The sequence below is a fragment of the Argentina silus genome (genome assembly GCF_951799395.1).
Source record: "Argentina silus genome assembly, chromosome: Y".
NCBI classification, from domain to species: domain Eukaryota; kingdom Metazoa; phylum Chordata; class Actinopteri; order Argentiniformes; family Argentinidae; genus Argentina; species Argentina silus.
In genome coordinates this window covers 29,226,391-29,298,479 of record NC_139654.1, presented here as the reverse complement: position 1 = coordinate 29,298,479, position 72,089 = coordinate 29,226,391, and the positions used below count along the sequence as shown (strand labels likewise).

The 72,089-nt window shown below is 45.6% G+C and overlaps 1 protein-coding gene across 2 annotated transcripts; it reads right to left on the bottom strand.

Moving 5' to 3' along the window:
* Nucleotides 1–16,016: 16,016 nt before the first annotated feature.
* Nucleotides 16,017–55,790, bottom strand: LOC310823794 (nuclear receptor coactivator 4-like). Of its 2 annotated transcripts, none has more exons than XM_083696651.1 (8): nt 55,672–55,790; nt 54,649–54,775; nt 53,380–53,520; nt 53,195–53,286; nt 52,808–52,916; nt 31,877–32,008; nt 30,632–31,654; nt 16,017–16,615 (listed from the first exon to the last, which is right to left on the bottom strand). In XM_083696651.1, the coding sequence occupies exons 1-8, from the start codon at nt 55,674–55,676 to the stop codon at nt 16,613–16,615; spliced, it is 1,632 nt and encodes a 543-aa protein (XP_083552777.1). In that variant the 5' UTR covers nt 55,677–55,790; the 3' UTR covers nt 16,017–16,612. The 2 variants fall into 2 exon arrangements, with proteins under 2 accessions (XP_083552777.1, XP_083552776.1); XM_083696650.1 differs by lacking the exon at nt 16,017–16,615 and adding an exon at nt 23,241–23,735.
* Nucleotides 55,791–72,089: the final 16,299 nt, after the last annotated feature.

Sequence of the window (72,089 nt, the reverse complement as noted above, 5' to 3'; positions counted from 1 at the left end):
TGTTTGATCTGGAAGTTGATTGGTTGCACCTGAGCAAGTTTATAATGGTATACTCTAAGGGGCTGATCACTTAACCAAACCAGGTATTTCACTAATTAATTTGTAATAATTGTCCAGATTTTTTAAAAGTTTTATTTTCACTTTGATGATGAGGGTTATAATGTGTACATACAGCTCAAAAAAGTTAGATTTGATTTATTTTAATTTCCAGTGTGTAATGTGACAAAAGGTAAAGATTTCACAGGGTATGATGACTTTCTATAGGCACTGTATCTACTAGCTACAGCCAGGGTAGATCTCTAACTAAATACTGACACCTAGTGGTGAAAAGTAATAGCAGGGTATGAAGTAGGTCTGTGTTTTTTCTGTGACATTTTACAGACGTGTTTTGAGCCAGCGGGGCATTACTGGCGTTGGACAAACTTTGGAAACATATTAACCAAAATTTCAAATACCACTGAATTTCAATTCTCAAAACTGATTTTGAATTCACATGTCTTTTTGCCAGAAAACAACAGTAATGAGAGATGCCACTCATGTACCTCTGACATTCATACATCAATGGTCAGTGACAGTAGGCTAAATTAAGTATTGGGTTATTAACACTAGACTACACTAGAGCTACCAGTCTATTAAACTACAGGTTGTCAAATGGGTTTTCTAGGCTGGTGGGTGGTTTAGGTTGGGGGGGATATTATATTCTTTCATAGGGCCCAAAATCTCTAGTGGCGCCCCTGCTGCTCGAACTGTGGGCAGACAGAGGAATGGAGAAACTGTGGAGTCTGGCATGCGGATTAAATGACGTGCCTTTCAAGATGTCATTTCAGACTCTAAAAGGGAATTTAATTGACCTCCTCCTACGGGCTGGGTTACAATCTGAATGGTCATAGTAAGTGATCTGTCATTCATCACACGCAAAAAAAGTGGGCAACACTGTCTAAAAATTGATCAGGGTTCAGTTGATCGGCACGTAATTGGAATGTGATGGGGGTAAACATTTCAGATGAATTCAGAGCAATTTGAATAAAATCGCCATTTTCCTTACTCTATCCAAAAGCCTGTCCACTCACTCCACAATTAATCTATTCACCTGTAGTAGGTCTATATCGATACCCCTTGCCATGTCAGACAAATCCAGCTGTTGGTGAAATTCTATGTGGTTAAATGCGGCCCACTCTCTGACTGTGAGAGAATCAATGTTCTCGGGGTGTGGCGGGTGGCGTCCTTCAGGTGTGAGCTCGTCCGCACAATCCAATAGAGCACCTTTGGGATGTGGTGGAACAGGAGATTCGCATCATGGATGTGCAGCCGACAAATCAACAGCAATGATGCTATCATGTCAATATGGACCAAAATCTCTGAGGAATGTTTCCAGCACCTTGTTGAATCTATGCCACAAATAATTAAGGCAGTTCTGAAGGCAAAAGGGGGTCCAACCCGGTACTAGCAAGGTGTACCTAATGAAGTGGCTGGTGAGTGTGTATATATATATTGACTTATTGACCATGATCAATCAAGATACATCCTTCTTGGCAAAAGAAAAACAAAATGGTGGTGACTTGGCTGGGAACAACACAACATGTTAACCGACTGACCTATTGACCTACATGTGGTACATGAAATAAAAAAACATTGATGTGAAAGAAGTTGCAGTCTATTTACTACTTCAGTTGCTCCACCTGAATAGCAGGCCTACCACTTTTTTTTCATCTTTGGAATGCTGCACGCGGCCTATCCACAAATTCTATTCACATGTATTGCGCAGAGTGGGCATGTCTAACAATCTGTATTTGATAAGTGTTGAACTTGCAAACAAATAAACTGAACTTGTGTTTATGTTCTATGCTGTTAATGCTGCACACGGCCCTACCCACTGATTTACAAAGCACAATTGTCCACAATTGTAGACATGAAGACATGATATGTTCTAAATGAAGGTTTATCCAAAGACAGTAAAACTGAAAATATAGTGTGACGGCCGCCGGGGTGTGCGGGCGCGTCACGGACCCAAACACAGTGTAAGCAGAGAGGTCCACACCAGAATTATAATCAAAGATATTTATTCGGTTAGCGGGGAGAGGGAAATGATAGAGAGAGGGTGGGGGTGAGAAGGCGTCGTGTCGTGAAGATAGCAGGGGGGTTCGGTACACGGTGGGTGGTCCTCTTACGTTCCAGGTCGGGGCGGCAGCGGGGTAGTCAGACAGGCGAAGGTTGGCAACGTAGCGGGCTCTCCTATGGTCAGGGGTCATACACTGGACAATGGTGACTTGGCTTATTCTCTCTCTCATCAACTGCTCCTTGGTTCGCCGTAGCAACTCCTCCCCACTGGGTGCTCCGTGGGCTACTTTTGTACCGTCTCTGCTGCTCCTGCTGATGCCCTTCACCTGTGCCTTGATGGGCAGGAACTCCATGTATGGGCATACGGTGATTATCTCCACGGGTTGCAGCTGTGGCCCCTTGGGGCGCAGGAACTCCATACATGGTCCTGCCAAAGACAACACGGGGCAAGAGAGGGACAGCAGAGACAAAGCGAGGCGAGATATATACTCCATTTACCACCGTCCCACACTCGCGCATGGGCTTAGGCACGGGCCGGGCGCCACAATATATTTTTATATATATATATATATATACATATATACAGTGCCTATAAAAAGTCATCATACCCCTTTGAAATAGTTACTATATTTTTCGTACAGCCTGAAATCAAAACCAATTAAAAAAAAACTTTTTCCAGCTTTATGTACAAATTTAGCCATACAACATCAAACTCATGAAAAAAAAGGCGACAGTTCTGAAAATTTATAAAAAATTAAAAACAAGAATAACAGGGTTGGAAAAGTCATCAGTCCCCTGATTTAATACTTTGTAGAACCACCTTTTGTTGCAATTACAGCCATCAATCACTTTGGATACGTCTCTACTAGCTTTGCACACCTAGATTCGAGAATATTTGCCCATTCTTCCTTGCAGAATTGTTCGAGTTCAGTCAAATTCTGTAGTGAGCGGCGATGGACTGCTCCCTTCAAGTCCATCCACAGATTTAAGTCAGGGCTCTGACTTGGCCACTCAAGGACATTCACCTTTCTATCCTTAAGCCACTGCGTTGTTCTTTTGGCGGTATGTTTAGAATCGTTGTCGTGTTGGAAGGTGAATGACCTGCCCATCTTCAGCTGTCTAGCAGACGGACACAGGTTGTCCTCAAGAATTTGGGTGTACTTGGCAGCATCCCTTTCAATCCTGACCAATTGCCCAGTCCCCGCTGAAGAGAAACATCCCCACAACATAATGTTGCCACCACCATGCTTCACAGTAGGTATGGTGTGTTGTGGGTGGTGTGCTGTGTTTGGTTTTCGCCAAACATAGCGCTTGGAGTTCAATCCAAAAAGTTCAATCTTAGTCTCGTCTGACCATAAAACCTTTTTCCACATGGCAACAGAATCTTCCAGGTGTGTTTTTGCATAGCACAAACGAGACTGACTGTGGCACGTTTTCAGAAAAGGCTTCTTTCTTGCTACCCTGCCATTCAGGCCAACTTTGTGTAAAGCTTGTGAGATTGTTGTCACATGCACAGATAGACCAGTCCCAGCCATAAAGACTTGTAAGTCCTTCAAAGTTGCCTTTGGCCTCTTGGTAGCTTCTCTGATCAATGTCCTCCTGGCTCGGTCATCCAGTTTGGACGGACGGCCTGATCTAGGCAAGGTGTTGGTGGTGCCATACGCCTTCCACTTCTTAATGATAATTATACTCTAAGGCAGCGTTTCCCAACCGCTGTGCCGCGGCACACTAGTGTGCCGTGAGAGATCGTTGGGTGTGCCGTGAGAAATTATCCAATTTCACTTTTTTTTTTATTAACATTTATTAATTATTATCTGCAAATAATATGCCATTGTCGAGTGTCTGTGCTGTAATATAGTGACTGGCAGAGTAATGTAATATTCGTCCGGGTGGCAGCAGGTAGCTAATTGCCTCGTTCCTTCTTAGAGACAAGAGAATTAGTGACGCATGCGACAGGTCGTGGTGACAGTGATGGAGAAGTTTTTAAAAAGGAAAAATGCAAACTCCGAACTGGGCCCTGGACAAGATTCTGACCCAGGTAAAGGCCCTAGTATGAGTGGTGGTAAAAAGAAAGCAAAGATGGTGAGCTTTAGGCAATACAGCGAAAGCTATCTTTCGTTCGGATTTACTTTCACAGGGGATGAGACGACACCGACTCCGTTATGCTTGGTGTGTGGCGAGAAGCTGTCCAACAGCGCCATGGTGCCAAGCAAGCTTAAACGCCATCTCCAAACGAAACACCCGTCGCTTCAAAACAAGCCGATGGACTATTTTGTTCGCCTGCGTGAAAACACAGAGAAACAGGCAACTTTTATGAGGAAAAACCACAAAGGTAAATGAGAAAGCCCTCAAAGCTAGTTACCTAGTTGCTGAACTCGTAGCTAAATCAAAAAAGTCCCACTCTGTGGCAGAGACATTAATACTACCTGCCTGCAAAGCCATTGTCAACGAGATGCTCGGCCCTGACGCGGTTAAAGACATAGCTAAAGTCCCGCTCTCAGATAACACAATTGCCAGGCGTATTGATGACATGTCTACAGACATCGAAAGTCATGTTTTGGGAAAGATACGCATCAGTCGGAAATTTGCGTTGCAACTTGATGAGTCTACGGATATTATTGTATCAGGCTACAGAGTGTCATTTAGTAACATTTTTGGTTGGTGGTGTGCCGCAAGATTCTTTCAATGTAAAAAATGTGCCGTGGCTCAAAAAAGGTTGAAAAACACTGCTCTAAGGGGCTGATCACTTAACCAAACCAGGTATTTCACTAATTAATTTTTAACAATTGTCCAGAATTTTTAAATTTTTTATTTTCACTTTGATGATGAGGGTTATAATGTGTACATACAGCTCAAAAAAGTTAGATTTGATTTATTTTAATTTCCAGGGTGTAATGTGACAAAAGGTAAAGATTTCACAGGGTATGATGACTTTCTATAGGCACTGTATATAATCATATACTGTACACCTCATCACTCCCTTTCTCACGTAGTCCGCATAGCATGATAGAGATATGAGGTGCAGGGTTCGATCCCTGCCTGAAGCATGTTTTTTTGCAGGGATTTTTTGTATATACACTTTATTAGGTACACCTGTTCGGTAACGCAAATATCTAATGGTGTGGGGGATATTTTCTTGGCACACTTTGGGCCCCTGAGTACCAATTGAGCATCGTTTAAACGCCACAGCCTACCTGAGTATTGTTGCTGACCATGTCCATCCCTTCATGACCACAGTGTACCCATCTTCTGATGGCTACTTTCAGCAGGATAACGCGCCATTTCACAAAGCTCACATCATCTCAAACTGGTTTCTTGAACATGACAATGAGTTCACTGTACTCCAATGGCCTCCACAGTCCAATAGAGCACCTTTGGGATGTGGTGGAACGGGAGATTCGCATCATGGATGTGCAGCCGACAAATCTGCAGCAATGATGCTATCATGTCAATATGGACCAAAATCTCTGAGGAATGTTTCCAGCAAATCTATGCCACAAAGAATTAAGGCAGTTCTGAAGGCAAAAGGGGGTCAAACCCGGTACTAGCAGGGTGTACCTAATAAAGTGGCTGGTGAGTGTATATACACAAGTACTGTTTTGGAGACTTTGTTCTCTCCCCTTTGTTTTCGAGATTAAGTCTGTGTTTGTATCCTGTTTTGCCTGTTCTACTTTAAGTAAAGATCCTTTTGTTTGTTACCGCTACCTACTCGTCTGCCTCCCTTCATATGCACCGCACCTGGGTCCGCTTACTTTACCAAAACGTTACACACCCCCCATTCCACCTCAGGCTCCTTCTCCCCCCTCGCCCATGGACTATACCTACAGTGGCTATGGGAAATTTCTAGAGAAAATAAAGATTCCTAATTCCACAAAGGAAAGGTAGAGAGAGGATTAAGACCAGGATGGCCAGTGGTTGATTTGTGAGGGGAGAGTAGTGAAGAGGTTCTTAAAGGTTACATGGAGGGAGCAAAGTTTGGAGAAAGCAGATGACCATGGCATGAGAAACAGGATATGGTAAATAAAGAGTGAAGAGGATACACATTTAACCAGTTGTCAACATTCCAAGTGGACAGGACAAAGAAGCTGAGAGCAGATTATGGAAACCAGATACACTTATTCCGTGAGAAAAACAGGATAAGGGAGAGAGGGAGTGAAGATTTATTAAAACCCTAATAAACACTGCGATTGGTAGGTCAACCGTGCCAGGCACTAGAATCACAGTAATAAACACAATGAGCTCATCATCAATATGAGAACTGTCTTTAGAAATGGGAGGGGAAACCAGGCCCTGACGAGGTATAGGAGCCGAATGATATTGGTGGTTACAGCTAGGAAGTGTGGATGATTTGCATATAAGGGAGGTAACCTATATTTGAAAGTGTAAAATGGCGGACTGAAATGATAACGGGAACTTTTTTGCAAACTTGTTCACTTTTATTACTTGTGAATAAAAGTCTCTGGATAAACCATCAGCTATGGTATTTTAACGTGGTATTCCACCACATGACATTTCACTCCACTGACACCACACTAGACACTTTACTACACTTCACTTTTCTACCTACTGCTGCTACAACATTCTGTATATTCTGTATATTTTTATTTTACTGTATTTACTGTTAATTACTGTTATTTACTATTACTACTTTTAGTGCTTATATTTATGTTTACATTTTATACTTATTACACTGTGTTGATGTTGATTGATGTTGTAGTGCTGCTCTGCCTTAAGCATTTCATAGCATTGTATATGATTGTAAACAGGTCCTAAACACAGAGGCGGACTCGATGTCGGTGATAGGGAATATACCGTTTATTTAGAGTGTTTATTATAAATGTTGGTTTGGACTTTCCAGTCCCCGCTTTCCAGCCGTCCTCTCCCAAAGCAGAGGCACACACATCTTAAACCATTTCGTCAACGAGGCTTCATTCGCAACAGGTGCGCAACAAAGCCTCGTTTTCGTAAACCCCGGCCACGGTCCTGTAGCTCCCTCTACAGGCCGAACGCTGCATGTCCCCCCACAATGATGGAATGACAAATAAACTTGAACTTGAGCTTTAAATGATGCGGAAATAGACGCATCGAGCATCTGAGCACCCCGAATGCTAGCTGATCCGTCTGTGCAACCCGAGTCGGATTTATCCTGACACCGGCAAGCCAGTACCACGACACTCCATCTCGTGAAATGATGGATGTTTAGATGCCATTCCTGTCTGAAGTTCAGTCTTCTTCAGAGGCCCAAACTATAAGGTCTTTACATTAGTCTTAATTTAAAATACAAAGTCTTTGATAATGGGCTTGTAAATAGATTTATAATAATATCAGTTTCCACATAAAGGTTTGGCAGAGACTTTTGGCTATATTTTGTTAATAGCAAAGCATATCTAATTTTGATAATCTGACTCCAATGTAATTATCACTATGTGCAAAGAATTGTTACGTTTGTGCTGATTTCGTGCAAGAAAGGTCAAATAGAATGAATCAAATGAGGCTTTAATAATACTGTTGCTTGTACAATCGCTTGTTTGTCCTTACGCTGTCCGTTCCCAGGTTCTCCAGTGGGCTCACTCCACCCGCCTCATGTGCCATCCAGGAATTAATCGGACAATGGCATTCCTCCAGCAACGGTTTTGGTGGCCCTCCATGGCTGCGGACGTCCGATCCTTTGTCACTGCCTGTATGATCTGTGCCCGGAACAAGACGTCCTCCAGACCCCGTTCCGGCCTCCTCCGTCCCCTACCTGTCCCCAGTCGACCTTGGTCCCACATCGCCTTGGACTTTGTCCACTTTGTCCCTCCATCTAATGGTAAAACCACCATTCTCACCATTGTAGATAGATTTTCTAAGGCCGCCCACTTCCTCGCTCTCCCTAAACTTCCCTTCGCCCGAGAGACCGCGGACATCATGGTGGATAACGTCTTTCGGCTTCATGGCATTCCGCATTCATAGCCTCCCCTATTCCCAGCGCAGGAGGAGGAGATTGCGTCCATCCAGGCCCATATGCGGCGCTGCAGGAGGACCTGGAGACGGGCTCGCATCGCTCTGCTCCACGCATCCACTCGCTCCCAGACGAAGGCCAACCGTCATCGCACCCCAGCTCCTAAATACACCCCAGGCGAGCAGGTATGGCTGTTGGCCAAAGATCTGCCTCTCAGAGTGGAGGCCAGGAAGTTGGCTCCCTGTTTTGTTGGTCCATATGTTATCGAGTCTATTGTCAACCCCTGTGCTGTCCGTTTAAAACTTCCTCCCTCCCTTTGTGTTCACCCCACCTTCCATGTGTCACAGATTAAGCCCATCTCGTCCAGCCCTCTGTCTCCGCCTGCGCCTGCATTCCCCGCCAGTTCGTTATAGCACTTCCTACCTATACGTCCCAGCATTTCTAGTCTGTTGATTCCTGGTTTCGGATCTATGAGTGTTTTTCTGGACTGTGCTTCTGCCTAACCCCTGTCGGATTATCTGCCTCCCCTAGAACTTTCTACCCGTGTATCGACCCCTGCCTGTCTGACTACCCGTCTGCCTGCCCGACCTCTGCCTGCCTGCCCTGCCTACCTGCGTGCCCAGTCTACCCTGCCTTCCCCTTCCCCCTATTCCTTCATTAAATACTCTATTATTTTATACCTGTTTCCAGACTCTGTGTTCTGCATTTGGGTTCACTAGCTCTGATTCGTACTAGCTGCCACCGACCATGCTTCACCGTAGGGATGGTATTGGCCAGGTGATGAGCATTGCCTGGTTTCCTCGAGACGTGACGCTTGGCATTCAGGCCAAAGGGTTCAATCTTAGTTTCATCAGACCAGAGAATCTTGTTTCTCATGGTCTGAGAGTCCTTTAGGTGCCTTTTGGCAAACTCCAAGCGGGCTGTCATGTGCTTTTTTACTGAGGAGTGGCTTCCGTCTGGCCACTCTACCATAAAGGCCTGATTGTGCTGCAGAGATGGTTGTCCTTCTGGAAGGTTCTCCCATCTCCACAGAGGAACTCTAGAGCTCTGTCAGAGTGACCATTGGGTTCTTGGTCACCTCCCTGACGATTCTTCTCCCCCTATTGCTCAGTTTGGCCGGGCGGCCAGCTCTAGGAAGAGTCTTCTTGGTTCCAAACTTCTTCCATTTAAGAATGATGGAGGCTACTGTGTTCTTGGGGACCTTCAATACTGCAGACATTTTTTTGTACCCTTCCCAGATCTGTGCCTCGACACAATCCTGTCTTCGAAGGTCTACGGACAATTCCTTCAACCTCATGACCTGTTTTTTGCTCTGACATTCACTGTGAACTGTGGGATCTTACATAGACAGGTGTGTGCCGTTCCAAATCATGTCCAATCAATTGAATTTACCACAGGTGAACTCCAATCAAGCCATAGTTTTTTTATTTGTAATAAATTAGCAAACATTTCTAAAAACCTGTTTTTGCTTTTGTCGAAAGATATGGACTTCCCTCGACCTGCAACACTACCTGGTGGAGTAATAATATTCTGAAATGCGATCGAATGTAACCATTAAAAACATGTGGTTCCAGGCGGGTCAGTGTGGTGTAATGATATTCTGAAGTAAAATCAAGTATTATCAATAGGATATACTAAATAACTAATGTAATGTTGTCACGCCTGAGGGTTCTGTCTGGTGACTCTGGCGCCCCCCTCCGGCCACTCGGGTCAGTGCCTCCCAATCTGCCGGGATTCACCCTCATCCGCTTCACCTGTGTGTTCTGTCCCCGGTACTATTTAGCCTGTCTGTTCCCTCATGTCCCTGTCCGAGATTCTCTCCGTGTGCTCCCCGTTGTTTGTGAGTACCTGTCTGTTTGTCAGCATTGTTAGTATCGCCTATCCCTGTATTCCCAGTCTAGATTATCTACCGCTTGTTAAGCGTGTACTTCTGTTACGGAGCTTGTTTTCTCCGCCTTTATTTTATCGTTGGTCCCAGTGTTTGTTTGTTCCCGTGTCCCTACCCGTTCTTATTAAAAATACCAGTTCAAGTACACTTTGCACTGTGGTCTGAGTATCTCTCCGCTTTTGGGTCCACCACACTGCCTCTCAGCCGTAACAGAATCTCGGACCAATATGGACCCAGCGGAGATACTCAGGCTGCGGGAGGAAGCCGCAGCACAGCGCAAAGTGTTAGCTCAGCATGAGCTAGGGATGCAGCAGGTGGCCGAGAGCCTCCACCAGCTCACCGTCAGGGTCCGCTCCCTGACGGAGGCTCAGGAAGCCACCGCTGCACCCGCACCGTCTGCTCCAGATCCCCAGATCCCAGCACGGGAGCCCCGCTTACCACCACCTGAACGCTACGGCGGATGTCCGGAGGGCTGCAGAGAGTTCCTCACCCAGTGTTCCCTGGTCTTCAGTCTGCAGCCCTCATCCTTCCCCACGGGGCGCTCCAGGGTAGCCTACATCATCACCCTGCTGACCAGCCGCGCTCTCACTTGGGCTACCGCCGAGTGGGAGCGCCAGACACCGGCGTGCTCCGACGTCACGCTGTTCACCCGGGAGTTACGGAAGGTTTTCGACACCTCCCGGGCGGCGTCGGGGCAGGAGGCCGGTCGTCGCCTCACGACCTGTCGGCAGGGTGAGCGCTCCGTGGCGGACTACGCCGTGGAGTTCAGGACCCTGGCTAGGGAGGCAGGTTGGGAGGAGAGCGCACTGGTCGTCCTTTTCGCCCAGGGGCTCGCGGAGGCGATGAAGGACGATCTCGCCTCCAGAGAGCTCCCGGAGCAGTTGGGCGGCCTCATCGACCTCGTCTTACGCGTGGACAACCGTCGCAGGGAGAGACGAAGGGAGCGACGGTTGACACGCGGCGCGCCTCCCCCTGAGCCTCCCTACCCAGACCCCTTTTCCCGTCCCCCGGGGGAGGACCCTCAGGAGGAGCCGATGCAGTTGGGGGCAGCGCACCTCTCCAAGGCGGACAGACAGCGCCGCCTGATCGAGGGGCGCTGCCTGTACTGTGGCCGGTCGGGTCACCGCTGCGCTGCCTGCCCGAAGAAGGCGGGAAAACGCAGGGTCCCGCTAGTATCTGGGTGGGTGCTAGCGGGACGGGCTCCACCCTCCATGCCTGGAGACCCCCGCACCTTTCTCCGGAGCACAGTGCAGTGGGGCTCCGGCCGACAGAGGGTCCTCGCCCTGGTGGACTCCGGAGCAGCGGGGAACTTGATGGACGCGAGCCTGGCGGCTGGATGGGGGGTCCCCCTCATCCAGCTGACGGAGGCCATCCCGGTCCGGGCTCTGGGCGGTCGGCCCCTGGGAGCTGGCCTCATCACCCGGCGCACTGTCCCCGTGCGCCTCCAGGTCGAGGGGTCCCCCTGGGAGGAGGCCCAGTTCTTTATCGTTGACTCTCCTGACTGCCCCCTCGTCCTGGGTCATCCCTGGCTGGCTTCCAGCAACCCCCGGATCAACTGGGCCACCGGGCGGGTTGTTCTGGGGGTGGGAGCGACCGTCCACCCCTGTCCATCCGGTTCCCTTGCTCCTGTTCCCCGCCCGGCTCCCGTTCCCCGCCCTGCTCCCGTCCCCCACCCACTGCCACCCACCTCCCCTGCCCCCCCACCTCGTCTCATCGAGGGACGACCGGCCTACACCGTGGACAGGATTTTGGGGTGTAGGAGGGGGGGGGCTACAGTACCTGGTGGATTGGGAGGGGTATGGCCCGGAGGAGCGGACTTGGGTGCCCTGGTGGAGTATTCTGGACCCTGCCCTGATTACGGACTTCCACCGCCTGCATCCCGGGGCACCTAAGTAACGGCTGGTGCCGTTCGTCGGGGGGGGGGGGGTACTGTCACGCCTGAGGGTTCTGTCTGGTGACTCTGGCGCCCCCCTCCGGCCACTCGGGTCAGTGCCTCCCAATCTGGGATTCACCCTCATCCGCTTCACCTGTGTGTTCTGTCCCCGGTACTATTTAGCCTGTCTGTTCCCTCATGTCCCTGTCCGAGATTCTCTCCGTGTGCTCCCCGTTGTTTGTGAGTACCTGTCTGTTTGTCAGCATTGTTAGTATCGCCTATCCCTGTATTCCCAGTCTAGATTATCTACCGCTTGTTAAGCGTGTACTTCTGTTACGGAGCTTGTTTTCTCCGCCCTTATTTTATCGTTAGTCCCAGTGTTTGTTTGTTCCCGTGTCCCTACCCGTTCTTATTAAAAATACCAGTTCAAGTACACTAAGCGCTGTGGTCTGAGTATCTCTCCGCTTTTGGGTCCACCACACTGCCTCTCAGCCGTAACATAATGTAACTAATCAGATGACTGAAGGTTGATTTATGCTGAAATGGGTTTAACCTGTTTTATGATTTAAATGATGAAACTAATCTGTTTAACCATGTGTCAAGAGTAAAGTTGAAATGTAATGACTTGATACGGGAAAGAGAGAAAGGGGAATTTGAAAAGGCTGAGAAAAGTTGGGTTGAGTCCAAACAGCAATGGTTTTCAATCTGGGAAAGGGACATAGAGGAGCCTAAAAATGTCAAGATGACCTAAGAGGGATTAAGTACGTTCACGTGAAGGGGTGATGCTCAGAGGATGAATGTTCACGTGAAAAAGTGATGCTCAGAGATGTCTCCCGGAAATTTAGGCTCTGTACAGAACCCCCGACCAACCCTCAGATAACAGGTTATGGATCCTCAGCCTGAGGGGTCTTACCCTGTCAGATGCTGACTGGTCCTATGTAGGTTGGTGTCGATTAGATTCACTCCGCTGTTAACGGTCTACATCCCATAGTTCCTCCCATATCTTCCTCTACCCACCTCAGCTGCACTGAAAAATCACCCCAATCCTAAAAACTGTACACAGAAGTGGGTAGTCTCTATGGTTAACGACCGCTCTAATCTGATATGAATGCCAGTTGGTGTGGTTGCGGATAAAGGGTTTATCGGTAAGGATAATTTACCCAAAGGAGGTAATAAGGGGCCAGATATAACCCTTCAGATCCTAAGATGTATTATGCATGGAGGTAAAAAGGCTTATGAGGGATGGAATGACTAAAAAAATAAAAATAATAATAATAATTTAAAAAAATAAAATACAAAATTAAGAATTAAAATTGAGAAAACTGTTCCTTTAAATGCAGGTTAAATTCTTTAATGATGTCTTAAAGCATTGCAGCATTACAGGCAGAGTGATTAAATGGTAAAATGCTAGTATTCAAAAAACGATAAAAATTAGAAAATAATATCAGTTTGTCCCTACTCTGCCTGTGAAATTTAGAGAAGTCCCAGTTTCACTTGTACAGAGCGAAGCCGGTTCCTCTATCCGCCAGAGCTGTTGTTATACAAACAAAAGTCCGCCAAGGTCCTCCGTTGTGCTAGTGTGGCGAGGCCGACAGTCAGAATTCAATCAGAGTGTGAGCTCCGGACAAGGAGATCCTGCTCGGGTGCTAGAGTATGAAAAACTCCAGTTTCCACTCCGGGGTATTCTTCAACACACTCAGTCCTGCTCCAGGCCTTCTGGTGTTATGCTCCGCAGCGGGGAAAGTCCGTTGTACTGCTCCAGGGAGCTCTTTTTATAATCTTGCAATGGGGCTTTTTGTTACCCCCACCCTTTCTTATCTAGTCCATTTTGTCAGGCATAGAATTCGATCTAGTTCATTACATCACCCTGAGTTCGCACCCATGCTTAGTCATGGGCATAAGGGCACCTGTTGTTATGTCTACTAGACATACTTATCACTCTCCTGCTCAAACATGGACTCAAGGACACTTTTTATTGTGGACTTCTGCAATCCTACACTATTAATCCTTTTTGTGCCATACTAATCTAGGCATTTCTCAAAGTTACACTCCTTTGAATCAACTTATCATTAAACAGTTTCACACATTTGAATCAATTTATCATTAATTAGTGGTTACACACTTTTGAATCAACTTATCATTAATTAGTGGTTACACACTTTTGAATCAACTTATCATTAATCAGTTACACACATCAAACAGGGTCATTCCATAGAGAAAATCAAGGAAGGACACTTCTCCTCCATAGGCCATTCCTGGTGGGGAATCTAACTGAAAATCCTCTGTGTCTAGAGTAATAATCGGCATCGGGTCATACCTCTGTATCTCTATGTCATGGGTTAAATCGAAGCTGAAGACTGTTTTAGGAGCCTCCTCGGGGGTCCACAGTCCCATCAGGTTTGGCAGGACAGGATCTTCAGGAACCTCAGCCATTGGCTCCAGTATGATCAATTCTGTTTTTGTGAGCGGCGAGTATGGGGACTGAGGTGAGCAAGGAGAGCTGAGGGCCTCGTCCAATACCACCCAGTCAGGCGGTATCTCTATCTCTGATAACTCCGGTGAGGAGATATCCCCTGGCTCCGATGGGCCCTGTGATACTTTTGGTGGTGGTGGCATGACCTCCTTCCTCTCATGCACCCTTCTGCCCCCTGTGGGCCTCTGCACACTGTACTTTGCCATTTTGCTAGGGGTTTGTATAGTGTCAGGCCTAGGTCTGTTGGCCTCAGTCTTGGTGTCTTCAGAGGCCTTCTGTCCACAGGGGGTATAGATTAACCCCGTTGTCGCCTCAGACGTGTCCTCTTCCTCCTTTATTAATGCTCTCTTTGTCTTTGAAGTCCCCTTTGTTAAAACTTTTTTAGTTGTCATTCTTTTAGCTGATGCTCTGTCAGAAGTGGTCCTGTTAGTTGATGGTTTGTCAGTTGTGACTTGGTAACCTTGGGTGTGGTGTTTAGGCCGGGAAAAGGCCATACTAATCTCGCCCTCGGCGACAGAGGATGTATGTTCACGTGAGACTTGTGGATCTTTCCATTTCTTTTACATTATTTATTTTAACCTTTTTTCAATGTAAATGTTGATATTTCAAACTAGGATGTATAATAGGATGTATAATTCTCTATGAAGTCATCTCTTTTGTCATCTCTTACCTGGATTTGTTAGAACAGTACCTGCTGATTATATAAGGGAAATGCTTTCAGGACCTTGGATCGCACCACACAAAGAAATAGATGCTGTATGGCCCCAGAAAAATGCCATCAACATTTGCTTTGAGGGTTTAGATTCAAACTCACTTGATATGCATTCTAGTGTTCCTATGTAGAGTGGTACCAGAGATTAATTGAAATCTTTGTAAAATAGTTCTGTCGACCTTATTAGGATGGGTCATTAGTATTGCTATATATTGTTAATAGCAAATCATATCTAAATATTAATAATCTGACTCCAAGTAATTTAATTAACACTATGTGCAAAGAATTGTTGAGTTTGTGCCGAATTAGTGCAAGAATGGTCAAACAGGATCAATCAAATGAGGCTTGAATAATACTGTAAACTTCTAGAATTATTACAGCAAATACTTGTTCCATTCTCCCCTCAATAATAAGTGAAAGATAGAGAGAGAGGTTGAGAGAGAGTCTGGTCACTCCTATAGTACTCACAGCTCAGACGAGAACCACACACCAGGACAAAGAGAGAGAATCTGACTCTAAACATTCTGTTTTATGTCCTGACTTCCAACCACAGTATTTCAATTAAGAGCTTTTTGCAAGGGAACCAATCAGACCTCCATCCTAGTGAATTCTATATTGATGACATCAGAGCTTTGACACCTTCCAGAGAACTTGTAAAACATCAGAGAGATCACAGCTATCTGTCCCATCGGGGGAAGGGTCATTTGAAGATAGGGGCAGAATTTTCCCCCTTCAGTTCTGTACAGTCCATTATGTGTGTCCTACACAGTGCAGATTGGGCACTTTGAGGTGTATGGCCGGAGTAAATAGCCAGCAACATTTGCTATGACATCGCTTGAGATTCAAACTCACCTGATATGCATTCTAGAAGTGTTCCCAAGTAGAGTGTACTAATTGATGGAATTACATGTAATTCCACCAATGTGTACATTTTAAAGCTAAAAATTACTTTTTCAAATTTGTATATACTTTCTGTTGGGTAATTTGTGCTTATTCCAGCAAAAATAAGAGAAAATATTGTCATTCCATCACTTTCCATTCCTGTTTTAACTTTTATTTTGAAGCCGCAAAATGGCGAAAAGCAAACCGGAAGTTTAATGTTGCTAGATGGAGCTTATTGAAGCTCAGTGAACACAGATCTCAGCAGCCAGCTTCCAATGGTAGCTTCGTTAGCTAGCTATAACTTTGCTTGATAATAACAATGAACACAAACAGTCATTCGACATACTTATGCATTTAGCTTTCTTTTCATCCTCCTCCTTTTTTTCGCTTTCTCCCCTGTGCACCAGACGGCTTGGACCTCTTAAATTAGTGCCCCCTGAAGCACCCTAGGCGACCGCCTACACGGCCTATGCTTAGGGCCAGCCCTGTGCATGAGCACAACAGTTACATTTTAGCAAAACAGTTACTCATTTCTCATTGCTTTCACACAAAATGCAAATGTTAAGCACCTTTTTGCAATATAGTTAACACAACTCTTTACATAAGACACTGTAGCAATGTCCGTTCGTACACAGAGGCAGACGCAGTATATCGGTAAGGGATTTCTTCCCGTTTATTAGCACAGTCATTAATTCTCTGGCTTTTCAGCCCGTCTCAAGTTTTGGCGACTTTCCAGTCACTCTCCACTCTCTCTCTCTCGTGTCGCCGTTCCCAGCTCACCTCGCCTACTGAAATGGCAGAAGCACACACATCTTAAACATTCGCCAACGAGACTTCATTTGCAGCAGGTGTGCAACACAGTCTCGCCGACACAACCACGGTGTGTAGCTCCCTCTACAGGCCGAACGCTGCATGTCCCCCCACAGACACAAAAATAATTAAGTAACAAAACTGAACGATTTCCTTACAGCGTATAGCTATTTCTTCCATTATAGTGAATCTCTACTCCATGTAAACTATCATTGCTCAACATTCAACTATCAGTAATGCATTTTTTGTTGTTGTTGTAACTATCTGCTTCTTTGTGAATATTTAGATTAATTTGATTCATATTTATCGTAAGCATATTCTCTGTAACAGAAGCAGAACTACAAAAAAGAGAGAGAGATATAGTACAAAGTGGTTCTGCTGAGTGAAATTGTTACTCTGATTTTTTCACCTTTGTTTTCAATTGAAAGGTTGGCCAATCTGCACAATGCATATTTATGGTTATCGTTACTAGTGTCATTATGAATGGAATAATGTCTTCATTAGATGATACTCTTTTGACAAATGATACTCTTTTGATGCACTGATTGCTTTTGTATTATAAGTTTTGAGGTGTAGTGTTTTGGCAAATGTGTTCACTGTTGAGGGGAACATGTTAACCGTTTTGAAAAGTTGAATAGCGTTTCAAGAAATGTGCTCAAGCAATTGAGGAAAAACTGTAATAATCTATTCAGTTGTACAACTTGGTTGCAAAAGCAGCACAATTCATTTGTCAGCACAAAGACTGATAATGCTGTACTTACATTTCAGAGCCCAACTGCCTATGCTTGCAACATGATTTGTGCAATAAACAAAGGAAGTTCAAACTCAACACTTGGTTGCTGAAAGGAGGAAGTAACACTCACTGCAAAAACACTTAATGTTTACTTTTTTATTAAGATTTAAATGTGGTACAAGTATCAAATCAGAGTAGAAATAATAATATGGATAGGACTACTTCATGATAGTATGGTATAAGTATTTGCACAGGCCCCATAGATAAACTCATCAAGCACCATTGATAATGTCTTTCCTGTCTCTTAAACCTCTGTGAATGTAGCAAGCCATGTACAAATGTAGAAGCATCTTTGGTCTACCCACTATGGGGAAGACATCTACAGAAGGTATTACACAGAAATACCAGTGGTTATCAACAATAGTACATTTGATAAGTACTATAATTATTAAACAGTTGATGTTACTGTGGGGGGACATGCAGCGTTCGGCCTGTAGAGGGAGCTACAGGACCGTGGCCGGGGTTGTGTCGGCGAGACTTTTGTTGCACACCTGCTGCGAATTAAGTCTCGCCGGCGAATGTTTAAGATGGGTGTGCTTCTGCCATTTCAGGAAGGGAGCTAAGCTGGAGAAGCAGGCGACGAGAGCAGAGCAGAGCCGAGCCGAGCACCGAAAGAGAGACTTTGAACGAGGCTGGAAAGCCAAACCGTGCCAGCGGACCCCTTTGTGAATAAACGGGAGAAATTCCCTTATCGTTATACTGCGTCTGCCTCTGTGTACCACCGGACATTGTTACATTGGCGCCCAACCTGGGACACAGGAAAAAGGCTAGATGGACGCGCTAACAGCGGCGATTGCAAGGATAACGCTCGTTCTCGAGCAACAGACGGCCCTGCAGCAGACCCAGCAGGCGACCCTAGAGGAGCTGACGGCGGCAAGGCTCGCGGACAGGGCCGGCGGGCCGGCGCCGGGGACCGGAGCGGCACCAGGTCCCCCCAAGGTCCAGCTGCAGAAGATGGGGGACCTGGACGACCCAGAGGCGTTCCTCGCGGTGTTCGAGGGGACGGCGAGGATCTCGGGGTGGCCGGACCGAGAGTGGGCCTACCATCTGCTGCCCCTCCTGTCAGGGGAGGCGCAGCTCGCGGCCCACAGTTTGCCGGCGGCCGCCCAACGGGATTACCAGTCCCTGGCCCGGGCGATTCGGGACCGCCTGGGCCTGACACCGGAGGAACACCGACGCCGGTTCCGGGCCATGACCATGGAGGAGGGGTGCCGGCCCTTCGCCTTCGCCCAGCGGCTGGGGGACAGCGCATGGCGGTGGCTGGACCCCGAGAACAACTCGGCGGTGGAGGTCGGGAACCGGGTGGTATTGGAGCAGTTCCTCGCGGGGCTCCCGGCCCGCACCGCCGCCTGGGTCCAGTACCACCGCCCCCAGGACCTAAAGACCGCCGTGGGTCTGGCCGAGGACCATCTCTCCCTCCCACCGCGGGGGCCACAACGACCAACCCCGGCCCCGCGGCAAGGGGGGGGGGGCCAACGCCCAGGAGGAGCCGGGGGAGCAGAAGGAGGGAGGCCGGCGCCCGCCCCGAGAACGAGATGGCAGGAGCGCGCCGATCCGGAACCAGCCCCGGCCCCGCAGAGAGCACCTCGAGCGACAGGGGGGGTGTGTTGGCGGTGTGGACGGCCGGGCCACGTGCAGGCCGAGTGTCAGGCGATGGACGTGGGGCAGGTCGTCCGCATCGGCGACATACCGGGCCCTCCCCCCGGACTAGGAGCGGCGTATCGTATTCCGGTAAGGATACAACGTGATACGCACCAGGCGGTCTTGGATTCGGGCTGTATGCAGTCCATGATCCAGGAGCGCCTGGTTCGGCCGGGGGCACTGTTGAAGGCATCGAGGGTGCGGGTGAGGTGTGTGCATGGGGACATTCACGAATATCCGCTGGTCGCTATCGAAATTCATTTTGAGGGAAAAACCCATAGTGTACAGGCGGCGGTTAGCCCACGCCTCACGCATCCCCTGATTCTAGGTGTGGATTGGGAGGGGTTTCCTCAAGCGGTAAAGAGGGCTACCGGGATGCGTGCACGACAGCTAGGGAGGTGTGTGGCGTGTAATGTGCTCTGTGCCGAGGCGGCGCCTCGCGACACTGCCGGGGAGCCGGAGCCGGCGGGGGCGCCTCACCCCGAGACTTCCTCGCCGAACTATCCGCTGCTAGGCGACTTCCCCCTCGAGCAGTCTCGTGATGAGACCCTCAGATCAGCCTTTGACCAAGTGATAGTAGTTGATGGTACTTTGATACGGCCAGACACAGTGCGCGCCCACCCCGATTTCGCGATTATCAGCGACAGGTTATATCGAGTAAGTCGTGACTCACACAGTCAGGAGGAAGTAACCCAGTTGCTGGTTCCCCGCAGCCGCCGCGAAATGGTCTTCCAGGCGGCTCATTTCAACCCCATGGCGGGCCATCTAGGGTATGACAAAACACTGCACCGTATAATGGCTCGATTTTATTGGCCGGGGATTCGGGCAGAGGTGCGTAGGTGGTGCGCGTCCTGTCGGGAATGTCAGTTAGTAAATCACCCGGCCATCCCACGGGCCCCCTTGCGGCCCTTACCATTGGTCGAGAACCCATTCGACCGCATTGCGATGGATATTATCGGGCCATTTGAGCGGAGCACACAGGGTTATCGATTTGTGTTGGTCTTGATAGATTACGCCACCCGATACCCCGAGGCAATACCTCTGCGCAATATCTCTGCCAGGAGTGTAGCGCAAGCATTGTTTCAAGTCATCTCCCGCGTGGGAATCCCGAAAGAGATTCTCACCGATCAGGGCACTAATTTTATGTCACGCACCCTCAAGGAACTGTATGGCTTGTTGAACACCAAGGCGATTCGAACCAGTGTTTACCACCCGGCCACTGACGGCCTTTGTGAGCGGTTCAATCGGACCTTGAAGTCAATGATCCGGAAGTTTGTCCACGAGGATAGTCGGAATTGGCATAAATGGCTAGATCCCCTGTTGTTTGCGGTGCGGGAAGTTCCCCAAGCTTCCACCGGGTTTTCCCCGTTTGAATTACTCTACGGGCATAAGCCCCGGGGTGTCCTAGACCTGTTTAAAGAAAATTGGGAGGAAGGGTCTAGCGACAGTAAGAGTGAGATCCAGTACGTCCTCGACTTGCGCACAAAGCTCCACGCCCTAGGGGCTATCTCACGTGAGCATTTGCTGCAAGCCCAGGAGCGTCAGAAACGCCTGTATGACAGGGGGGCTACCCTACGAGAGTTTACACCGGGAGACAAGGTGCTCGTACTGTTACCCACCTCCAGCACGAAATTACTCGCGAAGTGGCAAGGGCCGTTTGTGGTCACACGTCGCATGGGGGACGTGGATTATGAGGTTATACGCTCGGACCGGGGGGATAGCTTGCAGGTGTATCACGTCAATCTCTTAAAAAAATGGAACGACGTGGTCACTGTTGCTCTGGCTACGATAGTTCCAGAGAGAGAGGAGTTCGGGCCGGAAGTCCCAAAATCGAAAGGTAGCACTCCGGTCGATATTGATAACCATCTCTCTGCTAGCCAGGCCGCGGACGTTGCAGATTTGCAGCTTAAGTTCGCCGACGTGTTCTCTCCCCTGCCCGGTCGGACTACGCTCATCGACCACCATATAGAAACGCAGCCGGGTTTAACGGTGCGCCCCTATAGGTTGCCGGTGCACAAACGAGACGTTGTGTGCCGGGAGTTGGAAGCCATGCTGGAGCTGGGTGTGGTCGAGGAGTCCCGCAGTGATTGGTGTAGCCCCATCGTGCTTGTCAACAAGCCAGATGGGACTATACGGTTCTGTGTGGATTATAGACGGGTTAATGCGGTCTCCAAGTTCGATGCATATCCGATGCCCCGGGTCGACGAGCTCTTGGACCGGCTTGGTACGGCCAGGTACTTCACGACATTGGATTGCACGAAGGGATACTGGCAGATTCCACTCTCGCCGGTGTCCCGGGAGAAAACGGCATTCTCCACTCCGCTCGGGTTATTCCAGTTCACCGTGCTCCCTTTCGGGTTGTTCGGAGCCCCAGCCACTTTTCAGCGCCTCATGGACCGTATTCTGCGGCCGCACGCCGCCTATGCTGCGGCCTACCTAGACGACATTGTCGTCCACAGTGACACCTGGCCGCAGCATGTGCGGAGGGTGGCTGCTGTTCTGCAGTCCCTGAGGCAGGCGGGGCTAACGGCCAACCCGAAAAACTGCGGCCATCGCCGCCTCTCCCCGGCCCAAGACAAAGAAGGAGGTGAGGGCCTTCCTGGGGCTGGCGGGATATTACCGCCAGTTCGTACCTGGGTTTTCAGAGCTGGCCAGTCCCTTGACGGACCTCACCCGGAAGGGTGCCCCGGATCCGGTCCAGTGGTCGGGCCAGTGCCAGGGGTCGTTCGAGGCCCTTAAGGGGGCTCTTTGTGGAGAAACGGTCCTGTATGCGCCTGATTTTAACCTCCCTTTCTCCCTACAGACGGACGCGTCGGATAGAGGGCTGGGAGCAGTGCTGACCCAGCGCGTGGAGGGGGCCGACCGGCCGGTGCTGTACCTGAGCCGTAAGCTGTCAGAGAGGGAGGGCCGGTACAGCACCGTGGAGAAGGAGTGCCTGTGCCATCAAGTGGGCGGTCGGCACCCTCCGCTACTACCTGCTGGGTCGCGCCTTCACCCTCTACTCCGACCATGCCCCCCTCCAGTGGCTCCACCGCATGAAGGATGTAAACGCGAGGATCACCCGGTGGTACCTCGCGTTGCAGCCCTTCAACTTTTCCGTCGTGCACAGACCGGGGGCGCAGATGGTCGTGGCAGACTTCCTCTCCCGTGCAGGGGGGGGGGAGTAGGTCGTCGGCCGTCGGGTCCCCGGCCTGTGTCGGGCGGTGGGGGTATGTGGGGGGACATGCAGCGTTCGGCCTGTAGAGGGAGCTACAGGACCGTGGCCGGGGTTGTGTCGGCGAGACTTTTGTTGCACACCTGCTGCGAATTAAGTCTCGCCGGCGAATGTTTAAGATGGGTGTGCTTCTGCCATTTCAGGAAGGGAGCTAAGCTGGAGAAGCAGGCGACGAGAGCAGAGCAGAGCCGAGCCGAGCACCGAAAGAGAGACTTTGAACGAGGCTGGAAAGCCAAACCGTGCCAGCGGACCCCTTTGTGAATAAACGGGAGAAATTCCCTTATCGTTATACTGCGTCTGCCTCTGTGTACCACCGGACATTGTTACAGTTACCTTCAATGAATTCAGTCATGTCATAAAGAACAAGTAAGCTGCTGCAAGTCAGAGGGTGGGTTGACACCATGACAATGGATGGAAAGCTATATCAATAGTATCACCATATTGGGCATAATGTCTTCAGATTGTACAGGTAACATTAAAACAATCCAATTAATTTCACTTGTGTGTAGGAGGCAAGCCCCAAAAACTAAGAAACTGGACTGTGGAACACTGGTTTGCACTTGTAAAAAGCAGGAGGTGGATTCAGTCTTGAACAACATATGCACTAAAGACAATGAAGCGAACTTCAGGCCCATGGAACTCTTTTTGGAGTTTCATTTCAGAGAAAGCTATACTGGTGCTTTAAGCCAAACTAACATTCCACCAGAACAGATATAAAGATATACATTCAGGAAACAAAAAAAAACAGTGAACAGAAAAGCTTACATTGATAATTGAGTAGGAGACAGAAAACGTAAACGTAACGTAACATGTAAACGTACAGAAAACGTAAAACTCACATTATCAGTTGGCATTGTCATACAGATAGATGGAATTATGTGAGGACCACTACAATGTGAAGTGAAAACTCTTTACCACATTCCAAATTTCAGAACACTTAAAATATGGTTGATCAAATGAAGACTTTTTGTCTGACATTAAGCAAATCACATAGCTAGCTAGCTGGCTGTGATCAAATTTCAGCTAATGAGTTTGTCAGCTTGACTTTAGCAAAGCACTATGGTGCAAGACACTATAAGTGAAATGGATATATTCATATTCAAAATGTTCAAGGGAAATATTTTAAAATCCCAAAACAGCCTATGTAAGGGTTTTTGACGCAAATGGTCATTAAGTTATTAGGGTCAGTGACTTGGGACTGGAAATGATAGAACGCATCACATTTGTGTAACATACAAGTCACAGTGTCAGCCCCACAAACCTTGATCCCTACTTCGGACCGAGCCGGAGGCATCCAAGAACAATCAACACAAGGAGAAAGACAAATGCAGCCGCAGTCCCACAAGAGCATTGGAGAAAAAGGTGATTCACCATATTCTGTGCCAGGATCAGCATTTAAGTGGCTCCAAAAAAGTAATCCAGAATGTTCAAAAAGCTAAAATATTCACATCTGGAAAAGAGAGGAGAGAGAAAATCTGGGAAATATTGTTGATACAGGAACACAGAATTAACAAACTGGACCACACAGTGAGCACCTTTCAGAGATACAAGTGAGGAATGAGGTTCATACTTGTATAGGAGCCCTGTGTAACCACTTGTCTTTGTCTCCACCATGTTTCATACAGGAAAATAGATCACATACTGTGGGAAGGCCAAGTCTCTCCTGAAGTCAGACAGAGGAACATACAAAGCATCAGTAAGATCATACTGAAGGAATCTGAATCACAGGAATTGGTCCTGTGAATAGATGTCTGTCTTGACCTCTTATTGAACTTCCATTCATACTATTTCTTAAACTTTGTTGTGACCAACTATGTCTTAAAATGTATGTAACAGAAGGTTTAAACGTACACTCACCGGCCACTTTATTAGGTACACCTGTTCAACTGCTCGGTAACGTAAATATCTAATCAGCCAATCACATGGCAGCAACTCAATGCATTTAGGCATGTAAGACATGGTCAAGACGACATGTTGAAGTTCAAACCGAGCATCAGAATGGGGAAGAAAGGTGATTTAAGTGACTTTGAACGTGGCATGGTTGTTGGTGCCAGACGGGCTGGTCTGAGTATTTCAGAAACTGCTGATCAACTGGGATTTTCACGCACAACCATTTCTAGGGTTTACAGAGAATGGTCAGAAAAAGAGAAAATATCCAGTGAGCGGCAGTTCACATAAGCACAACAGATAAGACATACTAAAAGTAAAACATTCAATAAAAATAATTTAAACAGTGCAAAAAGAACAGTCAGTAAAGACAGTAAATAGTAAATAGCAGCCAAATACTGTGTATTCTGTGTACAAATAATAGTGCAATAGTAGATTATAACAATAGAATAGTGGATTGTCCAGAGTCCGTAGTGTTTTTAGGGGGGGGGGGGCTGAAGGGTTGGGAGGGGGGGGGGTGGTTTCAGCTTCCTGGCAGCTTGGAGGATGTGGCTGGGGGAAGTGAGGGGAGAGAATTTAGCTTCCTGACAGCTTGGGGTATAAAGCTTTTCGTGAGTCTGGTGGTGTGGGCACGGAGGCTCCTATACCTTCTTCCAGAAGGCAGGAGGCTGAACAGACTGTGTGCGGGGTGGCTTGCGTCGCTCACAATCGAGGTAGCTTTGCGGGTGAGGCGGGTGGAGTAAGTCTCTTGCAGGGAAGGGAGTGGGGCACCAATGATCTTAGCAGCTGTGTTCACTATGCGTTGCAGTGCTTTCCTGCTGTGTTCGGTGCAGCTACCGCCCCACACAGTGATGCAGCTGGACAGGATGCTTTCAATGGTGCCTCGGTAAAAAGTTGTCAGGATTGGTGTGGGAGCTTTCGCTCGCTTCAGCTTGCGGAGGAAGTAGAGGCGCCGCTGGGCTGTCTTCGCCAGTGATGCAGTGTTGGTGGTCCAGGAGAGGTCCTCGCTGATGTGCACCCCCAGGAATTTGGTGCTGCTCACTCTCTCCACAGCAGCACCATCGATGGTCAGTGGTGGGTGTTCGGTGTGGCCTCTCCGGAAGTCGACCACAATCTCCTTCGTTTTGCTGACATTCAGCAGGAGGTTGTTGTCTCTGCACCACGTGGTCAGAAGGTTGACCTCCTTCCTGTAGTGGGTCTCGTCGTTCTTGGAGATGAGACCCACCAGAGTTGTGTCGTCCGCAAACTTCACCATGTGATTGGTGCTGTTGGTTGGTGTGCAGTCGTGAGTCAGCAGGGTGAAGAGCAGGGGACTGAGCACACAGCCTTGGGGGGCCCCTGTGCTGAGTGTGATGCTGCTCGAGGTGTTGTTGCCGACTCGTACTGCTTGTGGTCTCTCACTGAGGAAGTCCAGCAGCCAGTTGCAGAGGGAGGTGTTGAGCCCCAGCTGGTCCAGTTTACAGATCAGTTGTTGCGGGATTATGGTGTTAAATGCTGAGCTAAAGTCTATGAAAAGCATTCTCACATATGAGTCTGCTTTTTCCAGGTGGGTGAGGGCTGGGTGGAGAGCAGAGCAGATTGCGTCCTCTGTGGAACGTTTTGCTCGGTATGCAAACTGAAAGGGGTCCAGGGTGGGGGGGAGGATGGACTTAATGTGAGACATGACTAGCCGTTCAAAGCACTTCATGATGATGGGGGTCAGTGCTACAGGGCGATAGTCATTGAAGCAGGATGGAACGGATTTCTTTGGCACAGGTATGATGATGGAGGTCTTGAAATGTGATGGGACAGCAGCTTGACTCAAAGAAGTGTTAAAGATGTCCGTGAAGACATCCTTAAGCTCCTCTGCGCAGTCCCTCAGCACACGGCCTGGAATGTTGTCTGGGCCTGTTGCTTTGCGGGGGTTGATGGTAGAGAGTGTCCTCTCACACTGGCAGCAGACAGGCACAGGACCTGATCGTGGGGGGGGGTGGAGTTTTCTGTGGGCTTGTGTTGTTTGTTGCTTCAAACCGTGCAAAGAAGCTGTTGAGGTTGTTGAGCAGAGAGATGTTGTTGTCGCAGGTCTGTGGCGCGGGCTTGTAGTCCGTTATGGTCTGAATGCCCTGCCACAGGCTCCGCGTGTCTCTGCTGTCCTTGAAGTGGCAGGTAATCTTGTTTGTGTAGTCCAGTTTTGCTTTCCTGATGCCACGGGACAGGCTGGCTCTCGCTGTTCTCAGGCCATTTTCATCCCCGGCTCTGAAGGCTTTGTCTCTGGCCCTCAGCAGCCGATGGACTGCCCCTGTCAGCCATGGCTTCTGGTTAGCCCGAGTGATGATGGTCTTTTTGTGGGTCACATCATCAGAGCACTTACGGATGTAAGAGAGGACAGTGTCTGTAAGTTCCTCATTGTCCGTATGGTTGTTCTGTGTGGCTGCTTGCTTGAACATGTCCCAGTCTGTTGTTGCAAGACAGTCCTTGAGAACAGACCTGGGCCCCTCCGGCCACACAGTTATCTCTTTCCGGACCGGTTTTCCGACTTTCACTCTGGGCCTATATGCTGGCATTAGCATAACAGTGATGTGATCAGAGAGTCCGATGTGGGGGAGGGGGAGGCCTTGTATACTCCTGTGAGAAGTGTAGACCAAGTCCAAGGTGTTTTCCCCTCTTGTTGGGAAATTGACATGCTGATGGAGCTTTGGTAGGACAGTCTTAAGATCAGCATGGTTAAAATCTCCAGCGAGGATGGTAAATCCATCTGGGTGTGCTGTCTGTTGTTCACTGATGGCCTGATACAGTTCACAAAGTGCCGCATTCCTGTCACTGTTGCTGGAGGTTGGAGGGATGTATACTGCGGCTAGCAAGACCGCAGTAAACTCCCTCGGCAGATAGAAAGGACGGCACTTTATGATCATAAACTCCGCCAGTGGTGAACAGTGTTTGCATACTACCACAGCGTCCCGGCACCACGCATCACGAATGTAAACACAAAATCCGCCGCCACGCTGTTTACCTCCGTTGACGAGGGCTCTGTCCGCTCGATAGCATGTCAGCTGCTCAAGTTGTACAGCGGAGTCGGGGATGTTGTCGTTAAGCCATGTTTCGGTGAAAACAAGTACACAGCAGTTACTCACTGTCCGATTCCCTGACCTCAGCAGTCGTACATGATCCATTTTGTTGTCCAAGGATCGTACGTTGGCCAGGATGATGGATGGTATGGCTGGGCGAGTTGGACTAGCCGCTAGCCTAGCCCGGATACCTCCGCGCTTGCCCCTCTTCTGCTTCCTCGCACACCGCTTTCGACCTCTCCTTTCCGGGGGAGTGGTGGCAGTCGAGTCGAGTCGAGTCGGGTCGAGTCGAGTAGTCGCAGGCCGGCGAAGTAATCCGAGCTCTTTGAGTGTCTCTGTTGTGGTGTCCAAAACGTTGTAAATCTTGCTCTCGCAGATGTCTAGCAGAGCCTGTCGACTGTACTTGTTTACTGACGCAGACAGACAAGACGAACACGACAAACTTTCGGGCAAACACTTATTAAACAAACATAATGAAGTGGCCGGTGAGTGTATATCACAGTTATGTCTCTTCGGGGGGTGCTCAGGGACAACTGATACTGGCTGTGTAGTGTGTTATTAAGTAGAGCCTTGTGCGTCGGAAGCCATGTTTTGAGAACATAAGATAGGTGGGGAATTTAGACAATGGACCCGGGCACAGGACTAAGTTCCGTGAATTTGTTATCTTTCCTCTCCACGCACATGTTTTAGAAGGTCTTTTCATTATACACTGCTCAAAAAAATTAAGGGAACACTTAATCGTCACAGTGTAACACCAAGTCAGTTAAACTTCAGGGATATCAATCTGCCCATTTAGGAAGCACAAGTGATTGTGAATCAATTTCACCTGCTTTGGTGCAAATAAAAGTGACAACAGGTGCACTGGAGAGGCAAAAGCAAGACAACCCCCAAAAAGGTAATGGTTTTGCATGTGGTGGCCACAGACAATTGCTCTCTCCTTATCCTTCCTGACTGATTCTTCTCTAGTTTTGTGTTCTGCTAGTGTCCTTGTCACTACCGGTAGCATGAGGCGGTACCTGCAGCCCACTCAGGTTGCACAGGTAGTCCAGCTCCTCCAGGCAGGCACATCCATATGTGCGGTCACAAGAAGGTTTGCTGTGTCTCCCAGCACAGTCTCAGGAGCATGGATGATACCAGGAGACCAGCCGTTACACGAGGAGAGCTGGACAGGGTCGTAGAAGGGCATCAACACAACAGCAGGACCGGTATCTGCTCCTTTGTGCGAGAAGGAACAGGAGGAGCACTGCCAGAGCCCTACAAAATGACCTCCAGCAAGCTACTGGTGTGCATGTGTCTGACCAAACTGTCAGAAACAGACTCCATGAGGGTGGCATGAGGGCCTGACGTCCTCTAGTGGGACCTGTGCTCACTGCCCAGCAACATGCAGCTCGATTGGCATTCGCGAAAGAACACCAGAATTGGCAGGTCTACCATTGGCATCCTGTTCTCTTCACAGATGAGAGCAGGTTCACACTGAGCACATGTGACAGGCGTGAAAGAGTCTGGAGACGCTGTGGTGAACGTAATGCTGCCTGTAACATCATCCAGCATGACCGGTTTGGCGGTGGGTCAGTGATGGTCTGGGGAGGCATATCCTTGGAGGGTCGCACAGACCTGCTGTTAGGTACCGGGATGAGATCCTCAGACCCATTGTCAGCCCTTACGCTGGTGCAGTGGGCCCTGGGTTCCTCCTAGTGCAGGACAATGCCCGGCCTCATGTGGCCAGAGTGTGTAGGCAGTTCCTGGATGAAGAAGGCATTGATACCATTTGTTACGAACCCCCCCCAGATACTACGTCTAGGGATATAAAAGGGGGGAGAAACGTAACATACTGTATCTGTGTATGCGGCTGAGACCCGCTGGTGCGGTGATAGTGCAACACACACAACTACGGAGTATAAAATGAAAATAAGACAGATTTATTAGAAATATATACAACAAACAACCAGACAACACGGGGGAAACATAGAGAGGGAACTAAGGGGAGGACGCCAGACGGCGCCAAATAAATGAAAACAAAAATAACCCCAAGGCTAATTTCTAGTCCTATCTGTTCTAACTACGAAACATCGGCTAACTAACTAACTAAATCTTGCCCGCCTACCCTAGACCCAAAATACAAGAGGTGGCGCCCGCCTGGGGAAACTAACCTAATGTATATAACGAGACCAACCTGCGTGATGGAGATGTAAGCCCATGGGCGTCTTACCTGCCTAACTCGCCCTCCCTTGGGGCTAACTACAGGTGTGGCAGCGGACACAATGGTAGGACAGACACTAACAGAACAGTCGGATACGAGGATTACAATTGACAGATGAAAAACCGCTACGATGCTACCACACCCCTCTCTCTTCCTGAAGAGTGCGCGGGACTTTTAAACAGAGACGGACGATGGTCTGATACGTTGATGGAGGCCGCCAGGTGAACCCACTGGTCGAAGGGCAACAGGGGGAGTGACGGACGAAACGATGATTGACAGGGGGATGAACCAATACCTGGGAGAGAGACAGAGGGAAAAACACACAGACAAACGACACCACACGCACACAAATGTGGGGACGTAACACCAGTGAATGGCCCTCTCATTCCCCTGACCTAAATCCAATTGAGCACCTCTGGGACGTTATGTATCAGTGCATCCGACGCCACCAAGTACCGCCACAGACTGTCCAGGAGCTCACTGATGCCCTGATCCAAGTCTGGGAGGAGATCCCCCAGGACACCATCCGCCGACTCATCAGGAGCATGCCCAGACGTTGTCGGGAGTGCGTACAGGCACACGGGGGCCATACACACTACTGAATCACATTATGAGTTGCCGTGATAAAATTCACACAAGTTGGATCAGCCTGTGATTTGAATTTTTTACTTTGATTTTCGGTGTGATTTTGAATCCAGCCCTCAATGGGTTGATGATTTTGGTTTCCATTGACCGTTGTTATGTCATTTTGTTCTCAACAAATTATACAATGTACATCAGCAAAGATTTTCAATTTGAAAAATTCGTTCATCAAGATCTGATGTGTCCCTTAAGTGTTCCCTTAATTTTTTTGAGCAGTGTATAACAAATGAATGTTAAAGTTTTCGCCAGACAGTCTTTGGGAGCTTTTTTTCTTTCTGTTGATTATTAATGTTGTATTTGATTCTTACTAAAACATTGATTGAGTATTGAATGAACGATAATAAATTGTTCATTTGATTTATCCCAATTGATGAGACACTGGTGTCAGTCTCACATGCTTTATTTTGAGTGTATAAGTGAATTCCTACAATACATATCATAGTTCTTTCTTGTGGCAGTTATTCACCTAATCATTGATTAGCAGTTGACATTCTGAGATTACAGAACTAAAGAATGCAAAAAGTGCTGCCCCCGATTGAGTTTGGGCCATCACTTCCTGAACTGTGGCCATACCTGAGCTTGGATCCTCTTGCATAGAAGCCACTTGTCCACCTCTGCTTCTGTGCTGAGTTTCTCCTGTGTGGCCTCCTGGCTCAGTGTGGCAGCAGTACTGTGAGTCTTCTCAGGTACGACCCAGCACTCTGGCTGGAGTGGTCCATTGAAGGGGTTCTCTGACTTGGGGCCTTTGAACTGGGAGCTGTGTTTCTCCCTGCTTGCTTTCTCCTCTCCCTGGGTAGTGGGTGGACACATCCAGGCTGAGAGCGAGGCCAGGGTTGAGGGTGTGGAGCCCATGGCCTTGTCAGGGTGGAGCCATGCCTCCAGGATGGCCTGTACTTTCTGCTGCTCCTCCTTCTGGTGCAGGCTGGACAGATAGCTCTCGTCAATGGGGACCCCGTTCTTGTCCCGACCCTCCTTAAGGAGCCAGGTGCCAAGGGCCTCCTTGCCGCAGTTGTCCTCACACACACACTGGAAGAAGCTGGTGCAGGGCTTGTTGGCTTTGCACACCTGCTGAACTGGAATGGCCTGCTGCAGCCAGATCTCGACAGGGCTTGGGGTCTGGGGCGTGCTGGTGATGGGGGTGGTAACTGCAGAGGTTGGGGGGGACTTCAGGCAAAAGAGTTTGCCCAGGTTCTCAATCTCAACCGCCTTGGTGCGGGTGGGGCAGCACAAGCCGCAGTCTGATTTCAGCAACCACTCGCTGGGGGTGAAGCCCTCTTGGAAAGGCTTGAACACCTGCTTCCACCTGTCAGCGTCAGATGCCTGGCAGCTCTCTATGGTCTCGGTAGCCGAGGTGATGAGCCAGTCACTCAGCTCCTCCGTCTCGGGTCTCTCCTCTCGACCCTCCTCCTCTACCAGAGCCATGTTGAAATCAGACTCATCAATCTTCTCAATGGAGAAGGTGGAGCTGCTGCTGTAGCTGGCATTGCTGTTGGCTCTCTCTCTGATGGGAGTCTTCTCCTTCAGCAGCCACACCTCCAGGTCCTTCAGCTGGGCCCAGGCCTTGTAGAAGTCAAAGGGGGCCAGTGGGCAGGTTGACTGGATAGTACAACAAAAAGAAAACCATTACCCCACAAACAACTTATAGGTAGCCGTTTCAGTTTGTAATAATGCCTGTATAATACAACTTCAAGTTTCACTTATAACATGGGAAAATTGGAAATGTGCGACTTGCGCAAAAGGTCAGAGTTACACCTTATGTTTCTAGGAGTAGTCTTGAAAAATCCACAAAGGAGTTAATTTCATGCCATCTGGCCTCACCTGAATATCCCCAGAGGTGATCAACCAATCATGTGGGTTCTTGCTTGACTGGTATCCAACTGGAGCACTAGTCACTGGCCGATTTCCAATCAGCCAGTCGGCGTGGGGTGCTCCCCATTCAGACTCCACCCTCTGCAAAAACGAGTGAGCACTTGTAATGGCAAAACATTTATTTGTACTATTTGGCTTAAGTCTTATGAAATGTGTTGTGACCTAATGTACTTTGTTATTTTCCATTCTGTGACTGAGGAAGAATCAAAACCGACTGCTCCTTCTATCATACAATAGACAGTGTGTGACCTTGGAACACTCCTAACTGCAGGCTGAGGTTTGAGATAGTGGCTCACAACGCCTACGCTTTTTTCCCAGCTTCTTTATCAGCAAACAGGTGCAAGATATGTTTACCCCTAGACCAGGGGTGCCCAACCTTTTTTGACCCAAGATCTACTTTTCAAGTCGGCAACCTCCCGAGATCTACCAGTCCAGTGTCAACATCGCAAACCCACACACATCGTTTCCAGCCTGCAGTAACTAACCTCAACACTTTTTCTTGTTGTCACACAACCACTAGACATCACATCACAAACCCTCCCTCTCTCAAACACACACACACAGACAAATTCCTCTCACACAGTTGCCAGTTTGCATAGTGTGCTGTAGCACAAACCCGCTCTCTCTGCTCCTCTCTCTCTCTCACACACACACGCCAATCTGCATGATGAGCAATAGCCATAACTGACCTTAATATGAACCAAACAGAAAAATAAACCAGATACAAAACAGGTAGATCTCTGTGTTACGACTCCAGATGAAAACTAGTCTACGTCTAGGGGCGGTAGAGGAGTCGCAACAAAAAGATAGTGCATCGGACTTATTGTAGGAATTAAACAACCACAAACCACAATTCAACTATGTACAGTCATTTATTTCCTCGGGGAAAACACAACACAAGACACACGCCAAGGAGAAAAGGGAACTATGAGCGGTGCCAAAGCAAAGAAATCATGAACAAAAGTGATGTCCTAAACTAGTGCAATAGTAAGCTATACTCTCAGGGCTATGCTAAAGTGCTATGCTACACTAGACTAACACATGCATGGGGCGGCACCCACTCCTAACCTGGTGAATTGTAACAGAGGTGAGCCTACGTGTTGGAAATGTAAACCCATGGGTCTCTTACCTATTCACCTTACCCCTATGGCGTACAATTAACAGACAGACAAATTATGAGAAAAACAATAAGTAAACAATGACGTAAATATAACAAAAGAAAACTAGATGTAAACAAGTACGTCGGAGGTTTCGATCAACCAGGCAACAGCGAGTCGACAGCAAACACAAGACTACGGTGAAAATGGGTCGACTCCCGAGGGGAAGTCCAGCGGAGCTTTTAAAGGACACGAACAGCCCTCTGATTGGTCAGGAACAGTGATGAGTGATGGGGACGAATGGCCAATTGCTGACGGACACCTGAATGTAGAGTGACAGGGTAAGGGAAAAACAGAAGGAAACACAAAACACAACAAGGATACACGCACATGTAGGAGTGGGAACGTAACACTCTGAGTTTGAAAAAAGGAAATCACTTCCTACCTTAGTGGGAGACCTGGCACTGGGAGGAGGAGGCTAGCTTCTCGTAGTCAGGAGTGTAGGAGCTGGTTGCAAGGCGTAGGCAGGCTGCAAGGTGGTCATCAGTCATTGTTGATCTGTACTTGGACTTGATGATTTTCATGTGCGAGAAAGCAGACTCGCACAAATAAGTTGATCCAAAAAGAGCTGTCAGGTTCAAGGCACATCTTCTGAGATTGGGATACTTCTCCTCCACCAGTAGTTTCCATGCTCTCCAGGTTGAGCGGATGTTGATCTGGCTTTGATCTCAATGTCATTTTGCAATGTCAAAATCTCATCCTCAAGAGCGGAGCTTTCCAAGTCGAAAAGTGATTTGACTTTGTCGGCAATGTCACCAACATCAATACTTGCACCAAATGGATAACACATATAGCTGGCTACAGGCTCGATGGATGCAAAGTCAGTAAAACGCCTCTCAAACTCTGACGAGATGCTCTGAACATGCTCCTCATAACGTGCACTGTCAAGCTGTGTCACACCTTTACCTTGACGTTGTAGTTCTGCTTGCATGTGAGGGAAGTTGCGCAGGTTACCACACTGCAGCCTGCTTGACATCAGCTGTAGCTTGCTTTTAAACGTGTTCACTGAACTCATCATGTTGACTACATCTTTACCCTTACCCTGCAGCTCTAAATTCAATTAATTGAGCTCGCCAGTGAGATCAGTGAGGAAAGATAAATCTAAAAGCCACTGGTGGTCCTCTAGCTTTGTATGGTAATCCACATGTTTTGTCTGTGTGCTCAGCATCATTCTCCTCCAAGTGAGCACGGAAAAGCCTTCTCTGCAGACTCCTGGCCCGAACTGAACACACAATCTTCATTGCAATATCCATCACTTTCATATTTAAAATCTTTCCACACAACGCTTGCTGGTGAATTATACAATGATAATTCAGGATATCTGGGAAAGATTCACTTTCTTTGCACAGTGCAATGAACCCACTGGTGCGGCCCATCATAGCAGGCGCCCCATCAGTTGTGATGGAGATCAGCTTGAAGAGCGGCAGTTTTGTCTCGCTAACAAATCCCATGAAAGCATTAAACATATCCTCACCTCTGGTGTGTCCTTTTAATGGCAAAATGGTGAGTAGCTCTTCCTTGGCGCTCATGTCTTCAAAAACCATCCTGATGAAAACACGCAATTGTGCCACATCCACCATATCAGTCGACTCGTCAAATTGGAGGGAAAAGCACTCACGCGTCAATATCCTTCCTCAGTTGCTCCTCCACATCCACAGCCATTCCCTCACATCACCTTGTAGTCGTATTGCACTTCTTTAATGGCCTTCACGATCTCTGTTTTATTTTTAAAGTCTTCAAAAAGGCTATCCGCTGCCTCGAGAAAGGCTTCCTTCACAATATCGCCGTCTTTGAATGGCTTCTTGTGCTTAGCAAGTACGTGACTGACGCGATAGGAAGCAATAGTTGCGGCCTTACCCTGGGTCTTCGGTTTGGTGAAGATTGACTGCCGTGCTGTCATCTGTGCTTTCAAATCCCGCACTTTTGTGGCGCGTAAAGGCGTTTTTGCAGGGAAGTCCCTCTCGTAGCTCCCGTGTACCGTTTTAAAATGCCGCTCCAGATTCCCTTTCTTTGCCAACGCCACCGTTGCATTGCAGATCAAACAAACAGGCTTTGAATGAGAATAAACAAAAAAATAATCTTCCTCCCATTCAGGGTGAAAATGGTAGGTCTTGGCTCGTTTCCCCTCAGACATGTTAAAGTTTAGGAGTGCGTAACCGCTCTGATCGCTAGCTGCTAGCTACTGTTGACAGCTGTCAACTTCCTATCATGCATGTCACGCGCTACCGTAGGTTAAACGTGACCTACTTTTTTCTTTTTTTTTAATACTTTCTTTGTGGACGTGTTTAAGAGACTGATAGGGTGCGCAGGCAAGGACTCATGATAGGCTGTAGTGTACATTTAATACAAAATATAACACACACACACACCCACAAGACAAAACATATCCAACGACGCATAACTACAACAAAACAAAACATACAGTTACACATAAAAAAAACGTTATTTTTTTCATTTTTTCTTACACCCCTCGCGGTCGACTTGGGATCAGTCCGCGGTCAACCAGTAGTGGTTGGGCACTCCTGCCCTAGACCTATGACGTACAAGCATTGGAGTTAAGGACGGTCCTCTCCTCTCCACAGCATCAGTATCTGAATCCACACTGTTGGTGAAGGAATGCTGATCCAGCTTTAAGCAACGTTGTTTAAGCTTTGTATATGCATTAAAACTCTCAACTGAGGCCAAACATCGTTTATTGTTGTTCACTGAAAGATTTCCATCACAGCACTACACTGTATTTCCGTGAGTGGTACTCCATTCATTCATACCAGTGGAGTCAGTCAACTTTTTACATAGAAAAAGTCACGTGATGTCACCACGGGACAAACCTGTTTCTTAGCTGCGATTGGACAGTTCTGGTGAAGCCAAGCTTGCTTGCTGACAACACTTTTTATACATAGTCCCCCTATTTCAGGGCACCAAAAGTAATGGGACAACTGGCTTGAAAGGTTTTTCTGGTAAGTCAGCTGTGTTCCGTCACATAATTTGTGCAGGCATAAGAGAGCTGTCAATGTCTAGCATTGATTCTATGCTTTGCATTTGCCTTTGGAGTCTGCTATTGGTGTCTGTCAACATGAGGACCAAAGGGGTGTCAATGAAAGTGAAGGAAGCCATTATCAGGTTAAATAATGACTGTTTGATTGAAAAAAAAAAAAAAAAAAAATCAACAGTTTGGAACATCATTAAAAAGAAAAAAAAAAAGCTCTGGTGAGCTCAGCAATCGCAAACGGGCTGGTAGGCCAAGGAATACTTGGACTTGACCGAAGAATGCTCACCACTCCCCAGGAGGTAGGCATGAACGTGTCAGAGACTACCATCCGCAGAATATGCATCAGCCGCTCTACAGTGGCTTCACTGCAAGGTGCAAACCACTAGTTGTCATCAAAAAGGATGGTCAGGTTAGAGTTTGTGGTCCTCTGTGGCTCAGTTGGTAGAGCATGGCGCTAACAACGCTTAGGTTGTGGGTTTGATTCCTGCTAGGACCATATATACTGAAATGTATGCACTCACTGCAATGTAAGTCGCTTTGGATAAAAGCGTCAGCTAAATGGCATACAGTTTGCTAAAAAGTACCTAAAAAGCCTAAAGAGCACTGGAAAAAAAAGCAATTGGACGTGGAACGTTTGGAGAAAAAGGCTCTGCCCAAGATTTACAGCATATCACCTCATCTGTGAAACATGGTGGAGTGGGTTTTATGGTTTGGGCATGTATAGCTGCCACTAGAACTGGCTAACTTGTCTTAATTGATGATGACATCTTGTCTGCTGGAGTACAAGCAAAAGCCTCCAAATTCATTGGATGGCGCTTCATCACACAAGATAATGACCTAAAACATACTGCCATAGCAACTAGGGAGGTTTTCAGGGCCAAAAAGTGGAAAGTTCTTGAATGACCAAGTCAATGTTTAGATTTAAATCCAATTGAACATGCTTTTCATTTCTTGATGATAAGGCAAACAGACCTCAAAACAAACAACTGAAAACTGCTGCAGTACAGGCCTGTCAGAGCATCACCAGAGAAGACACCCAGCATCTGGTGGGGTCAATGGGTCGCAGACTTCAGGCAATTATTGCATGCAAAGGATTGTCGACCAAATACTAAACATTAAATTAATCTGTCCAATTACTTTTGGTGCTCTGAAATAGGGGGACTATGTATAAAAAGTGTTGTCATTTATATATGGTGAAACCAATATGCACACAAATACCTTCAAATAAAAGCTGAGAATATACTTTAACCTGACAGTAATTGTTTGATTTAAAATCCAAACTTTTGTAGTATAGAGCCAAAAGAAGAAAAATGCTTAACTGTCCCATTACTTACGCAGGGCACTGTATGTTATCATGGTATTATGTAAGGGGCTGTTACACAAGATCGAATGAATGAGATACGTGCTGGCTGTCCCTGTCAGCTAGCTGGGCAGCAAGATTTCACACACCTCAAAAAAAAACCTTGGTTTTGAAGGGTCAGGGAAAATAGGTCATAGGTCAACTTAAGAGTCTGGTGCCCCCACAGCCACTGAAAGTAAATAAAGGCCTAGACATAGAAGCAGGGTCGTAGTGATTCTCAGCAATAGGCCACACGCTGGTAATAATATCACTCTCTATTGGTGTGTTCAGGTTCAGTCCACTAGCTAGCAAACGCAACAGTTACCAAATTCGTTCGAGCTAGTTATTTTTGAGCTGTTTGTTCTCCACTGTGCCACCAGGCTCACTGCCGGACACTCTGACCAGTCTGGAGAAGGCTATTAGATGTGAGCTCTGCGAAATGTTTTTAATCGTCACAGCCGAGGAGGATTACATCAAGATTTTGCACCCAGATTGCTGAATTTCAGGAAAAAAACTAAATGCACTTCTAAAAGAACACTCAAAATTACAAGACACTTTTGACGCCACCATCCGGTCCTCACCCCTCGGAGCTTCTCACCTCGACCCTGCCAGTCCAAGATCTCCTCACCAGTGAAAGTGTGAACTCCTCCTCCCTCCCCCACACGCCTGTCCCTGGACCCTCGACTGGGGCCTTCTCCAACTCCACCCCTTGGCCAACAGCCTGGCAGAAAGCGGGCAGGCGCTCGGGGAGGCAAACCCACCTTCAGCCTCAATTCCAGCCACCGGTGTTGGAGCTACCTAACCAGTTCAATGCACTGGTCTCCACCCAGTCTGTCCCTCCTTGCACCCAGCCCGCCCCCCCTTCGCTCCAGCACCTCCACCCAGCCAAAACCCCAACCCCCCCCACCCAGCCTGCTCCCCCTCGCCCCTGCCCCCTCGTACCACCTGACACAACCACCTCCACTCTTGTCATCGGCAGCTCTGGTCAGAGATGTCTACCTTCCCACTCCATCTGGCCCCTCAAAAGGTACACTGTTTCCTAGGTGCTCGGGTCCGTGACCTTCACCACAAACTCTCCAGCATCCTGGCCGGCTATACCAAAGTGGACAACATTATCATGCATGTGGACACCAATGACATTAGAACTGGGCAGTCAGAGCTCCTAAAGGCAGACTTTAAAGCTCTTTTAACCACTCTGCTGGACACGGGGAAACGCATCATCATCATCTCGAGGCCCCTCCCCACCCACCTGAGGGGTCTCGAGAGATGATCTAGACTACTTTCCCTCCAAACCTGGCTAAAAGACTTGTGTGCCTCCATCGGCGTCCCCTTTGTCAACAACTTTGACCTGTTCTGGGCGAGCCCTACCCTCCTCAAGCCGGATGGCCTCCACCCAAATAGGAGGGGGGCCGGGTTGTTGTCTGAGAATATAGCCTCCTCCCTTAGACAATGACATGTATGGTAGGAAAGGCTTCTGATCCACTGTCCCCCATTCATGATTTTAACGACACAGTTGATCTGGTAGTATTTTCTCTTTTTTGTACTTTCACTTCCTACCGTAAAAACAAAAAGGTAGCCATTCTGTCCAGACCTGCTATACCCAATATGAATAATTTAGTGGTTTTACCTTGCATGCCTTTACAGCCTATCACTACTTCAACTAAAGCTGTCAATTTTGGTCTTCTGAATGCAAGGTCCCTGTCAAACAAGTCATTTATCTGCCATGATTCCATTGCTTCTCATGATTTAGACTGTGTTAGTTATGGTTACAGAGACATGGTTGAGTTCCATTGCCGTTCAAGTCGAAGCCACTCTCCCCGAATTTCTCTCACTTTCACCAACCCAGGCTGTCTGGCCATGGTGGCAGAGTAGCAGTCTTCCACAAAAATGATTTCAAATGCTCCCCTATTTATTTTGGTAACTTCTCCTCATTTGAATCGATCTGCTTCACAATCAATAGTCATGTCCAGCTGCTTTGTGTCTTAGTATACAGACCTCCAAAAGCGAATAGGGAGTTCATTGTAGAGTTCAACATGCCCAAATATAACAGAGTTTGTATATTAGGGGATTTTAATGTCCATGTTTGTTGCCCCTCAAATGCACTTGCCTCTGATTTCATTAACCTCATTGAATCATTTGATCTTGTTAAGTCAATAAGAGATCCCAGGCATCTAAAAGGTCACACCCTTGACCTAGTAATGTCCCCTCATCTTACTATTCATGTGTCTGACCATAAGGCTATTCTGCTGAATGTAATTTTGCTTACGGCACCCACTATCCATCATATTCCTGTTCACTCTCACTTTGTTAACTCTGCTACAGCCATACAATTTTCAGAGGCCTTTTCGAACAGTATTGCCGCTTCAACAGCTCCCGTTCCCTCCCATCAGACTGTTGATCTGTTAGATAGTTTTAATAGTTGGTGTCAGGTGACCCTAGATGCTGTGGCTCCTTTTAAGACCAAGAAAAAAGGGTTGGACAGAGCCACTCTCTGGCTAAATGAAAAGCACCCATGCCCTAAAAAGGGAGTGTAGAAAGGCCCGAAAGAAAATGGAAGTCCTGTAGACTTTTCATATTTGTTTGAAGGATCTGCTGAAGGAATTGAATGCTTCTGTAAAGAAAACGAGAGAAAAGTATTTCTGTAATCTGATCAGAGAACTCTCATAATCCAAGAATATTGTTTAGTACTGTTACAAATGTTTTGGTTGTGTCTTGTGTTCTGTTGTGTTCCTGTCTCTCTATGTATCTCCATCCTTCTCAGGCATTCTGGCAATCAATTTGGTTCAGCTGCACCTCATTCCTCATCACCTGAATAACCAATCAGAGGATGGCCCTGTTGTATTTAAACCTTGCACTTCCTCCCCTCACAAGATCCGTTTGTTTCTGTCTGTCCGTTCAGAGCGTGTGTAAATTCATTGTGACAATTCTCTGTTCAGACATCATTCCTTCATAATTCATCCATTGTATTTTCATTCCGGTTACAGGAGAGAAGTGGTATAGATGAGAGGAGCCCATAGGTATACATTTATGCTCGTAGGTTACTGTGACTGTTACTTACCAATTGGAGGCAAACCTGGATTCATTTGTTCCTGTATCAGATGAAACCCTTATCAAGATTGTATCACACAGGAAATCCTCTTCTTGTCCCCTAGATATTGTCCTTACTAGACTACTAAAGGAAGTAATGGAACCAGTCTGCCCCAGCATTGACCCCACTGGTCCCGCTGATATGTAAATAATTTTGCAGTTATATAGTTTTAATTTTCGGTTTATAATCTCAGTCTTTACTTCTTTAAGTGCTTGAGAACATTTTGGACTTCAGTACAGCAGGACGCGAAAACGACAAAAGCCTAGCCACAGACATAGCTCAGCAAGCACCGGTCCTGCCTACTACAGACAACCGCGAAATGGCGACTCCACAGCCTAACTCGGGTGACGGGGCAGGCTTCGAAGCAAACATTCTCAAGGCGATTGGTGAACTGCGGTCAGATATTTCCACTTCCAAAGCGGACCTTTGTGCTAACATCGATGCACGAATTGAGACCGTCACACAACTGCTCTGAGGGGACATTACAAACTTCCAGGAGGAAGAGATTCGCCCTGCAATCCACTCGCCGTCAGAGACGACCGAGTCGCACTCCACCAAGATTCGGGACTTAGAAGCTGCTGCCATGACTGTCTAAAGAATTGAAGGATGTGCAACAGAAATGTGAAGATTTGGAGGGACGTTCACGCAGAAACAACCTCAGAATTTCCAGAATCAAGGAGAATGTGGCGGGGCTGCTAAATGCGCTGTCACTGGACGACAAGCCTCTCCTCGACCATTGTCACTACATATCCCGGGCTACTCCACCCAACACAGCGGGAGCAAGGGACCGACCTTGTGAGATCATTCTGTGTGTACATTTCATTCACGTGAAGAATGAGATCCTCCAGCAGGCACGCAACTACTTTACAGTATCAAGCGGAATTTGGAGATGTCAAACGGAGGCTGTGCGACTACACCGGCGTGAAATACAGTGCCTATAGAAAGTCATCATACCCCTTTGAAATAGTTACTATATTTGTCGTACAGCCTGAAATCAAAACCCATTAAAAAAAAAAACTCCAGCTTTATGTACAAATTTAGCCATAACAACATCAAACTAATGAAAATTTTTTATAAAAAATGAAAAACAAGAATAACAGGGTTGGAAAAGTCATCAGTCCCCTGATTTAATACTTTGTAGAGCCACCTTTTGCTGCAATTACAGCCATCAATCTGTTTGGATATGTCTCTACTAGCTTTGCACACCTAGATTGGAGAATATTTGCCCATTCTTCCTTGCAGAATTGTTCGAGTTCAGTCAAATTCCGTGGTGAGCGGCGATGGACTGCTCTCTTCAAGTCCATCCACAGATTTTCTATCGGATTTAAATCAGGGCTCTGACTTGGCCACTCAAGGACATTCACCTTTCTATCCTTAAGCCACTGCGTTGTTCTTTTGGCGGTATGTTTAGGATCGTTGTCGTGTTGGAAGGTGAATGACCTGCCCATCTTCAGCTGTCTAGCAGAGGGACGCAGGTTGTCCTCAAGAATTTGGGTGTACTTGGCAGCATCCATTTTCCCTTCAATCCTGACCAATTGCCCAGTCCCCGCTGAAGAGAAACATCCCCACAACATAATGTTGCCACCACCATGCTTCACAGTAGGTATGGTGTGTTTTGGGTGGTGTGCTGTGTTTGGTTTTCGCCAAACATAGCGCTTGGAGTTCAGTCCAAAAAGTTCAATCTTAGTCTCGTCTGACCATAAAACCTTTTTCCACATGGCAACAGAATCTTCCAGGTGTGTTTTTGCATAGCACAAACGAGACTGACTGTGCACTTTTTCAGAAAAGGCTTCTTTCTTGCTACCCTGCCATATAGGCCAGCTTTGTGTAAAGCTTGTGAGATTGTTGTCACATGCACAGACAGACCAGTCCCAGCCATAAAGACTTGTAAGTCCTTCAAAGTTGCCTTTGGCCTCTTGGTAGCTTCTCTGATCAATGTCCTCCTGGCTCGGTCATCCAGTTGGCCTGATCTAGGCAAGGTGTTGGTGGTGCCATACGCCTTCCACTTCTTAATGATGCTCTGAACGGTACTCAGAGGGATAGCTAAAGCCTTCGAAATCTTTTTGTAGCCTTCACCTAACTTGTGCCTTCCTACAACTTTATCCCGGAGGCCTTTTGAAAGTACTTTTCCAACCATGGTGAATTCTTTGCAGAACCATGCACTTCTAGTAGTGGAATCCTCAAGAAACAGCTGGTTTTATTCTGAAGTAATCAAAACCACTACAATTAATGTCAGGTGGGGGGCAATTAGCCTGGTGTTTGATCTGGAAATTGATTGGTTGCACCTGAGCAAGTTTATAATGGTATACTCTTAAGGGGCTGATCACTTAACCAAACCAGGTATTTCACTAATTAATTTGTAATAATTGTCCAGAATTTTTAATTTTTTTATTTTCACTTTGATGATGAGGGTTATAATGTGTACATACAGCTCAAAAAGTTAGATTTGATTTATTTTAATTTCCAGGGTGTAATGTGAGAAAAGGTAAAGATTTCACAGGGTATGATGACTTTCTATAGGCACTGTATGGACTGCAGTTCCCTGCTCGACTCTGGCTGTCATACGAGGTAAAGGGAGAAGTCCTTTGACACTCCAGAGGACGCATCAGCCCACTTTGAGCGATACATAAAGAAAAACTGAAGAAAAAGACTTGTTGGGCTCATACGGTTGTGAATGGGCCCGGCTCTGCTGTTAGTAGATAAATGGTCTGATTTCATTCATTTGTGTGGTAACATTGGCTATGGCCTATCCACAACCATTTATTTTCGGGACATTTAACTTACTGTCAGTCTATTTCTAACGTTTAAGTTATAGTATTTACACCGTCTGAGAGTTTAATAACAGTTTCTGACTGTTCTGGTGTCCACATGACACATAACTGGGATATATCCACGTTATTGTCACTGCTTGATTCGCTGCCTTGAAATTACAATATGAATAGGGAGCTAGGGGTTTGTGAGTGTTAGTTAACTTCACAAACAACATTGGGAAAAACATGTTCTGCTTAGCCTTGTACCTTAGTTGGAAGGTATTGCCTGGGGTGGGGGTGGGGGGTGGTTCACTTACTTACACATCACATCACTAGTTTACACTACATTGACTGGGGTTTTCTGGGGAGTTATTACTCTTCAAGATTACATGAAAGGGAGAACTAACGTTAATGCACAGGGTGATCAAGACAACAAATTATATTTGTTGGAATGTAAAGGGATAAAATAATCCTGTCAAAAGAAATAAGGTTTTGACTCATCTTAAGGGTACAAGAAACCCACTTAAGAACAGGTGATCACTTCCTAATTCGTAAGGACTGGGTTGGTCAATTGTTCCATTCCAACTTCCAAAATAAATCAAGAGGTGCTGCCATTCTGGTTAACACATCCACTCCATTTGTTGCTTCAGATGTCATTTCAGATACTAGAGGACAATATGTTATAGTTACAGGTAAATTATTTTCCACCACCTTTATTTTGGCCAATGTATATGCTCCTAACTGGGATGATACAAACTTCATATCCACATTTGTATCTACTATTCCCCATTCCTCACTGATTTTAGGGGGGGGTTTCAACTTTGATGTCCTCAACTTTAGATAGGTCCTCACAGAGGGTCATTGGTCCATCCAAATGTGCCTTATCAATTGCATCAATTGCAATCAAAAGCATGGCACTTTCTACATCCATCAGCGAGACAATATAATTTTTTCTCCCATGTTCATCATACATATTCCCGCATTGATTGTTTCTTTATGGAAGAACTCATGTTATGAGAGGATTTTCATTTCAGATCATGCTCCCCAGGTTCTTAAGTTGAAATTCCCATTTATTCAGTCGATGTCTACAGAGATTCCTTAATTCCAGGAAATTAACACACATCTAGGCATGTCATACTCCACTACATGGAAGTCTATCAAAGCATATCTGCGTGGCAAATCCATTGCCTATGCAGCCTCTCTAAACAAGGCGTGCACACAACGGATTTGTGACATAAGCAATTCAATTGCTGCACTTGATGAAAGATATGCAACAGATCCTTCGGCTGGTTTATATACACAGTGCCTTCTGTTCCAATCAGAATATGATAATCTCTCCACTGTACATGCAGAGCACTTGCTCCTACGAGCCCGCTAAAGAATTTACGAACAAGGTGACAAGACCAGTAAAATGCTTGCTCACCAGATCCGCAAATCAGAGGCCTCGCGTCTTATTCCCCAGATAAGAACTAATTCAGGCACCACCACTGTTGTTCATAAGGAAATAAGCAACCAATTCAACCAGTTCTACTCCTCTCTTTATACTTCAGAATCTTCTCAGGATCCCTAATTGATTGACTCATTCTTTGATCTTGATTCCCTCGATCAGTTAAGACTCTCATAGTAGTTTGGAGTGGGGAATCTCTCCTGAAAGTGCCACGCATTATTAAGAAACACCTACAGAAACCCAAGGACTTGGGGGGTCTGGCACTACCAGATTTCCCAACATATTACTGGGCAGCGAATTTCAGAGGCCTCCTATTCAAGTTAGGGATTTTGTCCCACGGAATATTACAGGAACTCATCTAGAGTACATCCTGAGCTTTAACAAGCTTCCTAAGGGTGCAATCTCAATTATATACAGAATCATCAATTATCTCCAGAACCCACCAACTCCTTTTAAGGCATTATGGGAGAACGTTCTGGGGGAACAATTTGACAAGGAGACATGGAACTCCATTTTAAATAGGATCCACTCCTATTGGTCCAGGTCCAAACTTGGAAAGGTATTTCCCAATATTGACCCTACCTGTGCTCATTGTAAACTAGAACCGGCTACTTTATTTAATAAATTCTGGACATGCCCGAAACTGTAAAATTTCTGGCAAAATATTTTTCAATGTTTTCCTGAGGTCTTCGGTTTAGATTTTGAGCCTTGTCCCATCACAGCTATCTTTGGGATTCTACCAGTGGGCTGTCCACTATCATGTGCCCAATCTGATACAGTAGCCTCCGCCACTATTTTGGCTAGACGGGTCATTTTGCTTAACTGGAAACTTACCTTTTTGCCTTCTTATAACCACTGGGTCAGAGATTTATTAGGCTGTCTTAATTGAGAAAAACTTTCTATTGTGTTTTATTTTATTTTGTATATGTTTTGGTTTTTGGTTTGAAAATAACTTCAGTGTTGTTGTGTACGTATTTATTTACTGTGATTGTGTTGTATGTTGCTTATGTTGATTATTGCCTTGTGAAAAGAAAAAAAAACAATAAATATAAGTCTGGACCAATCAATTTGAATTCCTAAACCCCCCTTTTTATCCAAAGTTTTAGAGAAGGCTGTCTATCATCAACTGACTAGCTATCTGGATAGAATTTTTTTATTTGAAAAGTTCCAATCTGGTTTTCGCCCGTCATAGCACTGAAACTGCTCTACTTAAAGTCACAAACGACCTACTTTTAGCATCTGATTCAGGTAAGTGTTCTATTTGAATTCTCCTTGATCATACTATTTTAATAAACCGCCTTAGATATTGTGTAGGCAGACACTGCCTTAAAATGGTTCTCGTCATACCTCTCAGCAGACAGTTCTCTGATGGTCTAGGAAAGTGTCTCTTCCTCAGCCCAAGTGAACTTTGGTGTGCCACAAGGCTCCAATTTTATTCTCATTATACATGTTTCCACTACGCCAGATTATCCGTAAAGACAATATTTCATTTCACTGGTATGCGGACGACACCCAGTTATACAGTGCATCCGGAAAGTATTCAGACCCCTTCACTTTTTCCACATTTTGTTATGTTAAAGCCTTATTCTAAAATGGATTCAATTAATTTTTTTCCTCATCAATCTACACACAATACCCCATAATGACAAAGCGAAAACAGTTTTTTCGAAATGTTTGCTAATTTATTAAAAATAAAAAACTGAAATATCACATTGTAACAAAGTCCGTACACACAGAGGCAGACGCAGTGTTGGGATGAGGAAATTGTTTGTTTATTTTTAGTTCGCTGATGACTTTTCAGTCTCTGTTTCTCCTCGTTAGCTTTTCAGCTGTATATCTCTCCGCTCCGCCGTTCCCAGCCCTCCTACTGAAAGCAGAGGCACACACATCTTAACCATTTCGTTAAACGAGGCTTCATTCGCACCAGGTGCGCAACAAAGCCTCGCCCCCTGTCAACCTGGCCACGGTCCTGTAGCTCCCTCTACAGGCCGAACGCTGCATGCCCCCCCACACACATTTACATAAGTATTCAGACCCTTTGCTATGACACTCGAAATGGAGCTCAGGTGCATCCTGTTTCCATTGATCATCCTTGAGATTTTCTACGACTTGATTGGAGTCCACCTGTGGTAAATTCAATTGATTGGACATAATTTGGAACAGCACACACCTGTCTATATAAGATCCCACAGTTGACAGTGCATGTCAGAGCAAAAACCAGGCCATGAGGTTGAAGGAATTGTCCGTAGACCTCTGAGACAGGATTGTGTCGGGGCACAGATCTGGGGAAGGGTACAAAAACATTTCTGTAGTGTTGAAGGTCCCCAAGAACACAGTAGCCTCCATCATTCTTAAATGGAAGAAGTTTGGAACCACCAAGACTCTTCCTAGAGCTGGCCGCCCGGCCAAACTGAGCAATAGGGGGAGAAGGGCCATCGTCAGGGAGGTGACCAAGAACCCAATGGTCACTCTGACAGAGCTCCAGAGTTCCTCTGTGGAGATGGGAGAACCTTCCAGAAGGGCAACCATCTCTGCAGCACTCCACCAATCTGGCCTTTATGGTTGAGTGGCCAGACGGAAGCCACTCCTCAGTAAAAAGCACATGACAGCCCGCTTGGAGTTTGCCAAAAGGCACCTAAAGGACTCTCAGACCATGAGAAAAAAGATTCTCTGGTCTGATGAAACCAAGATTGAACTCTTTGGCCTGAATGCCAAGCGTCACGTCTGGAGGAGACCAGGCACCGCTCATCACCTGGCCAATACCATCCCTACGGTGAAGCATTGTGGTGGCAGCATCATGCTGTGGGGATGTTTTTCAGCGGCAGGGACTGGGAAACTAGTCAGGATTGAGGAAAAGATGAACAGAGCAAAGTACAGAGAGATCCTTGATGAAAACCTGCTCCGGACCTCAGACTGGGCTCACCTTCCAACAGGACGACCTTAAGCACACAGCCAAGACAACGCAGGAGTGGCTTCGGGACAAGTCTCTGAATATCCTTGAGTGGTCCAGCCAGAGCTCGGACTTGAACCCGAAAGAAAATAGCTGTGCACCGACGCTCCCCATCCAACCTGACAGAGCTTGAGAGGATCTGCAGAGAAGAATGGGAGAAACTCCCCAAATACAGGTGTGCCAAGCTTGTAGCGTCATACCCAAGAAGACTTGAGGTTGTAATCGCTGCCAAAGGCGCTTCAACAAAGTAACTAAAGGGTAAAGGGTAAGTAATTTATGTAAGTAAATTACATAATACTTATGTAAATGTGATTTCAGTTTTTTATTTTTTAATAAATTAGAAAACATTTCTAAAAACCTGTTTTGGCTTTGTCATTACAGGGTATTGTGTGTTGGGAGGGGAAAAAAAGAATTTAATCCATTTTAGAATAAGGCTGGAACATAACAAAATGTGGAAAAAGTGAAGGGGTCTGAATACTTTCCGAATGCACTGTATCTTCCCATTAAACCCCATGATTCGTCCAGTTTAGCTTCACTTAATGATTGCTTGGAAGATATTAGATGTTGGATGTCCCAGAACTTTTTACAACTGAATGACAGCAAATTTGAGGTTGTCATATTTGGCCCTCCTAGCTCCACGGTAGCAACACAGGACAGTTTTGGCTGTCTGTCTGCCAACGTGAAATCTTCAGCTTGTAACCTCGGGGTGACTTTTGATGCTGACCTCAATTTCAAAACAGTTGTACAGTCATGTTTTTATCAGTTGAGAAACATTTCCAAAATACAGCCTTTCTTGTAATTTGCCAATCTAGAAAAATGCATTCATTCATCTCATCTCGCATAGATTATTGCAACTCGCTCTATTCTTCTCTCAGTAGAAAGTCCCTTGCACGGTTACAGATAGTCCAAAATGCAGTAGCTAGGCTTTTAACCAGAACTAAGAAAAGAGACCACATCGCCCCAATTTTTGCCTCCCTAGATTTTATCGATGACTTAAGGCTCAGCTGGGTCTAGCACCGGACTATATTTCTGACCTTTTAATCCCCTATGAGCCTCAGTGCAGCCTAAGATCCTCAGGCAGGGCCCTTCTGGCCGTTCCGGAGTCTAGACTGAAGACAAAAGGTGACCGTGCCTTTGCCATTAGGGCCCCTAGACTCTAGAACGACCTGCCTGAGGATATTAGGCTAGCAAGATCAGTATTCTCTTTTAAATCTCTTCTTAAAAACGTATATTTATAGACTAGCCTTTAATTATTCTTTTTAATGTGTTGTGTTTTACTGTTTTTCTACTTTTATTTTTGATGCTACTCTCATTCTTTTTAATGTGTCTGTGTTTTACTTTTTCTACTTATAGTTTCATTTTTATTTGCATATCTGTTTTATCTATTTGTAAAGCACTTTGTAACATTGTTTTAAAAAGGTGCTATATAAATAAAGTTTTTATTATTTTTTGTAACAACAATAAACCACAATAGCTATAGCAATTGACAATGTATAGCAATAGATCATAATGATTTGTCATTATTGATTGATGCTGTGTTGTCACTTGCCTCATGCAACACACTGAAGGAACCTGAATCACAGGAATTGGTCCTGTGAATAGATGTCTGTCTTGACCTTTATTTTTTAGTACTTCTATTCTATTTTATTTTATTCTATTTTAAAACTTATTGTTGCACTACTCTGTGGCACTGTCACTTTTGCATTTCACTGTATACTTGTATGCACGTGACAAATATAGAATCTTGAATCTTGACCTCTTATTGAACTTCCATTCATTACTACTTCATTATTACTTAAACTTTGTTGTGACCAACTATGTTTTAAAATGTATGTAACAGAAGGTTTAAACGTATATCAAAGTTATGTCCCTTAGGGGGTTGCTCAGGGACAACTGATACTGGCTGGGTAATGTGTTATTAAGTAGAGCCTTGTGCATCAGAAGCCATGTTTTGAGAACATAAGATAGGTGGGGAATTTAAACAATGGCCCAGGGTGAGATACAAGTGTCACGGGACTAAGTTCCATGAAATAATTATCTGTCCTCTCCACATACATGTTTTTGGAAGGTCTTTTCAGTATATTACAAATGAATGTTCAAGTTTTCACCTGAGAATCTTTGGGAGCTGTGGCTTCCAGTAAACAACTATTCTATTGTCACCTGGGGTAAGTTGTTGCTCTCTCCTTGCAAGTTTCTCTTTCTGTTGATTATTGCTGTTATATTTAATTCTTACTATTAGGTTAAAGGAGAGATTCTCAGATTTTATGAGATGGTAGTGTACATCAAACAAAGCATTGTCGAACAAATACTTAACATGAGTGCTTAATTTGGACATTTGATAAATCTGTCCTATCACTTTTGGTGGCCTAAAATAGAGGGAAAAATGTAATCTGTACACAAATACCATCAACTAAAAGCTGAGAACCACAACCTGTTTTGTAAAAACAACAGAGTAAGGAGGGGTACCATGGGTCTCTACCGCTTATCGTAGAAACAAAGACATCTTTCAGGTGGATTTTGGAATTAATTAGGCCTCTGAGATTGCTTTGTAAATGTGATGAGGAGAGTCTCACTCCCAAATATTATCTCCTGAGAATGAAGGCCTTCAAAGGCCAAAGTGAGAAGGGTCCCTGGGACCACACTGGCACTAGTCTTGTTCCCAGACACTTCCGCCCAAATGCGCAAAAGGTCAGGTGGACCAACGCATCAAACTTGGTCTTCATTAAGCCAATAGAAAAACCATAGAAAACAGACGGTGCATAGCCATTGGATTTACTTTGCATCAATCATCTCCCACAACACTTCCCCCCAGTGCTTGCACACCACACACTTCTGATTCGCTGAAATCAAATAATAACAAATACTTTCTCATAAATTCACTCCCACTAAGGCCAGGTTTGAGTCATTGAGTCAGACATAATATACAGTGGGGGAAATAATTATTTGATCCCCTGCTGATTTTGTTAGTTTGCCCGATTACAAAGAAATGAGCGGTCTATAATTTTTATGGTACTTTTAGTTTAACAAATAGAGACAGAATATCAACAAAGAAGTCCAGAAAAAACACATTATATAAAGTTATAAATTAATTTGCATTTGATCGAAGGAAATAAGTATTTGATCCCCAAGCAAAACATGACTTAGTACTTGGTGGAGAAACCCTTGCTGGCAAGCACAGAAGTCAGACGTCTCTTATAGTTGGTCACCAGGTTTGCACACATCTCAGGAGGGATTTTGGTCCACTCCTCTTTACAGATCCTCTCCAAATCCTGAAGGTTTCAAGGCTTTTGCTTGGCAAGTCGAAGCTTCAGCTCCCTCCACAAATTTTCGATAGGATTAAGGTCTGGAGACTAGCTAGGCCACTCCATGACCTTAGTGTGCTTCTTCTTGAGCCACTCCTTTGTTGCCTTGGCTGTATGTTTTGGGTCATTGTCATGCTGGAAGACCCATCCACGACCCATCCTCAGTGCTCTGGCTGAGGGAAGGAGGTTCTCGTCCAAGATCTTATGGTACATGGCCCCGTCCATTGGCCCCTCAATGCAGTGAAGTCGTCCTGTACCCTTAGCAGAGAAACAACCCCAAAGCATAATGTTTCCACCTCCGTGTTTGACGGTGGGGATGGTGTTCTTGGGATTGTAGCATTCAGCATTTCTCTCCCTCCAAACACGAAGAGTCGAATTTATGCCAAAGAGTTCAATTTTGGTCTCATCTGACCACATCACCTTCTCCCAAGCCTTCTCTGAATCATTTAGGTGTTCATTGGCAAACTTCAGATGGGCCTGTACATGTGCCTTCTTGAGCAGGGGGACCTTGCGGGCACTGCAGGATTTCAATCCGTTACGGTGTAGTGTGTTACCAATGGTTTTCTTGGTGACTGTGGTCCCAGCTGCCTTGAGATCATTACCAAGCTCCTCTCGTGTAGTTCTGGGCTGATCCCTCACCCTTCTCATGATCATCCTTACCCCACGAGGCAAGATCTTGCATGGAGCTCCAGGCTGAGGGCGATTGATGGTTATTTTGTATTTCTTCCATTTTCTAATAATTGCACCAACAGTTGTCTCCTTCTCACCAAGCTTCTTGCTGATGGTCTTGTAGCCCATTCCAGCCTTGTGCAGGTCTACAACTCTTACCCTGATGTCCTTTGAATGTTCTTTGGTCTTGCCCATGGTGGTGGAGAGGTTGGAATGGAAGAGATTGATTCTATTGACAGGTGTCTTTTATACCCATAACAAGCAGAGATTAGGAGTACTTTTCCTAAAGTGACAGGACTAATCTGTGTGCCTCATGGGCATATAACCGGTCTGTATGAGCCAGAATTCTTGCTGGTTTGTAGGGGATCAAATACTTATTTCCTTCGATCAAATGCAAATTAATTTATAACTTTATATAATGTGTTTTTTCTGGACTTCTTTGTTGATATTCTGTCTCTATTTGTTAAACTAAAAGTACCATAAAAATTATAGACCACTCATTTCTTTGTAATCGGGCAAACTAACAAAATCAGCAGGGATCAAATAATTATTTCCCCCACTGTATATAATATACCAAATTTGATAAGGAGAACCAATTATTGCAAGGCACATTCTGACATAAATCTAAGTATAAAAAGTAATGCACAGGGGAAATGGTCTTTGAGAAATGACTAAATGCTTGAAAGAGTATTTGACCAATAAACATTAGCTATACATTAGAAATTCTTCATTATTGATCACCACCTGCAGTTTTTGAGAAGTTCAACTTTCAAATGAATAACTAGTTGCTGAGTACAATGGTCTTATCTTATCATGACTCAATAAATATTAAAAACGAGAGAATAAATAAATGAGGTTGATTTTGACTTGACAGACATATGAGTTATCAAAACGCACCATTTAATACCTTTTAACAGAATATATAAGTCGACTGTGTGTGACTGGCACTGAGACATCGGTGCAGTGCTTTGGTTCAATGTTAAGAATAATTAAGTACAAAGCCCTGTTGAGAGCAGACGGTAAGTCTTACATTGGCACTGACATTGTGACAGTAAAGAGGCTCAGTGAAATACACAGCAAAGTCCAAACCTCTCCAATCAACATCTGGCATTGGACTAAATTCAGTCTCGGCTGAGGGATTCTTTGTAAGCTGTGTGTATTTCTATTCGTAGATCAAGTGGCCAAGTACCTGGGTGGCAATGTTCCCAAAGGAGGTGATGGCCTGATGCAGGGAGCGAGTGTCAGCCTGGAAGCTCATGTCAGGGGTTTTCTCTGGAGTCAGGTTCAGAGAAGATAACCTAAACAGACAAAGAGGGGGACATAAGGCTAACGCCTCAAAACACCCTCCACCTTTCTTTACATCATCTTCTAACACATGCCAACATTCAAGTTCTAACCTGTGACTGAGTTTAACTGAGAATTACAGAGGTATTAAAGAGTTAAACAGAGACTGCAATGATGTCTTGAGAGGCACAGCTTCTGCCAACAATCATTGACTGTAAACAATAATTGTGCAATCAACGAATGCCTGACTCCCAAAAATCATTAAATCCAAGAGGCCTTTATTCACTCTTACTTTTCCATGCAGCTAGTGAGCTGGTTGGTCAGGTTGTGGCTGTTGTTGCAATTCTCCAGCTGATGAATGAGGATGTCAAATTGGCCCCGAAGCTGTGGGCAGAGGAGAGAAGAAAAAGAACATGGTCAGCAGCTGGGACCAGCAGTAACATGAGGAGAGTCACTGCAGTACGAGGAAACACTGACCCAGTGAAGCTGCTGTAGTTGTGACTGCAGAGCCTCGCCCTTCAGCTGCTCGACGAGGTCAATCTGCTCGAGCAGCCAGACCTCACGCGAGCGCATTGACTCCAGGTGTCTGCTGATGCAGGTGTGCAGCTGAGACTTCATCTGAAAAACAGAGAGAAATGTGGTGAATACAGAAGATCTGGAAAGATAAAGAAAATCTAGGTTGAGTCCTATGTCTTAAAATGCACGCACGCAAGTCAAGTCATGGGATTTTTTTATTTTGGGATCTGTTCTGACACAGTACGTTTCAAGTTAAACCACAATGACAAGATCATAACCTTTTACTTATTCCACTGCTTTTTAGTCTGTAAAAGGCTAGATGGTGCTCTCTGAAGCAGTGAGATGAGATGAGATAGAGGATACTCTGATGTCTGTGTCCTCTCGGACTGTAATGAGCGACCTCTTCCTACTGCTGCCTTAAAAAGGCTGGCCAGAGGAAATTATATCCTGTGGTCAGGTTTCAATATTGGCCTCTCAAGTCCCCTCCTCATAACATGAGCCAACATACTAATGACTAACTGTGGTCAGGACAAAGACAGAGTTTTACACAGCTCTGACATACCAGGGCTTAGCATGTCTGCCACAGTTATGAGACATACAATAACAGCATGCTTAAGGGTGTGGGCAATGATTATCCTGTCAGGTGTGCTTGGTTTTGCAGCAAATGCAAATTATACACAGCAGTATTAATTTCGTCAACGAATTTCTGTAGTACGAGACGATAACTGACTAAATAGACATAGAAAATACTATAAATAAACTAAAATCATTTTTCATTTTGGTTGACTAAAACAAGACAAGATTATCTCTGTGACTAAAATCAGACTAAATGGAGTTTTAAACGGACTAAAAAGAGTTTTTGGAGAATAATTAATAAATTGGTCTTTGTGAATTTAATTGCTTGGTCCAATCAAAATCATGTGTCATTAGCAGAATTGTAAGACTTTCTCATTGCAACGTTGTAATGCTGTTATTGGTGGAAAATTAATACTGTGCCCAGGTCATTTGGAAGTCACGACCACCCCATCTCTGCCCCGCAAACTTTCTCCAATCTGGCCAAAACCAAATGCAAACAGAAAAAAGGGCTACTTTACGTATGTCGATTCAAACAGTGCTTGTCTTAAATCCTTGAAAACCACTGTGTTTACAGCTGAGCAGCAGTACACACTGGTCATCCCAAGGTGGGAAGCTGTGTGGGGTACAAACACAAATGGGCCCCTGGTGTCTTACCTCCCTGGAGTTGTCCTTGAGCTGGGCCTCAGCCCGCATCACCCCACCGATGGCCCCCTCCAGTTGAGAGCAGGCCTGCATACACTGCCTGAGTGTGGCCTTCTCTTGTTCCGCCACAGGTGATATTCTGTACAGAAAGAGACAATTTTGTCTCAATGAAAGATAAATCCTCCTTGGGTGAAACTCAGTTGATATGTATACTAGAAGTGTTGTCGAGTACAGTGGTAGTAAAAATCATGTTTAGCCTTGGAAAATATTTTGTTTACAGTCCATTATGTGTCCTCTATGGAGTGCAGTGAGTGTAATTTGGATACTAGAAGAATTACATTGAGAGGATTAAATGTTTATTCCCAGGTATTGTTACATATCATTTGTGGCTCCTTTATCCATATTTAGTATTTTTAAATGCTTAAACAAGTTTTACATGTACGCTTTTATTTGGAAGACATCGTCATTTACATAAATTGACATTGACCGGAAGTAGGTGGGCGGAGTTCCACTATTGGCGCTCAGAGAACACAGATGATTAATTATTTACTCTTCTAGGGATCAAGCTGTGCAGTCATTTCTGAAGTTGCTATTCTCCAAAACCAGGTAACATGTGATCGAAGTTTAAATGCAAAAGATATGCCTGCAGAGAAGTCTCTCTAGGAGCCATTTGACACCGAATTCAACCTAACCACTGCCTCCAAAACTTTGAATAACATTGATTATATTTGCTACTGTTACTGTTATCCTCAAGGTAGTGTCAAATAACCTGCCAAAGGATACCAGCTGCTTTGTTGCGAGGGCCAGCTAAGCTTGTAAAAGCACGCTGGAATTGATAGTTTTGAATGTCAAAACACCGTCCAAATAACAGGATAGATGGATTGATAAATATAATATTTGTCTTTGGTAAAATAGTGATAATGATCGATCTAGTTTCTACAAGACAGTCTGCTGTAACACCAGAGCTCATATCAAAAATGGCGTATATTGTGAGGATGTTATCCATCAAGCAAACCACAAACTCCAAGGTCATACCTCATGTTGCTGTATATCCAGTAATACAAGGTAGCTGTGTGTTTAATGTCGTCCACAGCGTTGTCTATGTCCACCTTCCCCAGTAAACAAAAGATACTCGTTTAATTATTTGCTTTTTTTCATCGAGCCACGAAGCCCAGCTGTTTTCTGTGAAGGACAAAAGTGGAACTCCGCCCACTTAGCTCGGGTGTATGTAAATTAGGATTTCTTCAACATAAAAGCGCACAGGTTAAACTTGTTTAAGCATTTAGAAATACTAAATATGTGTAAAGGGACCATAAATTACATGTAACTATATCTGTAAATAAACATTTAATACTCTCAATGTAATATTCGTGTTTTAAAGTCTAATATCCTAATGAATCTGTTGGAAGACTGTGGCACTGCATAGGGGACACATAATGGACTGTACACTAATGATTTTCCAAGGCTAAACATGATTTTTACGACCACTCTATTCATGAACACTTACTAGTATACATATCAAGTGAGTTTCAACCATGAGGGGTGTCATACATAGTGTTGGCTTTTTACTGCGGCCCAACAGTTCAAAGTGCCTCGTCTACACTGTATAGGTAACACATAATGGACTTGTAGGAATTCACTTTTTCACTCGAAATAAAGAATGTGAGACTGACACCAGTGTTCTCATAAGTTGGGATAAATCAAATGAATAATTTATTATCGTTTATTCAATACTCAATTCAGTTCTAGTAAAATACAATCAACAGAAAGAAAAACTTGCAAGGAGAGAGCAACATACAGTGCCTATAGAAAGTCATCATACCCCTTTGAAATAGTTATTATATTTGTCGTACAGCCTAAAATCAAAACCCATTAAAAAAAAAAAACCGGTTTTTCCAGCTTTATGTACAAATTTAGCCATACAATATCAAACTAATGAAAAAAAAGGAGACAGTTCTGAAAATTTATACAAAATGAAAAACAAGAATAACAGGGTTGGAAAAGTCATCAGTCCCCTGATATAATACTTTGTAGAGCCACCTTTTGCTGCAATTACAGCCATCAATCTGTTTGGATATGTCTCTACTAGCTTTGCACACCTAGATTGGAGAATATTTGCCCATTCTTCCTTGCAGAATTGTTAGAGTTCAGTCAAATTCCGTGGTGAGCGGCGATGGACTGCTCTCTTCAAGTCCATCCACAGATTTTCTATCGGATTTAAGTCAGGGCTCTGACTTGGCCACTCAAGGACATTCAGCTTTCTATCCTTAAGCCACTGCGTTGTTCTTTTGGCGGTATGTTTAGGATTGTTGTCGTGTTGGAAGGTGAATGACCTGCCCATCTTCAGCTGTCTAGCAGAGGGACGCAGGTTGTCCTCAAGAATTTGGGTGTACTTGGCAGCATCCATTTTCCCTTCAATCCTGACCAATTGCCCAGTCCCCGCTGAAGAGAAACATCCCCACAACATAATGTTGCCACCACCATGCTTCCCAGTAGGTGTGGTGTGCTGTGTTTGGTTTTCGCCAAACATAGGGCTTGGAGTTCAGTCCAAAAAGTTTAATCTTAGTCTCGTCTGACCATAAAACCTTTTTCCACATGGCAACAGAATCTTCCAGGTGGGTTTTTGCATAGGACAAACGAGACTGACTGTGGCACTTTTTCAGAAAAGGCTTCTTTCTTGCTAACTTTGTGTAAAGCTTGTGAGATTGTTGTCACATGCACAGACAGACCAGTCCCAGCCATAAAGCCATAAAGTCCTTCAAAGTTGCCTTTGGGCTCTTGGTAGCTTCTCTGATCAATGTCCTCCTGGCTCGGTCATCCAGTTTGGACGGACGGCCTGATCTAGGCAAGGTGTTGGTGGTGCCATACGCCTGCCACTTCTTAATGATGCTCTGAACCAGAGGTGGGCAAACTACGGCCCGCGGGCCACATCCGGCCCGCGCCATTGTTTAATCCGGCCCGTCAGGAATATTAAATTTGCTAACTATGCTAGCAACTCATCATCTGAAGAAAGGGCCGCTACTGCTGCAAGGTTAGCAGCCAACTTACAGGCTCAGCAAAACATTTTTGTTTGTCAATCTACTATTCAAGACGTCAGCACAAAAGCCAGTTAATCTACTGGCATACAAACTAGCAAAGGCAAGCAAGCCTTTCTCTGAAGGGGAGTTTTTGAAGGAATGTATGGTAGAGACAGCAAGTCTTTTATGTCCAGAAAACAAAAGTAAATTTGAAAACATAAGTTTATCACGCAGAACAGTTAGTCGCCGCGTAGAACTAATTGACGAAGACTTGGCCAATGGGTTAAGCAAGAAAGCAGAGTCTTTTAAGTTTTACTCGTTAGCCCTGGACGAAAGTAGCGATATAAAAGACACTGCGCAACTATTGATTTTTGTCCGGGGGATTAATGACAACTTTGAAATCACAGAGGAGTTTTTGGCCATGGAGTCCATGAGGGGCACAACGCGAGGAATTGACTTATATGACAGGGTGTCTGACGTCATTAAGAGGTTTAAACTACCTTGGAGTAAACTTGCAAATGTCACCACAGACGGATCGCCAAATTTGACAGGAAAACACATCGGGTTGTTGAAAAGAATCCAGGACCAGGTAAAAGAGGAAAACCCTGAACAGGATATCATTTTTCTACATTGTATTATCCACCAGGGAGCTTTGTGCAAGTCTGTGCAATCAGAAGTCATAACAATTGTCAACTTCATACGAGCGAAGGGCCTCAGTCATCGTCAATTCATTAAATTCCTGGAGGAATGTGATGCTGAGCACCACGACTTACTTTACCACTCCAGTGTCCGTTGGTTAAGTTTGGGGAAAGTGTGTCAGCGAGTGTGGGAGCTCAGAGGGGAGATCGGCTCATTTTTGGAGTCAATGGGGAAAGCAAATCATTTTCCCGAGCTGAAAGACGCACACTGGCTTTGTGATTTGGCTTCACTGTGGACATATGGGCACACCTGAATGAGCTGAACGTGAAGCTACAAGGGAAAGATCAGTTTGTACACAACATGTTTTCAAACGTGAAAGCCTTCAAGGTCAGATTGACTTTGTTCTCTAAACAAATTACAAACAAATCATTTGCGCATTTCCCCACGCTAGCGACGCTGAAAGAAGCCCCTCAACATGCGAGGAAATACAGTAAATCGCTGGACGATCTGCACAGAGAATTCTGCCGTCGATTCTCTGATTTTGAAAAGTGTGAGAAGTCACTTCAGCTGGTGTCATGTCCCCTGACACTCGATTATGAAGCAGCACCACTGGAATTACAATTGGAGCTGATTGATCTCCAGTCTGAGTCTGTCCTGAAGGAGAATTTCAACTCTGTCAAACTGGATAAGTTTTATGCCTCACTGAATGAAACAAAGTTTTCAAACATCCGACAGCTGGCAAAGAAGATGCTGGTGTTATTTGGCTCTACTTATGTGTGTGAACAAACGTTCAGTGTGATGAAAATAAACAAAACACGCCACAGAGCCCAGCTTGAGAGCTGTCCTACGAATTTCCACAACAAAAATGGCACCAGATTTTGATGTGCTGACAAAAAAGGGTGACCAGCAACACTGTTCCCATTAAATCCATCAATGGTGAGTTGTTTTTATTTAACAATAACATTTATTAATTGAAAAGTGGGAAAAAGGAAATAGATTTCACGTAGGCTATATTTTATGCTTCATGCTCGCTCATTTTCCATCTCATCTACTAATGGTCCGTCAGTTTTAAAAACTTAATGTGGCCCTTGAGCCAAAAAGTTTGCCCACCCCTGGTTTACAGAGAATGATCCGAAAAAGGGAAAATATCCAGTGAGCGCCAGTTCTCTGGGCAAAAATGCCTTGTTGATGCCAGAGGTCAGAGGAGAATGGCCAGACTGGTTCGAGATGATAGAAAGGCAACAGTAACTCAAATAACCACTCGTTACAACCAAGGTATGCAGAAGACCATCTCTGAACGCACAACACGTCGAACCTTGAAGCAGATGGGCTACAAAAGGGGGTCCAACCCAGTACTAGCAAGGTGTACCTAATAAAGTGGCCGGTGAGTGTATATCTTTAGAAATGTATTAGGGTGTAAGACCCTTTAGGCTGAGGATTTAACCCGTTGGACGGAGGGCTGGACCGGGACTCCTGTATAGGGTCTGATACCGGGAGACATCACCCACTACAAAGATACCTAACTCTGCAGTACTTGGCACTGAATGGCTTTCTATCATCAGTCTCCAAATGTACATTTCCATCCAACATACAGATGCTTATGAGGCTTATGATTTCGAATGAAATGTATACTTTTATGAGTTTAGTCAATAAGTATGTAAAGAAATGTTCAATTAAATTGCCACTTGTTATTATAATCATGATCATAATTCTTTTATTTGGCCAAGTATTTTTGCACATACAGGAAATTGAGTTGGTGAGGTTGATGGATGGGACATAAAAAACAATCGCAAATATTAACAAATTTGCAAAATATTAACAAAATAGCAATAACAAATTTACAAAATAGAACAATAACACAACACATTAAATTGAATACAATTACAAAAATAAAATTAATTAATTTAGCATACAGATTCCTTTAATATAGTAAAGTCTTGTGTATGTGTGGTGGAATTCCAAGTAAAAAAATACTTTGAAATAAAATGCCAGAGACTAGAGCTGATGGTTTATCCAGAGACTTTTATTCACAAGTAATATAAGTCATTCACATTTGCAAAGGCGACCACATTGTTCTTTCAGTCAACCGCTTTATAGTTTCAAATAGGCTACCTACCTCCTATGCAAATCATTTATACTTCCCAGCTGCATCCACCAATAACATTCAATTCCTACATCTCGTCACGGCCTGGTTTCCCTTCCCATTCCTAAAGATCTCACATTACCTGACATTGGTGATGAGCTCATTGTGTTTAGTCCTGTGATTCTGGTGCCTGGCACGGTTGATCTTATCTTCACCTACCAATCGCAGTGTTTATTAGGGTTTTAATAAATCTTCACACCCTCTCTCCCTTATCCTGTTTTTCTCACGGAATAAGTGTATCTTGTTTCCATATTCTGCTCTCAGCTTGTTTGTCCTGTCCACTTGGAATGTTCACAACTAGTCAAATTTATATCCGCTTCTCTTTTCTGTTTACCATATCCTGCTTTCCCATGCCCTGGTCATCTGTTTTCTCCAACCTTTGCTCCCTCCTGTAACCTTTAAAACATCTCCACTACTTTCCCCTCACAAATCAACCACTGGCCATGCTGGTCTTAATTCTCTCTCTACCTTTCCTTTGTGGAATTAGGAATCTTTATTTTCTATAAAAATTTACCATATATGGGCGTTACTAACACAGTGTTGAAGTTCTGTGATACCCTAAACTTTATTCAGTGAATGTGGTAGTGGGGTGTGGTTTCGGGCTCGACTGTGGAGAGAGGGAAAGGGATGCGAGCGGTTCAGGGGAGCGGAGCTGGGGCGAGGTTAATTAGTGCAAGTGTGGGGAGTTGCTAATTAACCTTTTCCCCCTTTGAAAAGCACTTGTGGCTGGAGCTGGAGGAGGGTTCCGACACACACACACACGTGCTGGAGAGAAGGAGAGCGAGCAGCGAACAATCATTTGTGTGTGGTGCAAATAAAAGACAGGTATTACCCACTTCCCGACGATATCTCCCAGTGTGCTCTATGGTACAGAACCTGCAGTGTTGCCACAGTCATAAACAAGTGAACACATGTATACAGTGGATCTCAGATTATGTTGTCTTTTCAGTGGCTGTGGTGGTTGGTGATCCTCACTGTAGCAGGGTCCTAGACACAGAGGCGGACTCGGTGATGGTGATAAGGAAAGAGAGCCCGTTTATTTAGAATGTTGCTTCTTTTTTGTGGTTCCTTTTCCGGTCCTCGTCGACTTTTCAGTCTTTAGCTTTTCAGCGTTCTCGTTGACCTTTTCGTCGCTGCTCTCCAGCCCTTCTACTGAAAGCAGAGGCACACACATCTTAAACCATTCATTAACGAGGCTTCATTCGCAACAGGTGTGCGACAAAGCCTCGCTTCCGCACCTTGGCCACGGTCCTGTAGCACCCTCTACAGGCCGAACGCTGCATGTCCCCCCACCGCCCTACATATGCCGGGGATACGACGGCCGACAGCCTACTCCCCCCCCTGCACGGGAGAGGAAGTCTGCCACGACCATCTGCACCCCCGGTCTGTGCACGACCGAAAAGTTGAAGGGCTGCAACGCGAGATACCCGCAGGTGATCCTCGCGTTCACATCCTTCATGCGGTGGAGCCACTGGAGGGGAGCATGGTCGGAATAGAGGGTGAAAGCGTGACCCAGCAGGTAGTAGCGGAGGGCGCTGACCGCCCACTTGATGGCGAGGCACTCCTTCTCCACCGTGCTGTACCGGCCCTCCCTCTCCGACAGTTTGCGGCTCAGGTACAGCACCGGCCGGTCAGCACTGCTCCCAGGCCTCTATCCGACGCGTCCGTCTGTAGGGAGAAAGGGAGGTTAAACTCAGGCGCATACAGGACCGTTTCTCCACAAAGAGCGCCCTTAAGGGCCTCGAACGACCCTTGGCACTGGCCCGACCATTGGACCGGATCCGGGGCACCCTTCCGGGTGAGGTCCGTCAAGGGACAGGCCAGCTCTGAAAACCCCGGCACGAACTGCCGGTAATAGCCAGCCAGCCCCAGGAACGGCCTCACCTCCTTCTTAGTCTTGGGCCGTGGAGAGGCGGCGATGGCCGCAGTCTTTTCAACCTGCGGCCGCACCACCCCTCGACCCAAGTGGTACCCCAGATACCGGATCTCTCTCCGCCCGATCACACACTTTTTCGGGTTGGCCGTCAGCCCCACCTGCCTCAGGGACCGCAGAACAACAGCCACACGCTGCACATGCTGCGCCCAGGTGTCACTGTGAATGACAATGTCATCCAGGTAGGCAGCAGCATAGGCAGAGTGCGGCCGCAGAATGCGGTCCATGACGAAAGTGGAAAGTGGCTGGGGCTCCGAACAACACGAAAGGGAGCACCGTGAACTGATACAACCCGAGCGGAGTGGAGAATGCAGTCTTCTCCCGGGATACCGGCGAGAGGGGAATCTGCCAGTATCCCTTCGTGCAATCCAATGTCGTAAAAAACGTGGCCGTGCCAAGCCGGTCCAAGAGCTCGTCAACCCGGGGCATCGGATAAGCATCGAACTTGGAGACCGCATTAACCCTTCTATAATGCACACAGAACCGTATAGACCCATCCGGCTTGTTGACAAGCATGATGGGGCTACACCAGTCACTGCAGGACTCCTCGACCACACCCAGCTCCAGCATGGCTTCCAATTCCTTGCACACAATGTCTCGTTTGTGTACCGGCAACCTATAGAGACGCGTGTGCACCGTTAAACCCGGCTGCGTTTCTATATGGTGGTCGATAAGCGTAGTCCGACCGGGCAGAGGAGAGAACACGTCAGCGAACCTAGCTTGCAAATCTGCAACGTCCGTGGCCTGGCTAGCAGAGAGATGGTTTTCAATACCGACCGGAGTGCTAAGTTTTGATTTTGGGACTTCCGGTCCGAACTCATCTCTCTCTGGAATTATTGTAGCCAGAGCAACAGTGACCACGTCGTTCCATTTTTTAAGGAGATTTACGTGATACACCTGCAAGCTATCCCCCCGGTTTGAGCATACTACCTCATAATCCACGTCCCCCATGCGACGTGTGACCACAAACGACCCTTGCCACTTCGCGAGTAATTTCGTGCTGGAGGTGGGTAACAGTACGAGCACCTTGTCGCCCGGTGCAAATTCTCGCAGGTTAGTTCCCCTGTCGTAGAGGCGCTTTTGACGCTCCTGGGCTTGCAGCAAATGCTTGCGTGAGATAACCCCTAGGGCGTGGAGCTTTGTGCGCAAGTCCAGGACGTACTGAATCTCATTTTAATCCCTTCCTCCCAATTTTCTTTAAGCAGGTCTAGGACACCCCGGGGCTTACGCCCGTAGAGTAATTCAAACGGGGAAAACCCGGTGGAAGCTTGGGGAACTTCCCGTACCGCAAACAGCAGGGGATCTAGCCATTTATGCCAATTCCGACTATCCTCGTGCACAAACTTCCGGATCATTGATTTCAAGGTCCGATTGAACCGCTCACAAAGGCCATCCGTGGTGGGGTGGTAAACACTGGTTCGAATCGCCTTGATGTTCAACATCCCGTACAGTTCCTTGAGGGTGCGTGACATGAAATTGGTGCCCTGGTCGCTGAGAATCTCTTTCGGGATCACTTGAAACAATGCCTGCTACACTCCTGGCAGAAATATTGCGCAGCGGTATTGCCTTGGGGTATCGGGTTGCGTAATCTATCAAGACCAACACAAATCGATACCCCTGTGTACACCGATCAAATGGGCCGATAATATCCATGGCAATGCGGTCGAATGGGTTCTCGACCAATGGTAAGGGCCGCAATGGGGCCCGGGGAATGGCTGGGGGACATTCGCAACAGTTGACATTCGCGACAGGAAGCGCACCACCTACTCACCTCTGCCCGAATTCCCGGCCAATAAAATCGAGCCATTATACGGTTCAGTGTCTTATCATAACCTAAATGGCCCGCCATGGGGTTGAAATGAGCCGCCTGGAAGACCATTTCCCTTGCTAGTACCGGGTTGGACCCCCTTTTGCCTTCAGAACTGCCTTAATTCTTTGTGGCATAGATTCAACAAGGTGCTGGAAACATTCCTCAGAGATTTTGGTCCATATTGACATGATAGCATCACGCAGTTGCTGCAAATTTGTCGGCTGCCATGATGCGAATCTCCTGTGCACCTCCCAAAGGTGCTCTATTGGATTGAGATCTGGTGACTGTGGAGGCAATTGGAGTACATCGTCATGTTCAAGAAACCAGTTTGAGATGATGTGAGCTTTGTGACATGGCGCGTGATCCTGCTGGAAGTTGCCATCAGAAGATGGGTACACTGTGGTCATAAAGGGATGGACATGGTCAGCAACAATACTCAGGTAGGCTATGGCGTTTAAACGATGCTCAATTGGTACTAAGGGGCCTAAATTGTGCCAAGAAAATATCCCCCACACCATTACACCACTACCACCAGCCTGAACCATTGATACAAGGCAGGATGGATCCATGCTTTCATGTTGTTGACCCTACCATCTGAATGGCGCAGCAGAAATCGAGACTCAGACCAGGCAACGTTTTTCCAATCTTCTATTGTCCAATTTTGGTGAGCCTGTGCGAATTGTAGCCTCAGTTTCCTGTTCTTAGCTGACAGGAGTGGCACCCGGTGTGGCCCTGCTGCTGTAGCCCATCTGCTTCGAGGTTCAACGTGTTGTGCGTTCAGAGATGGTCTTCTGCATACCTTGGTTGTCACGAGTGGTTATTTGAGTTACTGTTGCTTTTCTATCATCTCGAACCAGTCTGGCCATTCTCCTCTGACCTCTGGCATCAACAAGGCATTTTCGCCCAGAGAACTGCCGCTCACTGGATATTTTCTCTTTTTCGGACCATTCTCTGTAAACCCTAGAGATGGAAAAAAATCCCAGTAGATCAGCAGTTTCTGAAATACTCAGACCAGCCCGTCTGGACCAACAACCATGCCACGTTCAAAGTCACTTAAATCACCTTTCTTCCCCATTCTGATGCTCGGGTTGAACTTCAGCAGGTCGTCTTGACCATGTCTACATGCCTAAATGCATTGAGTTGCTGCCATGTGATTGGCTGATTAGATATTTGCGTTACCGAGCAGTTGAACAGGTGTACCTAATAAAGTGGCCGGTGAGTGTATATTTCTTTGTGAATTTCTATTCTGAGCAAAACGTTATGAGTACTCCTGTTATGTGATTTTTAGATTGCCTTGCAGATCATTGCCATATTTTATCCATTTAACTCTCAAATGGATGACCATGTTATGATTACTATGTGCAATGTAATAGTTTATTAAAAAAGAAGAAATTATATGCTTTTTATAGAGGCTTTTGTTTCCCATTTCACTAGATCATTTTTAAATGGAAATGTTGACATTTCAAACTGGATGTATTGTTGGTTGTTCTAAATAAAATAAATTCTCTAATATTAAGTAATCTGTTTTGTCATCTCTTACCTTGACTTGCTAGAACAGCACCTATTGATTCTATATGGGAAATTATTTTAGATAAAGGGGGGGAATTACGACAACGATGGCCCCGGGGTGAGATTGTAAACAACTATTCTACTTCACCTGGGGTATGTATGTGCCTATAGAAAGTCATCATACCCTGTGAAATCTTTACCTTTTGTCACATTACACCCTAGAAATTTAAATAAATCAAATCTAACTTTTTTGAGCTGTATGTACACATTACAACCCTCATCATCAAAGTGAAAATAAAAATGTTAAAAATTCTGGACAATTATTAAAAATTAATTAGTGAAATACCTGGTTTGGTTAAGTGATCAGCCCCTGAGAGTATACCATTATAAACTTGCTCAGGTGCAACCAATCAACTTCCAGATCAAACACCAGGCTAATTGCCCCCCACCTGACATTAATTGTAGTGGTTTTGATTACTTCAGAATAAAACCAGCTGTTTCTTGAGGATTCCACTACTAGAAGTGCATGGTTCTGCAAAGAATTCACCATGGTTGGAAAAGTACTTTCAAAAGGCCTCCGGGATAAAGTTGTAGGAAGGCACAAGTTGGGTGAAGGCTACAAAAAGATTTCGAAGGCTTTAGCCATCCCTCTGAGTACCGTTCAGAGCAGGGGTGGGCAAACTTTTTTGCTCAAGGGCCACATTATGTTTTTAAAACTGACCTGCGGGCTGGACCATTAGTAGATGAGATGGAAAATGAGTGAGCATAAAGCATAAAATATAGCCTACGTGAAATCCATTTCCTTTTTCCCACTTTTTAATTAATAAATGTTATTGTTAAATAAAAACAACTCACCATTGATGGATTTAATGGGAACAGTGTTGCTGGTCACCCTTTTTTGTCAGCACATCAAAATCTGGTGCCGCTCTCAAGCTGGGCTCTGTGGCGTGTTTTGTTTATTTTCATCACACTGAACGTTTGTTCACACACATAAGTAGAGCCAAATAACACCAGCATCTTCTTTGCCAGCTGTCGGATGTTTGAAAACTTTGTTTCATTCAGTGAGGCATAAAACTTATCCAGTTTGACAGAGTTGAAATTCTCCTTCAGGACAGACTCAGACTGGAGATCAATCAGCTCCAATTGTAATTCCAGTGGTGCTGCTTCATAATCGAGTGTCAGGGGACATGACACCAGCTGAAGTGACTTCTCACACTTTTCAAAATCAGAGAATCGACGGCAGAATTCTCTGTGCAGATCGTCCAGCGATTTACTGTATTTCCTCGCATGTTGAGGGGCTTCTTTCAGCGTCGCTAGCGTGGGGAAATGCGCAAATGATTTGTTTGTAATTTGTTTAGAGAACAAAGTCAATCTGACCTTGAAGGCTTTCACGTTTGAAAACATGTTGTGTACAAACTGATCTTTCCCTTGTAGCTTCACGTTCAGCTCATTCAGGTGTGCCCATATGTCCACAGTGAAGCCAAATCACAAAGCCAGTGTGCGTCTTTCAGCTCGGGAAAATGATTTGCTTTCCCCATTGACTCCAAAAATGAGCCGATCTCCCCTCTGAGCTCCCACACTCGCTGACACACTTTCCCCAAACTTAACCAACGGACACTGGAGTGGTAAAGTAAGTCGTGGTGCTCAGCATCACATTCCTCCAGGAATTTAATGAATTGACGATGACTGAGGCCCTTCGCTCGTATGAAGTTGACAATTGTTATGACTTCTGATTGCACAGACTTGCACAAAGCTCCCTGGTGGATAATACAATGTAGAAAAATGATATCCTGTTCAGGGTTTTCCTCTTTTACCTGGTCCTGGATTCTTTTCAACAACCCGATGTGTTTTCCTGTCAAATTTGGCGATCCGTCTGTGGTGACATTTGCAAGTTTACTCCAAGGTAGTTTAAACCTCTTAATGACGTCAGACACCCTGTCATATAAGTCAATTCCTCGCGTTGTGCCCCTCATGGACTCCATGGCCAAAAACTCCTCTGTGATTTCAAAGTTGTCATTAATCCCCCGGACAAAAATCAATAGTTGCGCAGTGTCTTTTATATCGCTACTTTCGTCCAGGGCTAACGAGTAAAACTTAAAAGACTCTGCTTTCTTGCTTAACCCATTGGCCAAGTCTTCGTCAATTAGTTCTACGCGGCGACTAACTGTTCTGCGTGATAAACTTATGTTTTCAAATTTACTTTTGTTTTCTGGACATAAAAGACTTGCTGTCTCTACCATACATTCCTTCAAAAACTCCCCTTCAGAGAAAGGCTTGCTTGCCTTTGCTAGTTTGTATGCCAGTAGATTAACTGGCTTTTGTGCTGACGTCTTGAATAGTAGATTGACAAACAAAAATGTTTTGCTGAGCCTGTAAGTTGGCTGCTAACCTTGCAGCAGTAGCGGCCCTTTCTTCAGATGATGAGTTGCTAGCATAGTTAGCATGCTTGGAGGCAAAGTGTCTGCGAATGTTGTATTCCTTGTACACGGCAACGCTTTCTTGACAAATGAGACATACGGCCTTTGATCGTATTTCAATGAAAAAATATTTTGCAGTCCACTCCATGTTGAAACCCCGACACTCGCTGTCAATCTTCCGCTTTTTTTGTCCGCTCATTTTGTTATGGAGGGTGATTCTGTTGTAGGTGAAGACAGGTAAAGGGAAGAAGAAAGGCACCCGGTGTAGGCTGCGCCATCTGGTGGTATCAATTAAGTATTGCAGGAAAAAAAATCAGTGAAATGAATACTACAAATTTAATATTCCTGACGGGCCGGATTAAACAATGGCTCGGGCCGGATGTGGCCCGTGGGCCGTAGTTTGCCCACCTCTGCTGTAAACCCTAGAGATGGTTGTGTGTGAATCCCAGTAGATCAGCAGTTTCTGAGTTGCTGCCATGTGATTGGCTGATTAGATATTTGCGTTACCGAGCAGTTGAACAGGTGTACCTAATATAGTGGCCGGTGAGTGTACATAGGCTGGTACCGAATAGACTCACCCTGCTGTTAACCGTCTACTTCCCACAGTTTCCCCTGCTACCGCTTAATACCAAGCCCTGTAAGTGACCTACAAATCAGAACTCAGCATATGAAAGCCCCAATGGTTAACGACGGATCTATTCTTATATGAGTGCCAGTTGGTGTGGTTGCAGGAATTTAATTCATAGATGAGGACAATTCATCCAAAGGGGATATTTCAATAAAGTGGCTAGAATAACCATTCAGATCCTTTGGTATAATATGCACAGTGTAATCTATCTTTTTATGTTTAGCAAGGAGAATAACACATCATTTCAGGTGGTAAGTACTATGCTAAGTATGAATCTACGAAAACTTCTCCTTGGTTTGCAGAGTTGTGCTCTATTCAAGCATTAAACATGACAGCAGGATAATACATGATATCAATAAAGTGATTCAATAGAAAAAGAATAAAAATATTAAAGAAGATAAAAAGTAATTTCTGTGAGTCTAAATACAGAGGGTTACAAATTCTCCCGTTCTCTCACTCTGGTCTATCACTGCCTCCTCAGTAAGTTCCCGATCTCCAAGTAAAAAGAAAGAAAAGATGTCGAAAAGCGATTCTGGTCGATCACCACATCCTCAGCCGAGGGATTCCCGATCTCCAACAAAAAGAAAGGTTTAAGGAAATATAAAAATAATAAAAATTTTACATCCAAAGTAACTAAAGTAAAACCATGCGATATAAAGGAAAATCAAAGGAATTAAAGAAATCAGCGAAATGAACTAAAATAAAAGAAATCCAAGTGAAAGTAAATAGATTGGAGTAAATGGACTTACCAAAAAGTTAAAGTAAATAAATGCAAATACTGATAGACAGTATAGTTCTTGAAGTAAAATAAGTCCCAATCTGGCTGTCCCTAGTCTGTCTAACTTGTAATAACTTTAGAGAGGCTCCGTATAGCATCGACAGTGGCCACTGGCGAAATACCCTCAAATCATCGTATCAGCCCGGCCGACTTCTCCAAAGTAGCACTGTACCCTCAGCCGAGGATTTACAATGGCCCACCTTCCAGTACAAGTGAAGTGATCACTCAAACCCGAGCAATCCTTTTCGCTGAATATAGGCAGCCAAATGAATGAGCCTACTTCTGATACTAACAGCAATTCAGACTCTCTCCAGAGAGGATTTTGGTCGTGGAACGCCGATTGGGCTAGACCTCCTGGTCTCTATAGGGATCCGTCCTTCTAAGAGATCTGTGGAAAATGCCCATAAACATACAGTTAGGTGTGGAAATATTTGGACAGTGACACAATTTTCATAATTTTGGCTCTGTACGCCACCACAATGTATTTGAAATGGAATTGCAACCATTTTTATACACAGTCCCCTATTTTCAGGGGCTGAAATGTAATTGGACAAATTAACATAATCATAAATAAAATGTTCATTTGTAATACTTTGTCGAGAATCCTTTGCAGGCAATGACTGCCTGAAGTCTGGAACCCATGGACATCACCAAATGCTGGGTTTCCTCCTTTGTGATGCTTTGCCAGGCCTTTACTGCAGCTGTCTTCAGTTGTTGTTTGTTCATGGGTCTTTCTGCCTTTAGTTTTGTCTTCAGCAAGTGAAATTCCTGCGATCATCCACCACTGTTGTCTTCCGTGGACATTCAGGCCTTTTTGTGTTGCCAAGTTCACCAGTGTGTTCTTTTTCTCCCAGAATGTATCAAACTGTTGATTTGGCCACTCCTAATGTTGCCACTATCTCTCTGATGGATTTTTTTGTTTTTGCAGTGTAAGGATGGCCTGTTTCACTTGCATTGAGAGCTCCTTTGACCACATGTTGTGCGTTCACAGCAACAGCTTCCAAATTCAAATGCCACACTTGGAATCAACTCAGACCTTTTACCTGCTTAATTGATGAAGAAATAACAAAGGAATAGCCCACATAAAACTGCTTTTGAGTCAAGGGGGGCTACATATTAAAGAGCTATAATTCCTAAACCCTTCTTCCAATTTGGATGTGAATACCATCAAATTAAAGCTGAGAGTCTGCACTTTAAGCCCATTATATAACTGTAACTTGAATATGTTTTGGTAAACAGCTAAAATAACAAACAAGTTAAAGTTATTTGATCAGTGTTATGTCTGAATAGTATTTCTTGCCATTAGACATTCAGTACCTTAGTAGCACATATCACTTGTAGTATATAATATATTTTGCTGGTTATACTTTAGCATATTAGTAATACATAACATCGGTAGGAAATAGTGTGCTTTTTTACTGATTTCAATGTGTTAGTAGCACATACAGTGGGGGAAATAATTATTTGATCCCCTGCTGATTTTGTTAGTTTGCCCGATTACAAAGAAATGAGCGGTCTATAATTTTTATGGTACTTTTAGTTTAACAAATAGAGACAGAATATCAACAAAGAAGTCCAGAAAAAACACATTATATAAAGTTATAAATTAATTTGCATTTGATCGAAGGAAATAAGTATTTGATCCCCAAGCAAAACATGACTTAGTACTTGGTGGAGAAACCCTTGCTGGCAAGCACAGAAGTCAGATGTTTCTTATAGTTGGTCACCAGGTTTGCACACATCTCAGGAGGGATTTTGGTCCACTCCTCTTTACAGATCCTCTCCAAATCCTGAAGGTTTCAAGGCTTTTGCTTGGCAAGTCGAAGCTTCAGCTCCCTCCACAAATTTTCGATAGGATTAAGGTCTGGAGACTAGCTAGGCCACTCCATGACCTTAGTGTGCTTCTTCTTGAGCCACTCCTTTGTTGCCTTGGCTGTATGTTTTGGGTCATTGTCATGCTGGAAGACCCATCCACGACCCATCCTCAGTGCTCTGGCTGAGGGAAGGAGGTTCTCGTCCAAGATCTTATGGCACATGGCCCCGTCCATTGGCCCCTCAATGCAGTGAAGTCGTCCTGTACCCTTAGCAGAGAAACAACCCCAAAGCATAATGTTTCCACCTCCGTGTTTGACGGTGGGGATGGTGTTCTTGGGATTGTAGCATTCAGCATTTCTCTCTCTCCAAACACGAAGAGTCGAATTTATGCCAAAGAGTTCAATTTTGGTCTCATCTGACCACATCACCTTCTCCCAAGCCTTCTCTGAATCATTTAGGTGTTCATTGGCAAACTTCAGATGGGCCTGTACATGTGCCTTCTTGAGCAGGGGGACCTTGCGGGCACTGCAGGATTTCAATCCGTTACGGTGTAGTGTGTTACCAATGGTTTTCTTGGTGACTGTGGTCCCAGCTGCCTTGAGATCATTACCAAGCTCCTCTCGTGTAGTTCTGGGCTGATCCCTCACCCTTCTCATGATCATCCTTACCCCACGAGGCAAGATCTTGCATGGAGCTCCAGGCCGAGGGCGATTGATGGTTATTTTGTATTTCTTCCATTTTCTAATAATTGCACCAACAGTTGT

Bases quoted from the DNA above. Each gene is read 5' to 3' on its own strand.
- LOC310823794 (XM_083696650.1), bottom strand. The intron at 53,521-54,648 runs GTAAGACACCAG...TCTGTTTTTCAG, and splicing joins TCAAGGACAACTCCAGGGAG to ATGAAGTCTCAGCTGCACAC. The intron at 31,655-31,876 runs GTGAGGCCAGAT...TGTACTATCCAG, and splicing joins TCACCTCTGGGGATATTCAG to TCAACCTGCCCACTGGCCCC.